Source organism: Phyllobates terribilis, unplaced genomic scaffold, assembly GCF_046119375.1.
Source record: "Phyllobates terribilis strain yellow unplaced genomic scaffold, ASM4611937v1 Scaffold_357__1_contigs__length_1953880, whole genome shotgun sequence".
NCBI classification, from domain to species: Eukaryota; Metazoa; Chordata; class Amphibia; order Anura; family Dendrobatidae; genus Phyllobates; species Phyllobates terribilis.
Window position 1 is genome coordinate 156,952 of NW_027363117.1, and position 72,089 is coordinate 229,040.

Sequence of the window (72,089 nt, forward strand, 5' to 3'; positions counted from 1 at the left end):
ATACTGACTACAGACATCAGATATTACACCAGCCACATAGTATCCTGTATATAATATCTAATGTCTGTGCACACAGTATATTACATACAGTGTACAGGAGAAAATGTGCCTGGTGTATGATATACTGACTGCAGAAATCAGATATTACACCAGCCACATAGTATCCTGTATATAATATCTAATGTCTGTGCACACAGTATATTACATCCAGTGTACAGGAGAAAATGTGCCTGGTGTATGATATACTGACTACAGACATCAGATATTACACCAGCCACATAGTATCCTGTATATAATATCTAATGTCTGTGCACACAGTATATTACATCCAGTGTACAGGAGAATACATGACTGGTGTATGATATACTGACTACAGACATCAGATATTACACCAGCCACATAGTATCCTGTATATGATATCTAATGTCTGTGCACACAGTATATTACATCCAGTGTACAGGAGAAAATGTGCCTGGTGTATGATATACTGACTGCAGAAATCAGATATTACACCAGCCACATAGTATCCTGTATATAATATATAAGGTCTGTGCACACAGTATATTACATCCAGTGTACAGGAGAATACATGACTGGTGTATGATATACTGACTGCAGACATCAGATATTACCCCAGCCACATAGTATCCTGTATATAATATCTAATGTCTGTGCACACAGTATATTACATCCAGTGTACAGGAGAAAATGTGCCTGGTGTATGATATACTGTGACTACAGACATCAGATATAACACCAGCCACATATTATCCTGTATGTAATATCTAATGTCTGTGCACACAGTATATTACATCCAGTATATAGGAGAATATATGTCTGGTGTATGATATACTGACTACAGACATCAGATATTACACCAGCTACATAGTATCCTGTATATAATATCTAATGTCTGTGCACACAGTATATTACATACAGTGTACAGGAGAAAATGTGCCTGGTGTATGATATACTGACTGCAGAAATCAGATATTACACCAGCCACATAGTATCCTGTATATAATATCTAATGTCTGTGCACACAGTATATTACATCCAGTATATAGGAGAATACATGACTGGTGTATGATATACTGACTACAGACATCAGATATTACACCAGTCACATAGTATCCTGTATATAATATATAAGGTCTGTGCACACAGTATATTACATCCAGTGTAAAGGAGAATACATGACTGGTGTATGATATACTGACTACAGACATCAGATATTACACCAGCCACATAGTATCTTGTATATAATATCTAATGTCTGTGCACATAGTATATTATATCCAGTGTACAGGAGAATACATGACTGGTGTATGATATACTGACTGCAGACATCAGATATTACACCAGCCACATAGTATCCTGTATATAATATCTAATGTCTGTGCATACAGTATATTACATCCAGAGTACAGGAGAAAATGTGCCTGGTGTATGATATACTGACTACAGACATCAGATATTACACCAGCCACATAGTATACTGTATATAATATCTAATGTCTGTGCACACAGTATATTACATCCAGTATATAGAATACATGACTGGTGTATGATATACTGACTACAGACATCAGGTATTACCCCAGTCACATAGTATCCTGTATATAATATCTAATGTCTGTGTACACAGTATATTACATCCTGTATATAGGAGAATACATGACTGGTGTATGATATACTGACTGCAGACATCAGATATTACACCAGTCACATAGTATCCTGTATATAACATCTAATGTCTGTGCACACAGTATATTACATCCAGTATACAGGAGAAAATGTGCCTGGTGTATGATATACTGTGACTACAGACATCGGATATTACACCAGCCACATATTAGCCAGTATATAATATCTAATGTCTGTGCACACAGTATATTACATCCAGTATATAGAATACATGACTGGTGTATGATATACTGACTGCAGACATCAGATATTACACCAGCCACATAGTATCCTGTATATAATATCTAATGTCTGTGCACACAGTATATTACATCCAGTATACAGGAGAATACATGACTGGTGTATGATATACTGTGACTACAGACATCAGATATTACACCAGCCACATAGTATCCTGTATATAATATCTAATGTCTGTGCACACAGTATATTACATCCAGTGTACAGGAGAAAATGTGCCTGGTGTATGATATACTGACTACAGACATCAGATATTACACCAGCCACATAGTATCCTGTATGTAATATCTAATGTCTGTGCACACAGTATATTACATCCAGTGTATAGGAGAATACATGACTGGTGTATGATATACTGACTACAGACATCAGATATTACACCAGCCACATAGTATCCTGTATATAATATCTAATGTCTGTGCACATAGTATATTATATCCAGTGTACAGGAGAATACATGACTGGTGTATGATATACTGACTACAGACATCAGATATTACACCAGCCACATAGTATCCTGTATATAATATCTAATGTCTGTGCACACAGTATATTACATCCAGTATATAGGAGAATACATGACTGGTGTATGATATACTGACTACAGACATCAGATATTACACCAGTCACATAGTATCCTGTATATAATATCTAATGTCTGTGCACACAGTATATTACATCCAGTGTACAGGAGAATACATGACTGGTGTATGATATACTGAGACTGCAGACATGAGATATTACACCAGCCACATAGTATCCTGTATATAATATCTAATGTCTGTGCACACAGTATATTACATCCAGTGTACAGGAGAATACATGACTGGTGTATGATATACTGAGACTGCAGACATGAGATATTACACCAGCCACATAGTATCCTGTATATAATATCTAATGTCTGTGTACACAGTATATTACATCCAGTGTATAGGAGAATATATGACTGGTGTATGGTATACTGACTATAGACATCAGATATTACACCAGTCACATAGTATCCTGTATATAATATCTAATGTCTGTGCACACAGTAAATTACATCCAGTATATAGGAGAATATATGACTGGTGTATGGTATACTGACTACAGTCATCAGATATTACACCAGCCACATAGTATCCTGTATATAATATCTAATGTCTGTGCATACAGTATATTACATCCAGTGTACAGGAGAAAATGTGCCTGGTGTATGATATACTGTGACTGCAGACATCAGATATTACACCAGCCACATAGTATCCTGTATATAATATCTAATGTCTGTGCACACAGTATATTACATCCAGTGTACAGGAGAATACCTACATGACTGGTGTATGATATACTGACTGCAGATATCAGATATTACCCCAGCCACATAGTATCCTGTATATAATATCTAATGTCTGTGCACACAGTATATTACATCCAGTGTACAGGAGAAAATGTGCCTGCTGTATGATATACTGTGACTACAGACATCAGATATAACACCAGCCACATAGTATCCTGTATGTAATATCTAATGTCTGTGCACACAGTATATTACATCCAGTATACAGGAGAAAGTGTGCCTGGTGTATGATATACTGACTGCAGACATCAGATATTACACCAGCCACATAGTATCCTGTATATAATATCTAATGTCTGTGCACACAGTATATTATATCCAGTATATTTGAGAATACATGACTGGTGTATGATATGCTGACTGCAGACATCAGATATTACACCAGCCACATAGTATCCTGTATATAATATCTAATGTCTGTGCACACAGTATATTACATCCAGTATATAGAATACATGACTGGTGTATGATATACTGACTACAGACATCAGATATTACCCCAGTCACATAGTATCCTGTATATAATATCTAATGTCTGTGTACACAGTATATTACATCCAGTGTATAGGAGAATACATGACTGGTGTATGATATACTGACTGCAGATATCAGATATTACACCAGCCACATAGTATCCTGTATATAATATCTAATGTCTGTGCACACAGTATATTACATCCTGTATATAGGAGAATACATGACTGGTGTATGATATACTGACTGCAGACATCAGATATTACACCAGCCACATATTATCCAGTATATAATATCTAATGTCTGTGCACACAGTATATTACATCCAGTGTACAGGAGAATACATGACTGGTGTATGATATACAGACTACAGACATCAGATATTACACCAGCCACATAGTATCCTGTATATAATATCTAATGTCTGTGCACACAGTATATTACATCCAGTATATAGAATACATGACTGGTGTATGATATACTGACTACAGACATCAGATATTACACCAGCCACATAGTATCCTGTGTTTAATATCTAATGTCTGTGCACACAGTATATTACATCCAGTATACAGGAGAATACATGACTGGTGTATGATATACTGTGACTACAGACATCAGATATTACACCAGCCACATAGTATCCTGTATATAATATCTAATGTCTGTGCACACAGTATATTACATCCAGTATATAGGAGAAAATGTGCCTGGTGTATGATATACTGACTACAGACATCAGATATTACACCAGCCACATAGTATCCTGTTTATAATATCTAATGTCTGTGCACACAGTATATTACATCCAGCATACAGGAGAAAATGTGCCTGGTGTATGATATACTGTGACTACAGACATCAGACATTACACCAGCCACATAGTATCCTGTATATAATATCTAATGTCTGTGCACACAGTATATTACATCCAGTGTACAGGAGAAAATGTGCCTGGTGTATGATATACTGACTGCAGACATCAGATATTACACCAGCCTCATAGTATCCTGTATATAATATCTAATGTCTGTGCACACAGTTTATTACATCCAGTGTATAGGAGAATATATGACTGGTGTATGATATACTGAGACTACAGTCATCAGATATTACACCAGCCACATAGTATCCTGTATATAATATCTAATGTCTGTGCACACAGTATATTACATCCAGTGTACAGGAGAAAATGTGCCTGGTGTATGATATACTGACTACAGACATCAGATATTACACCAGCCACATAGTATCCTGTATATAATATCTAATGTCTGTGCACACAGTATATTACATCCAGTGTACAGGAGAATACATGACTGGTGTATGATATACTGAGACTACAGTCATCAGATATTACACCAGCCACATAGTATCCTGTATGTAATATCTAATGTCTGTGCACACAGTTTATTACATCCAGTATACAGGAGAAAATGTGCCTGGTGTATGATATACTGACTGCAGACATCAGATATTACACCAGCCACATAGTATTCTGTATATAATATCTAATGTCTGTGCACACAGTTTATTACATCCAGTGTACAGGAGAAAATGTGCCTGGAGTATGATATACTGACTACAGACATCAGATATTACACCAGCCACATAGTATCCTGTATATAATATCTAAAGTCTGTGCACACAGTATATTATATCCAGTATATAGGAAAATACATGACTGGTGTATGATATACTGACTGCAGACATCAGATATTACACCAGTTACATAGTATCCAGTATATAATATCTAATGTCTGTGCACACAGTATATTACATCCAGTATATAGGAGAAAATGTGCCTGGTGTATGATATACTGACTGCAGACATCAGATATTACACCAGCCACATAGTATCCTGTATATAATATCTAATGTCTGTGCACACAGTATATTACATCCAGTGTACAGGAGAAAATGTGCCTGGTGTATGATATACTGACTGCAGACATCAGATATTACACCAGCCACACAGTATCCTGTATAGAAATATCTAATGTCTGTGCACACAGTATATTACATCCAGTATATAGGAGAATACATGACTGGTGTATGATATACTGTGACTACAGACATCAGATATTACACCAGTCACATAGTATCCTGTATATAATATCTAATGTCTGTGCACACAGTATATTACATCCAGTGTACAGGAGAACATGTACCTGGTGTATGACATACTGACTACAGGCATTAGATATTACACCAGCCACATAGTATCCTGTATATAATATCTAATGTCTGTGCACACAGTATATTACATCCAGTATATATAAAACATGACTGGTGTATGATATACTGTGACTACAGACATCAGATATTACACCAGCCACATAGTATCCTGTATATAATATCTAATGTCTGTGCACACAGTTTATTACATCCAGTATACAGGAGAATACATGACTGGTGTATGATATACTGTGACTACAGACATCAGATATTACACCAGACACATAGTATCCTGTATATAATATCTAATGTCTGTGTACACAGTATATTACATCCAGTATATAGGAGAAAATGTGCCTGGTGTATGATATACTGACTGCAGACATCAGATATTAGAGCAGTCACATAGTATTCTGTATATAATATCTAATGTCTGTGCACACAGTTTATTACATCCAGTGTACAGGAGAAAATGTGCCTGGTGTATGATATACTGACTACAGACATCAGATATTACACCAGCCACATAATATCCTGTATATAATATCTAATGTCTGTGCACACAGTATATTACATCCAGTATATAGGAGAATACATGACTGGTGTATGATATACTGACTACAGACATCAGATATTACACCAGCCACATAGTATCCTATATATAATATCTAAAGTCTGTGCACACAGTATATTATATCCAGTATATAGGAAAATACATGACTGGTGTATGATATACTGACTGCAGACATCAGATATTACACCAGTTACATAGTATCCAGTATATAATATCTAATGTCTGTGCACACAGTATATTACATCCAGTATATAGGAGAAAATGTGCCTGGTGTATGATATACTGACTGCAGACATCAGATATTACACCAGCCACATAGTATCCTGTATATAATATCTAATGTCTGTGCACACAGTATATTACATCCAGTGTACAGGAGAAAATGTGCCTGGTGTATGATATACTGACTGCAGACATCAGATATTACACCAGCCACACAGTATCCTGTATAGAAATATCTAATGTCTGTGCACACAGTATATTACATCCAGTATATAGGAGAATACATGACTGGTGTATGATATACTGTGACTACAGACATCAGATATTACACCAGCCACATAGTATCCTGTATATAATATCTAATGTCTGTGCACACAGTATATTACATCCAGTATACAGAAGAAAATGTGCCTGGTGTATGATATACTGACTACAGACATCAGATATTACACCAGCCACATAGTATCCTGTATAAAATATCTAATGTCTGTGCACACAGTTTATTACATCCAGTATACAGGACAAAATGTGCCTGGTGTATGATATACTGACTGCAGACATCAGATATTACACCAGCCACATAGTATCCTGTATATAATATCTAATGTCTGTGCACACAGTTTATTACATCCAGTGTACAGGAGAAAATGTGCCTGGTGTATGATATACTGACTACAGACATCAGATATTACACCAGCCACATAGTATCCTGTATATAATATCTAATGTCTGTGCACACAGTATATTATATCCAGTATATAGGAGAATACATGACTGGTGTATGATATACTGACTACAGACATCAGATATTACACCAGCCACATAGTATCCTGTATGTAATATCTAATGTCTGTGCACACAGTATATTACATCCAGTATATAGGAGAATACATGACTGGTGTATGATATACTGACTACAGACATCAGATATTACACCTGCCACATAGTATCCTGTATATAATATCTAAAGTCTGTGCACACAGTATATTACATCCAGTACATAGGAGAATACATGAGTGGTGTATGATATACTGACTACAGACATCAGATATTACACCAGCCACATAGTATCCTGTATATAATATCTAATATCTGTGAACACAGTATATTACATCCAGTATACAGAAGAAAATGTGCCTGGTGTATGATAAACTGTGACTAGAGACATCAGATATTACACCAGTCACATAGTATCCTGTATGTAATATCTAATGTCTGTGCACACAGTATATTACATCCAGTATACAGGAGAAGATGTGCCTGGTGTATGATATACTGACTACAGACATCAGATATTACACCAGCCACATAGTATCCTGTATATAATATCTAATGTCTGTGCACACAGTATATTACATCCAGTATATAGGAGAATACATGACTGGTGTATGATATACTGACTACAGACATCAGATATTACCCCAGTCACATAGTATCCTGTATATAATATCTAATGTCTGTGCACACAGTATATTACATCCAGTATATAGAATACATGACTGGTGTATGATATACTGACTACAGACATCAGATATTACACCAGCCACATAGTATCCTGTATATAATATCTAAAGTCTGTGCACACAGTATATTATATCCAGTATACAGGAGAATACATGACTGGTGTATGATATACTGACTACAGACATCAGACATTACACCAGCCACATAGTATCCTGTATATAATATCTAATGTCTGTGCACACAGTATATTATATCCAGTATATAGGAGAAAATGTGCCTGGTGTATGATATACTGTGACTACAGACATCAGATATTACACCAGCCACATAGTATCCTGTATATAATATCTAATGTCTGTGCACACAGTATATTACATCCAGTGTACAGGAGAAAATGTGCCTGGTGTATGATATACTGTGACTACAGACATCAGATATTACACCAGCCACATAGTATCCTGTATATAATATCTAATGTCTGTGCACACAGTATATTACATCCAGTGTACAGGAGAAAATGTGCCTGGTGTATGATATACTGTGACTACAGACATCAGATATTACACCAGCCACATAGTATCCTGTATATAATATCTAATGTCTGTGCACACAGTATATTACATCCAGTGTACAGGAGAAAATGTGCCTGGTGTATGATATACTGACTGCAAACATCAGATATTACACCAGCCTCATAGTATCCTGTATATAATATCTAATGTCTGTGCACACAGTTTATTACATCCAGTGTATAGGAGAATATATGACTGGTGTATGATATACTGAGACTACAGTCATCAGATATTACACCAGCCACATAGTATCCTGTATATAATATCTAATGTCTGTGCACACAGTATATTACATCCAGTGTACAGGAGAAAATGTGCCTGGTGTATGATATACTGACTACAGACATCAGATATTACACCAGCCACATAGTATCCTGTATATAATATCTAATGTCTGTGCACACAGTATATTACATCCAGTGTACAGGAGAATACATGACTGGTGTATGATATACTGAGACTACAGTCATCAGATATTACACCAGCCACATAGTATCCTGTATGTAATATCTAATGTCTGTGCACACAGTATATTACATCCAGTATACAGGAGAAAATGTGCCTGGTGTATGATATACTGACTGCAGACATCAGATATTACACCAGCCACATAGTATTCTGTATATAATATCTAATGTCTGTGCACACAGTTTATTACATCCAGTGTACAGGAGAAAATGTGCCTGGTGTATGATATACTGACTACAGACATCAGATATTACACCAGCCACATAGTATCCTGTATATAATATCTAATGTCTGTGCACACAGTTTATTACATCCAGTATACAGGAGAAAATGTGCCTGGTGTATGATATACTGACTGCAGACATCAGATATTACACCAGCCACATAGTATTCTGTATATAATATCTAATGTCTGTGCACACAGTTTATTACATCCAGTGTACAGGAGAAAATGTGCCTGGTGTATGATATACTGACTACAGACATCAGATATTACACCAGCCACATAGTATCCTGTATATAATATCTAAAGTCTGTGCACACAGTATATTATATCCAGTATATAGGAAAATACATGACTGGTGTATGATATACTGACTGCAGACATCAGATATTACACCAGTTACATAGTATCCAGTATATAATATCTAATGTCTGTGCACACAGTATATTACATCCAGTATATAGGAGAAAATGTGCCTGGTGTATGATATACTGACTGCAGACATCAGATATTACACCAGCCACATAGTATCCTGTATATAATATCTAATGTCTGTGCACACAGTATATTACATCCAGTGTACAGGAGAAAATGTGCCTGGTGTATGATATACTGACTGCAGGCATCAGATATTACACCAGCCACACAGTATCCTGTATAGAAATATCTAATGTCTGTACACACAGTATATTACATCCAGTATATAGGAGAATACATGACTGGTGTATGATATACTGTGACTACAGACATCAGATATTACACCAGCCACATAGTATCCTGTATATAATATCTAAAGTCTGTGCACACAGTATATTACATCCAGTGTACAGGAGAACATGTACCTGGTGTATGACATACTGACTACAGGCATTAGATATTACACCAGCCACATAGTATCCTGTATATAATATCTAATGTCTGTGCACACAGTATATTACATCCAGTATATATAAAACATGACTGGTGTATGATATACTGTGACTACAGACATCAGATATTACACCAGCCACATAGTATCCTGTATATAATATCTAATGTCTGTGCACACAGTTTATTACATCCAGTATACAGGAGAATACATGACTGGTGTATGATATACTGTGACTACAGACATCAGATATTACACCAGACACATAGTATCCTGTATATAATATCTAATGTCTGTGTACACAGTATATTACATCCAGTATATAGGAGAAAATGTGCCTGGTGTATGATATACTGACTGCAGACATCAGATATTAGAGCAGTCACATAGTATACTGTATATAATATCTAATGTCTGTGCACACAGTTTATTACATCCAGTGTACAGGAGAAAATGTGCCTGGTGTATGATATACTGACTACAGACATCAGATATTACACCAGCCACATAGTATCCTGTATATAATATCTAAAGTCTGTGCACACAGTATATTATATCCAGTATATAGGAAAATACATGACTGGTGTATGATATACTGACTGCAGACATCAGATATTACACCAGTTACATAGTATCCAGTATATAATATCTAATGTCTGTGCACACAGTATATTACATCCAGTATATAGGAGAAAATGTGCCTGGTGTATGATATACTGACTGCAGACATCAGATATTACACCAGCCACATAGTATCCTGTATATAATATCTAATGTCTGTGCACACAGTATATTACATCCAGTGTACAGGAGAAAATGTGCCTGGTGTATGATATACTGACTGCAGACATCAGATATTACACCAGCCACACAGTATCCTGTATATAATATCTAATGTCTGTGCACACAGTATATTACATCCAGTATATAGGAGAATACATGACTGGTGTATGATATACTGTGACTACAGACATCAGATATTACACCAGCCACATAGTATCCTGTATATAATATCTAATGTCTGTGCACACAGTATATTACATCCAGTATACAGAAGAAAATGTGCCTGGTGTATGATATACTGACTACAGACATCAGATATTACACCAGCCACATAGTATCCTGTATAAAATATCTAATGTCTGTGCACACAGTTTATTACATCCAGTGTACAGGAGAATACATGACTGGTGTATGATATACTGACTACAGACATCAGATATTACACCAGTCACATAGTATCCTGTATATAATATCTAATGTCTGTGCACACAGTATATTACATCCAGTATACAGGACAAAATGTGCCTGGTGTATGATATACTGACTGCAGACATCAGATATTACACCAGCCACATAGTATCCTGTATATAATATCTAATGTCTGTGCACACAGTTTATTACATCCAGTGTACAGGAGAAAATGTGCCTGGTGTATGATATACTGACTACAGACATCAGATATTACACCAGCCACATAGTATCCTGTATATAATATCTAATGTCTGTGCACACAGTATATTATATCCAGTATATAGGAGAATACATGACTGGTGTATGATATACTGACTACAGACATCAGATATTACACCAGCCACATAGTATCCTGTATGTAATATCTAATGTCTGTGCACACAGTATATTACATCCAGTATATAGGAGAATACATGACTGGTGTATGATATACTGACTACAGACATCAGATATTACACCTGCCACATAGTATCCTGTATATAATATCTAAAGTCTGTGCACACAGTATATTACATCCAGTACATAGGAGAATACATGAGTGGTGTATGATATACTGACTACAGACATCAGATATTACACCAGCCACATAGTATCCTGTATATAATATCTAATATCTGTGAACACAGTATATTACATCCAGTATACAGAAGAAAATGTGCCTGGTGTATGATAAACTGTGACTAGAGACATCAGATATTACACCAGTCACATAGTATCCTGTATGTAATATCTAATGTCTGTGCACACAGTATATTACATCCAGTATACAGGAGAAGATGTGCCTGGTGTATGATATACTGACTACAGACATCAGATATTACACCAGCCACATAGTATCCTGTATATAATATCTAATGTCTGTGCACACAGTATATTACATCCAGTATATAGGAGAATACATGACTGGTGTATGATATACTGACTACAGACATCAGATATTACCCCAGTCACATAGTATCCTGTATATAATATCTAATGTCTGTGCACACAGTATATTACATCCAGTATATAGAATACATGACTGGTGTATGATATACTGACTACAGACATCAGATATTACACCAGCCACATAGTATCCTGTATATAATATCTAAAGTCTGTGCACACAGTATATTATATCCAGTATACAGGAGAATACATGACTGGTGTATGATATACTGACTACAGACATCAGACATTACACCAGCCACATAGTATCCTGTATATAATATCTAAAGTCTGTGCACACAGTATATTATATCCAGTATATAGGAGAAAATGTGCCTGGTGTATGATATACTGTGACTACAGACATCAGATATTACACCAGCCACATAGTATCCTGTATATAATATCTAATGTCTGTGCACACAGTATATTACATCCAGTATATAGGAGAAAATGTGCCTGGTGTATGATATACTGTGACTACAGACATCAGATATTACACCAGCCACATAGTATCCTGTATGTAATATCTAATGTCTGTGCACACAGTATATTACATCCAGTATACAGGAGAAAATGTGCCTGGTGTATGATATACTGTGACTACAGACATCAGATATTACACCAGCCACATAGTATCCTGTACATAATATCTAATGTCTGTGCACACAGTTTATTACATCCAGTATACAGGAGAAAATGTGCCTGGTGCATGATACACTAACTACAAACATCAGATATTACACCAGCCACATAGTATTCTGTATATAATATCTAATGTCTGTGCACACAGTATATTACATCCAGTATACAGGAGAATACATGACTGGTGTATGATATACTGTGAATACAGACATCAGATATTACACCAGCCCCATAGTATCCTGTATATAATATCTAATGTCTGTGCACACAGTATATTACATCCAGTGTACAGGAGAAAATGTGCCTGGTGTATGATATACAGACTACAGACATCAGATATTACACCAGCCACATAGTATCCTGTATGTAATATCTAATGTCTGTGCACACAGTATATTACATCCAGTGTATAGGAGAATACATGACTGGTGTATGATATACTGTGACTACAGACATCAGATATTACACCAGCCACATAGTATCCTGTATATAATATCTAATGTCTGTGCTCACAGTATATTACATCCAGTATACAGGAGAAAATGTGCCTGGTGTATGATATACTGTGACTACAGACATCAGATATTACACCAGCCACATAGTATCCTGTATATAATATCTAATGTCTGTGCACACAGTTTATTACATCCAGTATACAGGAGAAAATGTGCCTGGTGTATGATATACTGACTGCAGACATCAGATATTACACCAGCCACATAGTATCCTGTATATAATATCTAATGTCTGTGCACACAGTATATTACATCCAGTATATAGGAGAATACATGACTGGTGTATGATATACTGACTACAGACATCAGATATTACACCAGCCACATAGTATCCTGTATATAATATCTAATGTCTGTGCACACAGTATATTTCATCCAGTGTACAGGAGAATACATGACTGGTGTATGATATACTGACTACAGACATCAGATATTACACCAGTCACATAGTATCCTGTATATAATATCTAATGTCTGTGCACACAGTATATTACATCCAGTGTATAGGAGAATACATGCCTGGTGTATGATATACTGACTGCAGACATCAGATATTACATCAGCCACATAGTATCCTGTATATATTATCTAATGTCTGTGCACACAGTATATTTCATCCAGTGTACAGGAGAATACATGACTGGTGTATGATATACTGACTACAGACATCAGATATTACACCAGTCACATAGTATCCTGTATATAATATCTAATGTCTGTGCACACAGTATATTACATCCAGTGTATAGGAGAATACATGACTGGTGTATGATATACTGACTACAGACATCAGATATTACACCAGCCACATAGTATCCTGTATATAATATCTAATGTCTGTGCACACAGTATATTTCATCCAGTGTACAGGAGAATACATGACTGGTGTATGATATACTGACTACAGACATCAGATATTACACCAGTCACATAGTATCCTGTATATAATATCTAATGTCTGTGCACACAGTATATTACATCCAGTGTATAGGAGAATACATGCCTGGTGTATGATATACTGACTGCAGACATCAGATATTACATCAGCCACATAGTATCCTGTATATATTATCTAATGTCTGTGCACACAGTATATTTCATCCAGTGTACAGGAGAATACATGACTGGTGTATGATATACTGACTACAGACATCAGATATTACACCAGTCACATAGTATCCTGTATATAATATCTAATGTCTGTGCACACAGTATATTACATCCAGTGTATAGGAGAATACATGACTGGTGTATGATATACTGACTGCAGACATCAGATATTACACCAGCCACATAGTATCCTGTATATAATATCTAATGTCTGTGCACACAGTATATTTCATCCAGTGTACAGGAGAATACATGACTGGTGTATGATATACTGACTACAGACATCAGATATTACACCAACCACATAGTATCCTGTATATAATATCTAATGTCTGTGCACACAGTATATTTCATCCAGTGTACAGGAGAATACATGACTGGTGTATGATATACTGACTGCAGACATCAGATATTACCCCAGCCACATAGTATCCTGTATATAATATCTAATGTCTGTGCACACAGTATATTACATCCAGTATATAGGAGAAAATGTGACTGGTGTATGATATACTGACTGCAGACATCAGATATTACACCAGCCACATAGTATCCTGTATATAATATCTAATGTCTGTGCACACAGTATATTACATCCAGTATATAGGAGAATACATGACTGGTGTATGATATACTGACTACAGACATCAGATATTACACCAGCTACATAGTATCCTGTATATAATATCTAATGTCTGTGCACAAAGTATATTACATCCAGTGTACAGGAGAAAATGTGTCTGGTGTATGATACACTGTGACTACAGACATCAGATATTACACCAGTCACATAGTATCCTGTATATAATATCTAATGTCTGTGCACACAGTATATTACATCCAGTATACAGGAGAATACATGACTGGTGTATGATATACTGACTGCAGACATCAGATATTACACCAGCCACATAGTATCCTGTATATAATATATAATGTCTGTGCACACAGTATATTACATCCAGTGTACAGGAGAATACATGACTGGTGTATGATATACTGACTACAGACATCAGATATTACACCAGCCACATAGTATCCTGTATATAATATCTAATGTCTGTGCACATAGTACATTATATCCAGTGTACAGGAGAATACATGACTGGTGTATGATATCCTGACGACAGACATCAGATATTACACCAGCCACATAGTATCCTGTATATAATATCTAATGTCTGTGCACACAGTATATTACATCCAGTGTACAGGAGAAAATGTGCCTGCTGTATGATATACTGTGACTACAGACATCAGACATTACACCAGCCACATAGTATCCTGTATATAATATCTAATGTCTGTGCACACAGTATATTACATCCAGTATACAGGAGAAAATGTGCCTGGTGTATGATATACTGTGACTACAGACATCAGATATTACACCAGCCACATAGTATCCTGTATATAATATCTAATGTCTGTGCACACAGTATATTACATCAAGTGTAAAGGAGAAAATGTGCCTGGTGTATGATATACTGTGACTGCAGACATCAGATATTACACCAGTCACATAGTATCCTGTATATAATATCTAATGTCTGTGCACACAGTATATTACATCCAGTGTACAAAAGAAAATGTGCCTGGTGTATGATATACTGTGACTACAGACATCAGATAATACACCAGCCACATAGTATCCTGTATATAATATCTAATGTCTGTGCACACAGTATATTACATCAAGTGTAAAGGAGAAAATGTGCCTGGTGTATGATATACTGTGACTACAGACATCAGATATTACACCAGCCACATAGTATCCTGTATGTAATATCTAATGTCTGTGCACACAGTATATTACATCCAGTATATAGGAGAATACATGACTGGTATATGATATACTGACTGCAGACATCAGATATTACACCAGTCACATAGTATCCTGTATATAATATCTAATGTCTGTGCACACAGTATATTACATCCAGTATATAGGAGAATACATGACTGGTGTATGATATACTGACTACAGACATCAGATATTACACCAGTCACATAGTATCCTGTATATAATATCTAATGTCTGTGCACACAGTATATTACATCCAGTATACAGGAGAAAATGTGCCTGGTGTATGATATACTGTGACTACAGACATCAGATATTACACCAGCCACATAGTATCCTGTATATAATATCTAATGTGTGTGCACACAGTATATTACATCCAGTGTACAGGAGAATACATGACTGGTGTATGATATACTGACTACAGACATCAGATATTACACCAGCCACATAGTATCCTGTATATAATATCTAATGTCTGTGCTCACAGTATATTACATCCTGTATATAGGAGAATACATGACTGGTGTATGATATACTGACTGCAGACATCAGATATTACACCAGCCACATAGTATCCTGTATATAATATCTAATGTCTGTGCACACAGTATATTATATCCAGTATATAAGAGAATACATGACTGGTGTATGATATACTGACTGCAGACATCAGATATTACACCAGCCACATAGTATCCTGTATATAATATCTAATGTCTGTGCACACAGTATATTACATCCAGTATATAGAATACATGACTGGTGTATGATATACTGACTGCAGACATCAGATATTACACCAGCCACATATTATCCAGTATATAATATCTAATGTCTGTGCACACAGTATATTACATCCAGTGTACAGGAGAATACATGACTGGTGTATGATATACTGTGACTACAGACATCAGATATTACACCAGCCACATAGTATCCTGTATATAATATCTAATGTCTGTGCACACAGTTTATTACATCCAGTATACAGGAGAAAATGTGCCTGGTGTATGATATACTGTGACTACAGACATCAGATATTACACCAGCCACATAGTATCCTGTATATAATATCTAATGTCTGTGCACACAGTTTATTACATCCAGTATACAGGAGAAAATGTGCCTGGTGTATGATATACTGTGACTACAGACATCAGATATTACACCAGCCACATAGTATCCTGTATATAATATCTAATGTCTGTGCACACAGTATATTACATCCAGTGTACAGGAGAATACATGACTGGTGTATGATATACTGAGACTGCAGATATCAGATATTACACCAGCCACATAGTATCCTGTATATAATATCTCATGTCTGTGTACACAGTATATTACATCCAGTGTATAGGAGAATATATGACTGGTGTATGATATACTGTGACTACAGTCATCAGATATTACACCAGCCACATAGTATCCTGTATATAATATCTAATGTCTGTGCATACAGTATATTACATCCAGAGTACAGGAGAAAATGTGCCTGGTGTATGATATACTGTGACTGCAGACATCAGATATTACACCAGCCACATAGTATCCTGTATATAATATCTAATGTCTGTGCACACAGTATATTACATCCAGTGTACAGGAGAAAATGTGCCTGGTGTATGATATACTGACTACAGACATCAGATATTACACCAGTCACATAGTATCCTGCATGTAATATCTAATGTTTGTGCGCACAGTATATTACATCCAGTGTACAGGAGAATACATGACTGGTGTATGATATACTGACTGCAGACATCAGATATTACCCCAGCCACATAATATCCTGTATATAATATCTAATGTCTGTGCACACAGTATATTACATCCAGTGTACAGGAGAAAATGTGCCTGGTGTATGATATACTGACTACAGACAACAGATATTACACCAGCCACATAGTATCCTGTATGTAATATCTAATGTCTGTGTGCACAGTATATTACATCCAGTATATAGGAGAATACATGACTGGTATATGATAAACTGTGACTACAGACATCAGATATTACACCAGCCACATAGTATCCTGTATATAATATCTAATGTCTGTGCACACAGTATATTACATCCAGTATATAGGAGAATACATGACTGGTGTATGATATACTGACTGCAGACATCAGATATTACACCAGCCACATAGTATCCTGTATATAATATCTAATGTCTGTGCACACAGTATATTACATCCAGTGTACAGGAGAAAATGTGCCTGGTGTATGATATACTGACTGCAGACATCAGATATTACACCAGCCACATAGTATCCTGTATATAATATCTAATGTCTGTACACACAGTATATTACATCCAGTGTACAGGAGAAAATGTGCCTGGTGTATGATATACTGACTACAGACATCAGATATTACACCAGCCACATAGTATCCTTTATATAATATATAATGTCTGTGCACACAGTATATTACATCCAGTGTACAGGAGAATACATGACTGGTGTATGATATACTGACTACAGACATCAGATATTACACCAGCCACATAGTATCCTGTATATAAAATCTAATGTCTGTGCACACAGTATATTACATCCAGTTTAAAGGAGAAAATGTGCCTGGTGTATGATATACTGTGACTACAGACATCAGATATTACACCAGCCACATAGTATCCAGTATATAATATCTAATGTCTGTGCACACAGTATATTACATCCAGTGTACAGGAGAATATATGACAGGTGTATGATATACTGTGACTACAGACATCAGACATTACACCAGCCACATAGTATCCTGTATATAATATCTAATGTCTGTGCACACAGTATATTACATCCAGTATACAGGAGAAAATGTGCCTGGTGTATGATATACTGTGACTACAGACATCAGATATTACACCAGCCACATAGTATCCTGTATATAATATCTAATGTCTGTGCACACAGTATATTATATCCAGTATATAGGAGAATACATGACTGGTGTATGATATACTGACTGCAGACATCAGATATTACACCAGCCACATAGTATCCTGTATATAATATCTAATGTCTGTGCACACAGTATATTACATCCAGTATATAGAATACATGACTGGTGTATGATATACTGACAACAGACATCAGATATTACACCAGTCACATATTATCCAGTATATAATATCTAATGTCTGTGCACACAGTATATTACATCCAGTGTACAGGAGAATACATGACTGGTGTATGATATACTGTGACTACAGACATCAGATATTGCACCAGCCACATAGTATCCTGTGTTTAATATCTAATGTCTGTGCACACAGTATATTACATCCAGTATACAGGAGAAAATGTGCCTGGTGTATGATATACTGACTACAGACATCATATATTACACCAGCCACATAATATGCTGTATATAATATCTAATGTCTGTGCACACGTTATATTACATCCAGTATATAGAATACATGACTGGTGTATGATATACTGTGACTACAGACATCAGATATTACACCAGCCACATAGTATCCTGTATATAATATCTAATGTGTGTGCACACAGTATATTACATCCAGTGTACAGGAGAAAATGTGACTGGTGTATGATATACTGACTGCAGACATCAGATATTACACCAGCCACATAGTATCCTGTATATAATATCTAATGTCTGTGCACACAGTATATTACATCCAGTATATAGGAGAATACATGACTGGTGTATGATATACTGACTGCAGACATCAGATATTGCACCAGCCACATAGTATCCTGTATATAATATCTAATGTCTGTGCACACAGTATATTACATCCAGTATATAGAATACATGACTGGTGTATGATATACTGACAACAGACATCAGATATTACACCAGTCACATATTATCCAGTATATAATATCTAATGTCTGTGCACACAGTATATTACATCCAGTGTACAGGAGAATACATGACTGGTGTATGATATACTGTGACTACAGACATCAGATATTACACCAGCCACATAGTATCCTGTATATAATATCTAATGTGTGTGCACACAGTATATTACATCCAGTGTACAGGAGAAAATGTGACTGGTGTATGATATACTGACTGCAGACATCAGATATTTCACCAGCCACATAGTATCCTGTATATAATATCTAATGTCTGTGCACACAGTATATTACATCCAGTATACAGGAGAATACATGACTGGTGTATGATATACTGACTGCAGACATCAGATATTACACCAGCCACATAGTATCCTGTATATAATATCTAATGTCTGTGCACACAGTATAATATATCCAGTATATAAGAGAATACATGACTGGTGTATGATATACTGACTGCAGACATCAGATATTACACCAGCCACATAGTATCCTGTATATAATATCTAATGTCTGTGCACACAGTATATTACATCCAGTATATAGAATACATGACTGGTGTATGATATACTGACTGCAGACATCAGATATTACACCAGCCACATATTATCCAGTATATAATATCTAATGTCTGTGCACACAGTATATTACATCCAGTGTACAGGAGAATACATGACTGGTGTATGATATACTGTGACTACAGACATCAGATATTACACCAGCCACATAGTATCCTGTATATAATATCTAATGTCTGTGCACACAGTTTATTACATCCAGTATACAGGAGAAAATGTGCCTGGTGTATGATATACTGTGACTACAGACATCAGATATTACACCAGCCACATAGTATCCTGTATATAATATCTAATGTCTGTGCACACAGTTTATTACATCCAGTATACAGGAGAAAATGTGCCTGGTGTATGATATACTGTGACTACAGACATCAGATATTACACCAGCCACATAGTATCCTGTATATAATATCTAATGTCTGTGCACACAGTATATTACATCCAGTGTACAGGAGAATACATGACTGGTGTATGATATACTGAGACTGCAGATATCAGATATTACACCAGCCACATAGTATCCTGTATATAATATCTCATGTCTGTGTACACAGTATATTACATCCAGTGTATAGGAGAATATATGACTGGTGTATGATATACTGTGACTACAGTCATCAGATATTACACCAGCCACATAGTATCCTGTATATAATATCTAATGTCTGTGCATACAGTATATTACATCCAGAGTACAGGAGAAAATGTGCCTGGTGTATGATATACTGTGACTGCAGACATCAGATATTACACCAGCCACATAGTATCCTGTATATAATATCTAATGTCTGTGCACACAGTATATTACATCCAGTGTACAGGAGAAAATGTGCCTGGTGTATGATATACTGACTACAGACATCAGATATTACACCAGTCACATAGTATCCTGCATGTAATATCTAATGTTTGTGCGCACAGTATATTACATCCAGTATATAGGAGAATACATGACTGGTATATGATAAACTGTGACTACAGACATCAGATATTACACCAGCCACATAGTATCCTGTATATAATATCTAATGTCTGTGCACACAGTATATTACATCCAGTATATAGGAGAATACATGACTGGTGTATGATATACTGACTACAGACATCAGATATTACACCAGCCACATAGTATCCTGTATATAATATCTAATGTCTGTGCACACAGTATATTACATCCAGTGTACAGGAGAAAATGTGCCTGGTGTATGATATACTGACTGCAGACATCAGATATTACACCAGCCACATAGTATCCTGTATATAATATATAATGTCTGTGCACACAGTATATTACATCCAGTGTACAGGAGAATACATGACTGATGTATGATATACTGACTACAGACATCAGATATTACACCAGCCACATAGTATCCTGTATATAATATCTAATGTCTGTGCACATAGTATATTATATCCAGTGTACAGGAGAATACATGACTGGTGTATGATATACTGACTGCAGACATCAGATATTAGACCAGCCACATAGTATCCTGTATATAATATCTAATGTCTGTGCACATAGTATATTATATCCAGTGTACAGGAGAATACATGACTGGTGTATGATATACTGACTGCAGACATCAGATATTACACCAGCCAGATAGTATCCTGTATATAATATATAATGTCTGTGCACACAGTATATTACATCCAGTGTACAGGAGAATACATGACTGGTGTATGATATACTGACTACAGACATCAGATATTACACCAGCCACATAGTATCCAGTATATAATATCTAATGTCTGTGCACACAGTATATTACATCCAGTGTACAGGAGAATATATGACAGGTGTATGATATACTGTGACTACAGACATCAGACATTACACCAGCCACATAGTATCCTGTATATAATATCTAATGTCTGTGCACACAGTATATTACATCCAGTATATAGGAGAATACATGACTGGTGTATGATATACTGTGACTACAGACATCAGATATTACACCAGCCACATAGTATCCTGTATATAATATCTAATGTCTGTGCACACAGTATATTACATCCAGTATACAGGAGAAAATGTGCCTGGTGTATGATATACTGTGACTACAGACATCAGATATTACACCAGCCACATAGTATCCTGTATATAATATCTAATGTCTGTGCACACAGTATATTATATCCAGTATATAGGAGAATACATGACTGGTGTATGATATACTGACTGCAGACATCAGATATTACACCAGCCACATAGTATCCTGTATATAATATCTAATGTCTGTGCACACAGTATATTACATCCAGTATATAGAATACATGACTGGTGTATGATATACTGACAACAGACATCAGATATTACACCAGTCACATATTATCCAGTATATAATATCTAATGTCTGTGCACACAGTATATTACATCCAGTGTACAGGAGAATACATGACTGGTGTATGATATACTGTGACTACAGACATCAGATATTGCACCAGCCACATAGTATCCTGTGTTTAATATCTAATGTCTGTGCACACAGTATATTACATCCAGTATATAGGAGAATACATGACTGGTGTATGATATACTGTGACTGCAGACAAGACATCAGATATTAAACCAGCCACATAGTATCCTGCATGTAATATCTAATGTCTGTGCACACAGTATATTACATCCAGTGTACATGAGAAAATGTGCCTGGTGTATGATATACTGTGACTACAGACATCAGATATTACACCAGCCACATAGTATCCTGTATATAATATCTAATGTCTGTGCACACAGTATATTACATCCAGTGTACAGGAGAATACATGACTGGTGTATGATATACTGACTGCAGACATCAGATATTACACCAGCCACATAGTATCCTGTATATAATATCTAATGTCTGTGCACACAGTATATTACATCCAGTATACAGGAGAAAATGTGCCTGGTGTATGATATACTGACTGCAGACATCAGATATTACACCAGCCACATAGTATCCTGTATATAATATCTAATGTCTGTGCACACAGTATATTACATCCAGTATATAGGAGAATACATGACTGGTGTATGATATACTGTGACTACAGACATCAGATATTACACCAGCCACATAGTATCCTGTATATAATATCTAATGTCTGTGCACACAGTATATTACATCCAGTGTACAGGAGAATACATGACTTGTGTATGATATACTGACTGCAGATATCAGATATTATACCAGTCACATAGTATCCTGTATATAATATCTAATGTCTGTGCACACAGTATATTACATCCAGTGTACATGAGAAAATGTGCCTGGTGTATGATATACTGTGACTACAGACATCAGATATTACACCAGCCACATAGTATCCTGTATATAATATCTAATGTCTGTGCACACAGTATATTACATCCAGTGTACAGGAGAATACATGACTGGTGTATGATATACTGACTGCAGACATCAGATATTACACCAGCCACATAGTATCCTGTATATAATATCTAATGTCTGTGCACACAGTATATTACATCCAGTATACAGGAGAAAATGTGCCTGGTGTATGATATACTGACTGCAGACATCAGATATTACACCAGCCACATAGTATCCTGTATATAATATCTAATGTCTGTGCACACAGTATATTACATCCAGTATATAGGAGAATACATGACTGGTGTATGATATACTGTGACTACAGACATCAGATATTACACCAGCCACATAGTATCCTGTATATAATATCTAATGTCTGTGCACACAGTATATTACATCCAGTGTACAGGAGAATACATGACTTGTGTATGATATACTGACTGCAGATATCAGATATTATACCAGTCACATAGTATCCTGTATATAATATCTAATGTCTGTGCACACAGTATATTACATCCAGCGTACAGGAGAAAATGTGCCTGGTGTATGATATACTGACTGCAGACATCAGATATTACACCAGCCACATAGTATCCTGTATATAATATCTAATGTCTGTGCACACAGTATATTACATCCAGTATATAGGAGAATACATGACTGGTGTATGATATACTGACTACAGACATCAGATATTACACCAGTCACATAGTATCCTGTATATAATATCTAATGTCAGTGCACACAGAATATTACATCCAGTGTACAGGAGAAAATGTGCCTGGTGTATGATATACTGACTGCAGACATCAGATATTACACCAGACACATAGTATCCTGTATATAATATCTAATGTCTGTGCACACAGTATATTACATCCAGTATACAGGACAAAATGTGCCTGGTGTATGATATACTGTGACTACAGACATCAGATATTACACCAGCCACATAGTATCCTGTATATAATATCTAATGTCTGTGCACACAGTATATTACATCCAGTGTACAGGAGAAAATGTGCCTGGTGTATGATATACTGACTGCAGACATCAGATATTACACCAGTCACATAGTATCCTGTATATAATATCTAATGTCTGTGCACACAGTATATTACATCCAGTGTACAGGAGAATACATGACTGGTGTATGATATACTGACTACAGACATCAGATATTACACCAGTCACATAGTAACCTGTATATAATATCTAATGTCTGTGCACACAGTATATTACATCCAGTATACAGGAGAAAATGTGCCTGGTGTATGATATACTGTGACTGCAGACATCAGATATTACACCAGCCACATAGTATCCTGTATATAATATCTAATGTCTGTGCACACAGTATATTACATCCAGAGTACAGGAGAAAATGTGCCTGGTGTATGATATACTGTGACTGCAGACATCAGATATTACACCAGCCACATAGTATCCTGTATATAATATCTAATGTCTGTGCACACAGTATATTACATCCAGTGTACAGGAGAATACATGACTGGTGTATGATATACTGACTACAGACATCAGATATTACACCAGCCACATAGTATCCTGTATATAATATCTAATGTCTGTGCACACAGTATATTACATCCAGTGTACAGGAGAATACATGACTGGTGTATGATATACTGACTGCAGACATCAGATATTACCCCAGCCACATAATATCCTGTATATAATATCTAATGTCTGTGCACACAGTATATTACATCCAGTGTACAGGAGAAAATGTGCCTGGTGTATGATATACTGTGACTACAGACATCAGATATAACACCAGCCACATAGTATCCTGTATATAATATCTAATGTCTGTGCACACAGTATATTACATCCAGTATACAGGAGAAAATGTGCCTGGTGTATGATATACTGACTGCAGACATCAGATATTACACCAGCCACATAGTATCCTGTATATAATATCTAATGTCTGTGCACACAGTATATTACATCCAGTGTACAGGAGAAAATGTGCCTGGTGTATGATATACTGACTACAGACATCAGATATTACACCAGCCACATAGTATCCTGTATATAATATATAATGTCTGTGCACACAGTATATTACATCCAGTGTACAGGAGAATACATGACTGGTGTATGATATACTGACTACAGACATCAGATATTACACCAGCCACATAGTATCCTGTATATAATATCTAATGTCTGTGCACATAGTACATTATATCCAGTGTACAGGAGAATACATGACTGGTGTATGATATACTGACTGCAGACATCAGATATTACACCAGCCACATAGTATCCTGTATATAATATCTAATTTCTGTGCACACAGTATATAACATCCAGTGTACAGGAGAATATATGACAGGTGTATGATATACTGTGACTACAGACATCAGACATTACACCAGCCACATAGTATCCTGTATATAATATCTAATGTCTGTGCACACAGTATATTACATCCAGTATACAGGAGAAAATGTGCCTGGTGTATGGTATACTGACTACAGACATCAGATATTATACCAGTCACATAGTATCCTGTATATAATATCTAATGTCTGTACACACAGTATATTACATCCAGTATATAGGAGAATACATGACTGGTGTATGATATACTGACTGCAGACATCAGATATTACACCAGCCACATAGTATCCTGTATATAATATCTAATGTCTGTGCACACAGTATATTACATCCAGTATATAGAATACATGACTGGTGTATGATATACTGACTACAGACATCAGATATTACCCCAGTCACATAGTATCCTGTATATAATATCTAATGTCTGTGTACACAGTATATTACATCCTGTATATAGGAGAATACATGACTGGTGTATGATATACTGACTGCAGACATCAGATATTACACCAGCCACATATTATCCAGTATATAATATCTAATGTCTGTGCACACAGTATATTACATCCAGTGTACAGGAGAATACATGACTGATGTATGATATACTGACTGCAGACATCAGATATTACACCAGCCACATAGTATCCTGTATATAATATCTAATATCTGTGCACACAGTATATTACATCCAGTATATAGAATACATGACTGGTGTATGATATACTGACTGCAGACATAAGTTATTACACCAGCCACATAGTATCCTGTATGTAATATCTAATGTCTGTGCACACAGTATATTACATCCAGTATATAGAATACATGACTGGTGTATGATATACTGTGACTACAGACATCAGATATTACACCAGCCACATAGTATCCTGTATATAATATCTAATGTCTGTGCACACAGTATATTACATCCAGTATATAGGAGAATACATGACTTGTGTATGATATACTGTGACTGCAGACATCAGATATTAAACCAGCCACATAGTATCCTGTATATAATATCTAATGTCTGTGCACACAGTATATTACATCCAGTATATAGGAGAATACATGACTGGTGTATGATATACTGACTACAGACATCAGATATTACACCAGCCCCATAGTATCCTGTATATAATATCTAATGTCTGTGCACATAGTATATTACATCCAGTATACAGGAGAATATATGACTGGTGTATGATATACTGTGACTGCAGACATCAGATATTACACCAGCCACATAGTATCCTGTATATAATATCTAATGTCTGTGCACACAGTATATTACATCCAGTATATAGGAGAATACATGACTGGTGTATGATATACTGACTGCAGACATCAGATATTACACCAGCCACATAGTATCCTGTATATAATATCTAATGTCTGTGCACACAGTATATTACATCCAGTATATAGGAGAATACATGACTGGTGTATGATATACTGACTACAGACATCAGATATTACACCAGCCCCATAGTATCCTGTATATAATATCTAATGTCTGTGTACACAGTATATTACATCCAGTGTACAGGAGAAAATGTGCCTGGTGTATGATATACTGACTGCAGACATCAGTTATTACACCAGCCACATAGTATCCTGTATATAATATCTAATGTCTGTGCACACAGTATATTACATCCAGTGTACAGGAGAAAATGAGCCTGGTGTATGATATACTGACTACAGACATCAGATATTACACCAGCCACATAGTATCCTGTATATAATATCTAATGTCTGTGCACACAGTATATTACATCCAGTGTACAGGAGAATACATGACTGGTGTATGATATACTGACTACAGACATCAGATATTACACCAGTCACATAGTATCCTGTTTATAATATCTAATTTCTGTGCACACAGTATATTACATCCATTGTACAGGAGAAAATGTGCCTGGTGTATGATATACTAACTACAGACATCAGATATTACACCAGCCACATAGTATCCTGTATATAATATCTAATGTCTGTGCACACAGTATATTACATCCAGTGTACAGGAGAATACATGACTGGTGTATGATATACTGACTGCAGACATCAGATATTACACCAGCCACATAGTATCCTGTATATAATATCTAATGTCTGTGCACACAGTATATTACATCCAGTATACAGGAGAAAATGTGCCTGGTGTATGATATACTGACTGCAGACATCAGATATTACACCAGCCACATAGTATCCTGTATATAATATCTAATGTCTGTGCACACAGTATATTACATCCAGTTTATAGAATATATGACTGGTGTATGATATACTGACTACAGACATCAGATATTACACCAGCCACATAGTATCCTGTATATAATATCTAATGTCTGTGCACACAGTATATTACATCCAGTGTACAGGAGAAAATGTGCCTGGTGTATGATATACTGACTACAGACATCAGATATTACACCAGCCACATAGTATCCTGTATATAATATCTAATGTCTGTGCACACAGTATATTACATCCAGTATATAGAATACATGACTGGTGTATGATATACTGACTACTGACATCAGATATTACACTAGCCACATAGTATCCAATATATAATATCTAATGTCTATGCACACAGTATATTACATCCAGTGTACAGGAGAAAATGTGTCTGGTGTAAGATATACTGACTGCAGATATCAGATATTACACCAGTCACATAGTATCCTGTATATAATATCTAATCTCTGTGCACACAGTATATTACATCCAGTGTACAGGAGAAAATGTGCCTGGTGTATGATATACTGTGACTACAGACATCAGATATTATACCAGTCACATAGTATCCTGTATATAATATCTAATGTCTGTGCACACAGTATATTACATCCAGTGTACAGGAGAATACATGACTGGTGTATGATATACTGACTACAGACATCAGATATTACACCAAACACATAGTATCCTGTATATAATATCTAATGTCTGTGCACACAGTATATTACATCCAGTATATAGAATACATGACTGGTGTATGATATACTGAGTACAGACATTAGATAATACACCAGCCACATAGTATCCTGTATATAATATCTAATGTCTGTGCACACAGTATATTACATCCAGTATATAGAATACATGACTGGTGTATGATATACTAACTGCAGACATCAGATATTACAGCAGCCACATAGTATCCTGTATATAATATCTAATGTCTGTGCACACAGTATATTACATCCAGTATATAGGAGAATATATGACTGGTGTATGATATACTGACTGCAGACATCAGATATTACACCAGCCACATAGTATCCTGTATATAATATCTAATGTCTGTGCACACAGTATATTACATCCAGTTTATAGAATATATGACTGGTGTATGATATACTGACTACAGACATCAGATATTACACCAGCCACATAGTATCCTGTATATAATATCTAATGTCTGTGCACACAGTATATTACATCCAGTGTACAGGAGAAAATGTGCCTGGTGTATGATATACTGACTACAGACATCAGATATTACACCAGCCACATAGTATCCTGTATATAATATCTAATGTCTGTGCACACAGTATATTACATCCAGTATATAGAATACATGACTGGTGTATGATATACTAACTGCAGACATCAGATATTACAGCAGCCACATAGTATCCTGTATATAATATCTAATGTCTGTGCACACAGTATATTACATCCAGTATATAGGAGAATATATGACTGGTGTATGATATACTGACTGCAGACATCAGATATTACACCAGCCACATAGTATCCTGTATATAATATCTAATGTCTGTGCACACAGTATATTACATCCAGTTTATAGAATATATGACTGGTGTATGATATACTGACTGCAGACATCAGATATTACACCAGCCACATAGTATCCTGTATATAATATCTAATATCTGTGCACACAGTATATTACATCCAGTATATAGAATACATGACTGGTGTATGATATACTGACTGCAGACATAAGTTATTACACCAGCCACATAGTATCCTGTATGTAATATCTAATGTCTGTGCACACAGTATATTACATCCAGTATATAGAATACATGACTGGTGTATGATATACTGTGACTATAGACATCAGATATTACACCAGCCACATAGTATCCTGTATATAATATCTAATGTCTGTGCACACAGTATATTACATCCAGTATATAGGAGAATACATGACTTGTGTATGATATACTGTGACTGCAGACATCAGATATTAAACCAGCCACATAGTATCCTGTATATAATATCTAATGTCTGTGCACACAGTATATTACATCCAGTATATAGGAGAATACATGACTGGTGTATGATATACTGACTACAGACATCAGATATTACACCAGCCCCATAGTATCCTGTATATAATATCTAATGTCTGTGTACACAGTATATTACATCCAGTGTACAGGAGAAAATGTGCCTGGTGTATGATATACTGTGACTACAGACATCTGATATTACACCAGCCACATAGTATCCTGTATATAATATCTAATGTCTGTGCACACAGTATATTACATCCAGTATATAGGAGAATACATGACTGGTGTATGATATACTGACTACAGACATCAGATATTAAACCAGCCACATAGTATCCTGTATATAATATCTAATGTCTGTGCACACAGTATATTACATCCAGTATATAGGAGAATACATGACTTGTGTATGATATACTGTGACTGCAGACATCAGTTATTACACCAGCCACATAGTATCCTGTATATAATATCTAATGTCTGTGCACACAGTATATTACATCCAGTGTACAGGAGAATACATGACTGGTGTATGATATACTGTGACTACAGACATCTGATATTACACCAGCCACATAGTATCCTGTATATAATATCTAATGTCTGTGCACACTGTATAATACATCCAGTATATAGGAGAATATATGACTGGTGTATGATATACTGACTACAGACATCAGATATTACACCAGCCACATAGTATCCTGTATATAATATCTAATGTCTGTGCACACAGTATATTACATCCAGTGTATAGGAAAAAATGTGCCTGGTGTATGATATACTGACTACAGACATCAGATATTACACCAGCCACATAGTATCCTGTATATAATATATAATGTCTGTGCACACAGTATATTACATCCAGTGTACAGGAGAATACATGACTGGTGTATCATATACTGACTGCTGACATCAGATATTACACCAGTCACATAGTATCCTGTATATAATATCTAATGTCTGTGCACACAGTATATTACATCCAGTATATAGGAGAATACATGACTGGTGTATGACATACAGACTACAGACATCAGATATTACACCAGCCACATAGTATCCTGTATATAATATCTAATGTCTGTGCACACAGTATATTACATCCAGTGTACAGTAAAAAATGTGCCTGGTATATGATATACTGTGACTACAGACATCAGATATTGCACCAGCCACATAGTATCCTGTGTTTAATATCTAATGTCTGTGCACACAGTATATTACATCCAGTATATAGGAGAATACATGACTGGTGTATGATATACTGTGACTGCAGACATCAGATATTACACCAGCCACATAGTATCCTGTATATAATATCTAATGTCTGTGCACACAGTATATTACATCCAGCATACAGGAGAAAATGTGCCTGTTATATGATATACTGACTACAGACATCAGATATTACACCAGCCACATAGTATCCTGAATATGTGGGGGTCGTGATGACATTCCACTCGTCCTCCAGTCACTCCAAATTCAAACTATGAGCATGGGTCAACCATTCAAAGAATGAGTCAGACAACAAGCTGGTTCAAGCTCAGAGCATGCTCAGAAGACTACTACAGTCAACGTCCTCAGCAATGTTCTGCCTTTATTTTTTACATGCACAAATCTAAATACACTACATAATGGGAGGGGAAAGAGGTTGTCCGGGGCGGGGTAAGCCATGAAAATCCAGTGTCTGGCCACTCCTGATTGGTCCACATCTCCTTATCTCAGTCTCTGGGCAGATATTGCAGCCGTCAGCTTATAATCTTGTTTTGTTTCTCTGAAATAAGTCTTGACAACACTGGAACTGTCTTAGTTTAAGTTTCGATTTGAGTAATTACGTAGCAAGGAAAGCTTATTGTTATATGACACAAAATGGTGGTTAGTACATTAGCAAAAAAGCGTATAAAAGTTACAAAAGTATAAAAGTTACAAATATATATATATTCTCTTTTACCCCGACATTCCCCCCTAAACACTAAGCTTTCCTTTGCTTCGGGGCCTTTGAGACTGTCCATGTGTGGGGAGAGGGGAGGTGGATTTCTTCACCCAATCATCTTAGAAGCTGCCCCCTTATGGGACGCCCCCAGACAATCGAGCCCTATCCTGGATAACACATGGAGTTCTCCCAACTGATCCTAAACTGAATCTTTCAATTGGACTTTGTCATGGGGGGTCTGGTCAGGCTTGTTCAAAGGAGTGTATTTCTCCATATCTTCTCTTGATTCAGAAAGGTCCCGGAGGTTGGGACAGCATTGGTTATAGCTTTCCTGTATAAGGGGACTATGCAGCACAGGACCACCAGGCCCAATACTAGTAGACCTCCCATTACTAAACAAACTTGTTGGAGGAATCCCTTGAGCCCTCCCAACCAACCTGAGAAGAAGGAGGTATCTACCCCTGTGTGGTAGCTGTCCACCCTGGGACAGACAGTAAGCATATGGAAAGGATATAGAAGAAGGTAGTCATCTTTTATAGACTCGTTCTGTCTCTCTTGCAGTGGGAGGCGTGAATCCAGGTGCTCTTGCCCTCAAGCTTCAGAGCCGTCGGGGTGGTGAGAAGCACAGTGTACGGTCCCTCGAACCGCGGCTGGAGGCAGTCTTTCCGGACAAACTTCTTCACATACACTAGATCGCCTGGGATGAAATCATGTACTGCATCACCTGTAGATTCTGGGAGAGAAGCAGATACTGGAGAGCGGGTGTTAGTCAATTCTCTAGACAAAGCAGTCACAAATTTTACCACTCTATCGTGTGTTTCAGACAACTCTTGGGGCCTAATCTCTCCTATTTTAGGTGGGGTCCCAAACAAAATTTCATAGGGAGTCAGCCCATGTTTGGCCTGAGGAGTGTGTGTGATATGATACAATGCTATGGGGAGTAGGTCGGGCCAGGGGAGGGGATGATCTTGGGTCATTTTCAAGAGCTGGGTCTTGAGTGTGGAATTCATTCTTTCCACTTTGCCTGAACTGGCAGGATGGTATGGAGTCTGGAGGCCCAAATCTGTTCCCAACATGTTCCAGAGTTCTTCGTAGATATTTGTTGTGAAAGCTGGTCCTTGATCCGATTCTATGACTTGGGGAACTCCAAATCTGCAGGCAATTTCGGTGATCAGTTTCTTGGCTGTGACTTTAGCAGTCATGTTGACAACCGGGTAGACCTCGGGCCAGGCTGAGAACATATCCACGGCTACCAAAACGTACTCCTATTTTCCTGCTTTAGGCATTTGGATATGGTCGACTTGTATTCTCTGCCAAGGGTAGTCTGGTTTAGCCAGGTGTTGGAGAGGGACCCGTGCCGTACACGTTGGGTTGCAGGTAGCGCAGACAGAGCAGGATTTTGAGTACGCAGTCACAATAGAAGAGATTCCGGGTGCAAAGTACAGTTTCTTGATACATGCCAAGGCTTGATTCTTTCCTCTGCGTGTAGGCCCGTGAGCCCATGCTGCCACAGCTGAGTACATGCGTCTAGGCAAGCAAGGCTTCCCATCCACTTGGTAAAGAGTCGAGTTGACCTTTGAATCTTTGCGACCTGCCAGCACGGCTCCTGCCGCTTTCCATTGCTTGACTTCTTCAGTGGGGGTCTCCCTTTGTTCCTCACACAATTTTTCTTCAGGCATCCTGACCCCCCTGGATTCCACTCGTGTCTCCGCTGGACTTGTATGGTCTTCCGCCGGCTGTTCTTTGGCTCTTGCTCTAGTGAGCGCCACAGCTACGGTTTGCAGGGTCTCCCCCATCTCTTCTTCCTTTTCCTGCCACTTTGATGACACATTCTCCACTGCTGCAGTCTTGGCTGCTTGGTCAGTTAGGTGGTTGCCCCTGGCTTCTCTGGATTCTAGTCTTCCATGAGCCTTGACCTTCATAACAGCAACCTGAATGGGTAGTTCCAGGGCCTTCATTAGGGCCTTAATCCATGAGACATGTTTCACTGGTGTACCTGCAGCTGTGATGAATCCTCTAGACTTCCACAAGAGTCCAGAATCATTGCAAATTCCATATCCATACCTGGAATCGGTATATATATATATTCGCCTTTGTTCCTGCTGCCAGGTGGCAGGCCTCTGTGAGAGCCACAAGTTCAGCTTCTTGTGCAGACATGTATGGTGGTAGAGCTTCAGCCTTCAGAACTGTTAGGTCTGTTGTGACAGCATATCCCGTGTGGAACTTCCCTTGAGGGTCTGCGAAACGGGATCCATCAGTCCATAGGTGCATGGCAGGGTGTGCGAACGGATGTGCCACCATATTCTCTGGGGCAGAAGTCTCTTCCTGCAAAATTTTTATACAATCATGAGGTTCCACCAATGGACCTTCACCCTCTTCACCTTCCCCCCTAGAAGGTGGAAGCAAAGTGGCAGGATTGATAGTCAGACATCTGGTAAATGTTATATTGGAGGGCAACAATAGGGAACACTGCAGCCGCAGGTGTCTTTGGTTGGTTAGATGTTTCGGAGATGTTTGTTGCAGAACAGCTGAGAGATCATGGCCAGCCTGTATAACTAGATCATATCCAAGGACGATATCAGCTGACTTGTCAAAAAGGATGTGAGCAGCGTGGACCGCCTTAAGGCACGTGGGGGCAGTTCGGGCGACAGGGTCCAGGCGGGCTGAGTAGTAGCCCAAAGGCCGATACTTATGATCATAGCGTTGTGCTAGAACTCCAGAGGCATGACCTTCCGATTCAGAGACAAAAAGGTGAAATGGCTGAGTATTGTCTGGTAAGCCCAAAGCCGGGGCAGAGACAACAGCCTGTTTAAGGCGGTCAAAACATAGTCTGTGTTGATGAGAAACACGTGGATTTTCAGCATGAAGCCAAACTGAGCCTTCATCCTTGAGACAGTCGTACAGAGGTTGCATGAGCTTTGAGGCATCAGGGATCCATTGTCTGCAGTAAATGATGAGGCCAAGGAAAGTCTGCATAGCGGAGTAGATGGTTGGGAAGGTGATATCCATGATGGCTTGCTTTCTTTCTTCAGTCAGATGTTTAGCACCTTGTGAAATACAATGTCCGAGGAAAATGACCTTGGGCAGACACCATTGGACTTTGCCTTTCGAGACTTTACAGTTAGCTGAGTGAAGAAACCAGAGAAGGGATTCTGACATCTCTGGCAAATTTTCTTCAGTGCCACATAGCAAAAGATCATCCACATACTGTAGAAGGGTGACCTGAGGGTTCTCTTGAACCCATGGCTCCAGAATAGACTTCATAGAATGAGTGAATTGGTTAGGAGAGTTCTGGGCTCCTTGTGGAGTCCTGGTCCATGTAAACTGTGCTCCTTGAAAGGTGAAGGCAAAAAGAAACCACGAATCTTCATGTAAGGGTATACTGAAGAAGGCGTTGGCCAGATCTAACACCGTAAACAAGGTGGCCGTTGGAGGCACCTGAGACAAAAGGGTGTTGGGTACCACTGGAGTTTCTAAAATGGTAGCTGCATTGACGGCTCTGAGATCCTGAACCAACCGGTATCTTGGAGACTCTCCCGGAACGGTTTTCTTTTTTACAGGAAAGAGGGGTGTATTGCATGGAGATACACATCTGACAAGGACTCCTGATTCCAGGAGGGAAGCGATTTGGGTACCCAAGCTTTGTTCTTGTGCAGCCTTGAGGGGGTATTGTGGCAACCGTGGATACCTGTGTCCAGGCTTGAGGTGTACTCGGACCGGGGGAACCTGCAGGAGGCCGACGTCCTCTGGCCCACTGGACCACAGAGAGTGAGGGAACTGTGAGGTTGTATGGTCATCATCATGAGAGGGAAGGCTTTAAGAACACAGCGGTCTTCAGTCCCTTGTTCGGAATGAGGGTCCAGCAAAAGAAGCTCCATACCATGGTTTCCGAAGGTAATTGTTGCCTTCATTCGCTCTAAGAGATCGGCTCCCAACAGATTGACAGGGCAAGTTTCAGAGACCAAGAATCTTGTGAGTACTCCGGTGAACGGTCCTGCAGACACAGGGACTGTGGGTGGAGAGGAAATATGTTGGCCTTCCACCCCAACACAGGTGAGGGTATCCGGTGATAGGGATACAGAAGGAGGGAGCTGTGCAGAGGAAATGACAGATGTGGCCGCCCCAGTGTCCACCAGGAACTCCAGTGGTTGATGGTCCACCTGTAAAATGACAGTCTCTGAGGATGTGGTCAAGGCTACCACACTCCCAACATAACATTCATCCTTCAGAATCACGAGGTTGTCTTCTGTTTCTAGATGATCCCTTGTCATCTCTTCTGTCTTGTTTTCTATATGTGGGAGGAGTATCATCACCTGTGCCTTTAACCATTACCCACTTGATTCCATGTTGGTTGCCAGGGGTGGGTAGCTTTCTTGAGCTTGATATACCATGGCAGAAGCGGCTTTCTTCCTTGGCTTAGTATCCTTTTCCATTTTTAGCATGGCTTTTTGGAAAGCTTTGACAATGTTCACTACGTCGTTGAAAGAAGAAGAACGAATCTCGGGCTGTACTCTCAGAACTTCATCTCTGAGAGCGTCTTGTAGGCCATCTACTAGGGCCTGAACCAACAGGGCGGCCTGCGTCTTAACGTGAGAACTGTATCCGAGATCCTCAAAATGCATGCTGAGTCTTGCAGCATATCTTTCCACAGATTCATCAGGGTCTTGTTGAACATCTTGTACAGACCCAGCTTGATCTGACAAGCGATCCTGAGCCCAGGCCTTTAACTGTTTCATGTATTCTAGGCCGGATTCATACGTACTAAGGGATCCTGCTTTTGTGGAATCCATGGCCTTTTGAAAGCTCTCCGTTTTCGGCTAAGTGAGCCTGGCATTCTGCAGCCAGAGTAGAACCAGCAGCAAGGGCAATTTTACGAACCAATCCTCCAGCATGGCTCATACAGGTGTTTGCAGAGTTGACTATGGCCCCCACCCGATGTGTAAGGATGTCACCATAGCCTATTGACAGAGTGACAGGGTGTCCTGATGGATCTACTAGGTTCCGGGAGCGGCAGGGGTCCCAGACTTCTGAGGGGCTGGGGGGGGGGTGCTCTTTCAGCAGTTGCTTGGAGCAAGGGCCGAAGTATGGGCAATGAATGTGGGGTGGAGGATGCCATAGGAGACGTATGGGGTAAAGGGGGGGGAGGGCTGGAGTATCTTGAGCCCATCCCTCATCTGGCTCCGTATCGTCTTGAGTAACAGTATGTTGGCGGAGGGAGAGCAGTCTGGCCTGAAATTCTGGGGAGTTGAGGAGGATATCCCCAGGGTTGTGGGTGACTCCCATAGGAAACAGGGGAAGCGTCTCAGCATCGTGGACTGGAGCAGAGGGTGTCACATTAGTTTCAGATGGGTACTCTGGGACTACGGGCTTTTCCACCTGTGCTGGTGGCTGGTAATATGCACCGGACGGATCTAGTAGTGGATATAGGCTGGATTTGGGCTTTCCGGGCCTCCCACAACAAGTAAGAGGTGTAGCAAGATGGCCGTGGGAGGGAGGAGTTAAAATGGAAGTGGGATTATTCTTGAAGGCAGGAAAAGGTGTAGTAAGATGGCCGTTGGAGGGAGGAGGTGGGAGTGGGGGTGGGATTGTTCTTGGGGGCAGGGAAAGGTGTAGTAACAGGCATCAACGGGGTTACGGCCAATTTAGGGTCACATAACAAATCACATTCTGTAGCTTTCATGTATCCGAACAAAGGCTCGGCATTATCTGTTCCCCCCTGCACCATCTACTCTAAGATGTGCCTGAGCCTGATGCAGAAGTCGTCACCCAACTTTCCCAACTTCTGTATAACACATTCTTTCCAAACTGAAAACTAAAACCTGCCTGTACTGGATAAGCTTATCATGTTATACAAATTCCTAACATTCTTCTTGCCTTCTTGCCTTCCCGTAACTCCACTAATTGGCTTAACCCCTACAGCAGCATTCCGCAACTTACGAGATCTTTCAAATTTGAATATACGCAACATTTTCTTATAGAATGCAATGATCTGTCGCGACTCAGATCACTGGTGCAGCCGACAGGTCGCCACTCCTCAGTGTAGAGTACCTCTCAATACACTGATAAGACAGAGAGTACGCCTCAATCTGTCCCTTCCCTAACCTTGAATGGCGACTTTACAGTACGACTCACCACGGCACCCTGACAGCAGAACCCCTCCTTATGAGGTTTCTCTGTATAAGACGAAGAGTACACCTCAATTCGTCACAGACCCTTACAGCAGAACCCCTCCTTATGAGGTTTCTCTGTATAAGACGAAGAGTACACCTCAATTCGTCTTCCTTCCTACTACGGCACCACCCGTCAGTGTAGAGTACTCCTCAATACACTGATGAGATAGAGAGTCACCTCTCAATCTATCTCCTTTCCTACCACGGCACCACCCGTCAGTGTAGAGTACACCTCAATACACTGTTTCCTAACCTTGACTTTACAGCAGTCTCTGTATTAGACGAAGAGCACTCCTCAATTCGTCACAGATTCTGACAGCACAACACCTTACACTACAATTCAGGAATGCTTTGAAACTTCGACTATCAGTTACGGGAGGCAGCTATCTAAGAAAAGTACAGTGACCGGGGGAGGAGGAGGTGGTGTGCACACGAGCACGCGCAGGCATGCGACGTCACTCGTTTTAACACTTGCTGGTTCAGGACGTGCTGCGGGACGCCCAAGGTCTCACCACTCGACCGGTCACCCACCCAGATCCAACCTGACAACCCCACAGAAACCGCTGCGGCTGACACACAGGCAAGTGAGACATATAAAATACATCTCAACTTACCGTGTTCGATGGAGGTTGATCAGGCCTCAAATTCAGCCACCGCGGTCACCACCAGGGAAGTCAGCAATATGGGTCCGGGAGGGCGGCGTACCGCTAGCCACGCCGCACGTTGAGCGCCATTTGTGGGGGTCGTGATGACATTCCACTCGTCCTCCAGTCACTCCAAATTCAAACTATGAGCATGGGTCAACCATTCAAAGAATGAGTCAGACAACAAGCTGGTTCAAGCTCAGAGCATGCTCAGAAGACTACTACAGTCAACGTCCTCAGCAATGTTCTGCCTTTATTTTTTACATGCACAAATCTAAATACACTACATAATGGGAGGGGAAAGAGGTTGTCCGGGGCGGGGTAAGCCATGAAAATCCAGTGTCTGGCCACTCCTGATTGGTCCACATCTCCTTATCTCAGTCTCTGAGCAGATATTGCAGCCGTCAGCTTATAATCTTGTTTCGTTTCTCTGAAATAAGTCTTGACAACACTGGAACTGTCTTAGTTTAAGTTTCGATTTGAGTAATTACGTAGCAAGGAAAGCTTATTGTTATATGACACAAAATGGTGGTTAGTACATTAGCAAAAAAGCGTATAAAAGTTACAAAAGTATAAAAGTTACAAATATATATATATTCTCTTTTACCCCGACAAATATAATATCTAATGTCTGTGCACACAGTATATTACATCCAGTATACAGGAGAAAATGTGCCTGGTGTATGATATACTGACTGCAGACATCAGATATTACACCAGCCACATAGTATCCTGTATATAATATCTAATGTCTGTGCACACAGTATATTACATCCAGTATACAGGAGAAAATGTGCCTGGTGTATGATATACTGACTACAGACATCAGATATTATACCAGTCACATAGTATCCTGTATTTAATATCTAATGTCTGTGCACACAGTATATTACATCCAGTATACAGGAGAAAATGTGCCTGGTGTATGATATACTGTGACTACAGACATCAGATATTACACCAGCCACATAGTATCCTGTATATAATATCTAATGTCTGTGCACACAGTATATTACATCCAGTATATAGGAGAATACATGACTGGTGTATGATATACTGACTACAGACATCAGATATTACACCAGTCACATAGTATCCTGTATATAATATCTAATGTCTGTGCACACAGAATATTACATCCAGTGTACAGGAGAATACATGACTGGTGTATGATATACTGTGACTGCAAAGATCAGATATTACACCAGCCACATAGTATCCTGTATATAATATCTAATGTCTGTGCACACAGTATATTACATCCAGTGTACAGGAGAAAATGTGCCTGGTGTATGATATACTGACTACAGACATCAGATATTACACCAGTCACATAGTATCCTGTATATAATATATAATGTCTGTGCACACAGTATATTACATCCAGTGTACAGGAGAATACATGACTGGTGTATGATATACTGACTACAGACATCAGATATTACACCAGCCACATAGTATCCTGTATATAATATCTAATGTCTGTGCACATAGTATATTATGTCCAGTGTACAGGAGAATACATGACTGGTGTATGATATACTGACTGCAGACATCAGATATTACACCAGCCACATAGTATCCTGTATATACGGTAATATCTAATGTCTGTGCACACAGTATATTACATCCAGTATATAGGAGAATATATGACTGGTGTATGATATACTGTGACTACAGGCATCAGATATTACACCAGCCACATAGTATCCTGTATATAATATCTAATGTCTGTGCACACAGTATATTACATCCAGTATACAGGAGAATACATGACTGGTGTATGATATACTGACTACAGACATCAGATATTACACCAGCCACATAGTATCCTGTATATAATATCTAATGTCTGTGCACACAGTATATTACATCCAGTGTAAAGGAGAAAATGTGCCTGGTGTATGATATACTGACTACAGACATCAGATATTACACCAGCCACATAGTATCCTGTATATAATATCTAATGTCTGTGCACACAGTATATTACATCCAGTGTACAGGAGAATATATGACAGGTGTATGATATACTGTGACTACAGACATCAGACATTACACCAGCCACATAGTATCCTGTATATAATATCTAATGTCTGTGCACACAGTATATTACATCCAGTATACAGGAGAAAATGTGCCTGGTGTATGGTATACTGACTACAGACATCAGATATTATACCAGTCACATAGTATTCTGTATATAATATCTAATGTCTGTACACACAGTATATTACATCCAGTATATAGGAGAATACATGACTGGTGTATGATATACTGACTGCAGACATCAAATATTACACCAGCCACATAGTATCCTGTATATAATATCTAATGTCTGTGCACACAGTATATTACATCCAGTATATAGAATACATGACTGGTGTATGATATACTGACTACAGACATCAGATATTACCCCAGTCACATAGTATCCTGTATATAATATCTAATGTCTGTGTACACAGTATATTACATCCTGTATATAGGAGAATACATGACTGGTGTATGATATACTGACTGCAGACATCAGATATTACACCAGCCACATATTATCCAGTATATAATATCTAATGTCTGTGCACACAGTATATTACATCCAGTGTACAGGAGAACACATGACTGGTGTATGATATACTGTGACTACAGACATCAGATATTACACCAGCCACATAGTATCCTGTGTTTAATATCTAATGTCTGTGCACACAGTTTATTACATCCAGTATATAGGAGAATACATGACTGGTGTATGATATACTGTGACTGCACACATCAGATATTACACCAGCCACATAGTATCCTGTATATAATATCTAATGTCTGTGCACACAGTATATTACATCCAGCATACAGGAGAAAATGTGCCTGGTGTATGATATACTGTGACTACAGACATCAGATATTACACCAGCCACATAGTATCCTGAATATAATATCTAATGTCTGTGCACACAGTATATTACATCCAGTATACAGGAGAAAATGTGCCTGGTGTATGATATACTGTGACTACAGACATCAGATATTACACCAGCCACATAGTATCCTGTATATAATATCTAATGTCTGTGCACACAGTATATTACATCCAGTGTGCAGGAGAAAATGTGACTGGTGTATGATATACTGACTGCAGACATCAGATATTACACCAGCCACATAGTATCCTGTATGTAATATCTAATGTCTGTGCACACAGTATATTACATCCAGTATATAGGAGAATACATGACGGGTATATGATATACTCTGACTACAGACATCAGATATTACACCAGCCACATAGTATCCTGTATATAATATCTAATGTCTGTGCACACAGTATATTACATCCAGTATATAGGAGAAAATGTGCCTGGTGTATGATATACTGACTGCAGACATCAGATATTACACCAGCCACATAGTATTCTGTGTATAATATCTAATGTCTGTGCACACAGTATATTACATCCAGTGTACAGGAGAAAATGTGCCTGGTGTATGATATACTGACTACAGACATCAGATATTACACCAGCCACATAGTATCCTGTATATAATATATAATGTCTGTGCACACAGTATATTACATCCAGTGTACAGGAGAATACATGACTGGTGTATGATATACTGACTGCTGACATCAGATATTACACCAGCCACATAGTATCCTGTATATAATATCTAATGTCTGTGCACATAGTACATTATATCCAGTGTACAGGAGAATACATAACTGGTGTATGATATACTGACTGCAGACATCAGATATTACACCAGCCACATAGTATCCTGTATATAATATCTAATGTCTGTGCACACAGTATATTACATCCAGTGTACAGGAGAAAATGCGTCTGGTGTATGATATACTGACTGCAGACATCAGATATTACACCAGCCACATAGTATCCTGTATATAATATCTAATGTCTGTGCACACAGTATATTACATCCAGTGTACAGGAGAATACATGACTGGTGTATGATATACTGAGACTGCAGACATCAGATATTACACCAGCCACATAGTATCCTGTATATAATATCTAATGTCTGTGTACACAGTATATTACATCCAGTGTATAGGAGAATATATGACTGGTGTATGATATACTGTGACTACAGTCATCGGATATTACACCAGCCACATAGCATCCTGTATGTAATATCTAATGTCTGTGCACACAGTATATTACATCCAGTGTACAGGAGAATACATGACTGGTGTATAATATACTGACTGCAGACATCAGATATTACACCAGCCACATAGTATCCTGTATATAATATCTAATGTCTGTGCACACAGTATATTACATCCAGTGTACAGGAGAATATATGACAGGTGTATGATATACTGTGACTACAGACATCAGACATTACACCAGCCACATAGTATCCTGTATATAATATCTAATGTCTGTGCACACAGTATATTACATCCAGTGTACAGGAGAATATATGACTGGTGTATAATATACTGACTGCAGACATCAGATATTACACCAGCCACATAATATCCTGTATATAATATCTAATGTCTGTGCACACAGTATATTACATCCAGTGTACAGGAGAATATATGACTGGTGTATAATATACTGACTGCAGACATCAGATATTACACCAGCCACATAATATCCTGTATATAATATCTAATGTCTGTGCACACAGTATATTACATCCAGTATACAGGAGAATACATGACTGGTGTATGATATACTGACTGCAGACATCAGATATTACACCAGCCACATAGTATCCTGTATATAATATCTAATGTCTGTGCACACAGTATATTACATCCAGTGTACAGGAGAATATATGACAGGTGTATGATATACTGTGACTACAGACATCAGACATTACACCAGCCACATAGTATCCTGTATATAATATCTAATGTCTGTGCACACAGTATATTACATCCAGTATACAGGAGAAAATGTGCCTGGTGTATGGTATACTGACTACAGACATCAGATATTATACCAGTCACATAGTATCCTGTATATAATATCTAATGTCTGTACACACAGTATATTACATCCAGTATATAGGAGAATACATGACTGGTGTATGATATACTGACTGCAGACATCAGATATTACACCAGCCACATAGTATACTGTATATAATATCTAATGTCTGTGCACACAGTATATTACATCCAGTATATAGAATACATGACTGGTGTATGATATACTGACTACAGACATCAGATATTACCCCAGTCACATAGTATCCTGTATATAATATCTAATGTCTGTGTACACAGTATATTACATCCTGTATATAGCAGAATACATGACTGGTGTATGATATACTGACTGCAGACATCAGATATTACACCAGCCACATATTATCCAGTATATAATATCTAATGTCTGTGCACACAGTATATTACATCCAGTGTACAGGAGAATACATGACTGGTGTATGATATACTGTGACTACAGACATCAGATATTGCACCAGCCACATAGTATCCTGTATATAATATCTAATGTCTGTACACACAGTATATTACATCCAGTATATAGGAGAATACATGACTGGTGTATGATATACTGTGACTACAGACATCAGATATTACACCAGCCACATAGTATCCTGTATATAATATCTAATGTCTGTGCACACAGTATATTACATCCAGTATATAGAATACATGACTGGTGTATGATATATTGACTGCAGACTTCAGATATTACACCAGCCACATAATATCCTGTATATAATATCTAATGTCTGTGCACACAGTATATTACATCCAGTATATAGAATACATGACTGGTGTATGATATACTGACTGCAGACATCAGATATTACACCAGCCACATAGTATCCTGTATATAATATCTAATGTCTGTGCACACAGTATATTACATCCAGTGTACAGGAGAAAATGTGCCTGGTGTATGATATACTGACTGCAGACATCAGATATTACACCAGCCACATAGTATCCTGTATATAATATCTAATGTCTGTGCACACAGTATAAGATATCCAGTATATAGGAGAATACATGACTGGTGTATGATATACTGACTGCAGACATCCGATATTACACCAGCCACATAGTATCCTGTATATAATATCTAATGTCTGTGCACACAGTATATTACATCCAGTATATAGGAGAATACATGACTGGTGTATGATATAATGACTACAGACATCAGATATTACACCAGCCACATAATATCCTGTATATAATATCTAATGTCTGTGCACACAGTATATTACATCCAGTATATAGGAGAATACATGACTGGTGTATGATATACTGACTACAGACATCAGATATTACACCAGTCAAATAGTATCCTGTATATAATATCTAATGTCTGTGCACACAGAATATTACATCCAGTGTACAGGAGAATACATGACTGGTGTATGATATACTGTGACTGAAAAGATCAGATATTACACCAGCCACATAGTATCCTGTATATAATATCTAATGTCTGTGCACACAGTATATTACATCCAGTGTACAGGAGAAAATGTACCTGGTGTATGATATACTGACTACAGACATCAGATATTACACCAGTCACATAGTATCCTGTATATAATATATAATGTCTGTGCACACAGAATATTACATCCAGTGTACAGGAGAATACATGACTGGTGTATGATATACTGACTACAGACATCAGATATTACACCAGCCACATAGTATCCTGTATATAATATCTAATGTCTGTGCACACAGTATATTACATCCAGTATATAGAATACATGACTGGTGTATGATATATTGACTGCAGACTTCAGATATTACACCAGCCACATAATATCCTGTATATAATATCTAATGTCTGTGCACACAGTATATTACATCCAGTATATAGAATACATGACTGGTGTATGATATACTGACTGCAGACATCAGATATTACACCAGCCACATAGTATCCTGTATATAATATCTAATGTCTGTGCACACAGTATATTACATCCAGTGTACAGGAGAAAATGTGCCTGGTGTATGATATACTGACTGCAGACATCAGATATTACACCAGCCACATAGTATCCTGTATATAATATCTAATGTCTGTGCACACAGTATAAGATATCCAGTATATAGGAGAATACATGACTGGTGTATGATATACTGACTGCAGACATCAGATATTACACCAGCCACCTAGTATCCTGTATATAATATCTAATGTCTGTGCACACAGTATATTACATCCAGTATATAGAATACATGACTGGTGTATGATATACTGACTACAGACATCAGATATTACCCCAGTCACATAGTATCCTGTATATAATATCTAATGTCTGTGTACACAGTATATTACATCCTGTATATAGAAGAATACATGACTGGTGTATGATATACTGACTGCAGACATCAGATATTACACCAGCCACATATTATCCAGTATATAATATCTAATGTCTGTGCACACAGTATATTACATCCAGTGTACAAGAGAATACATGACTGGTGTATGATATATTGACTGCAGACTTCAGATATTACACCAGCCACATAATATCCTGTATATAATATCTAATGTCTGTGCACACAGTATATTACATCCAGTATATAGAATACATGACTGGTGTATGATATACTGACTGCAGACATCAGATATTACACCAGCCACATAGTATCCTGTATATAATGTCTAATGTCTGTGCACACAGTATATTACATCCAGTGTACAAGAGAATACATGACTGGTGTATGATATATTGACTGCAGACTTCAGATATTACACCAGCCACATAATATCCTGTATATAATATCTAATGTCTGTGCACACAGTATATTACATCCAGTATATAGAATACATGACTGGTGTATGATATACTGACTGCAGACATCAGATATTACACCAGCCACATAGTATCCTGTATATAATATCTAATGTCTGTGCACACAGTATATTACATCCAGTGTACAGGAGAATATGTGACTGGTGTATGATATACTGACTGCAGACATCAGATATTACACCAGCCACATAGTATCCTGTATATAATATCTAATGTCTGTGCACACAGTATATTACATCCAGTATACAGGAGAATACATGACTGGTGTATGATATACTGTGACTGCAGACATCAGATATTACACCAGCCACATAGTATCCTGTATATAATATCTAATGTCTGTGCACACAGTATATTACATCCAGTATATAGGAGAATATATGACTGGTGTATGATATACTGACTACAGACATCAGATATTACACCAGCCACATAGTATCCTGTATATAATATCTAATGTCTGTGCACACAGTATATTACATCCAGTGTACAGGAGAATATGTGACTGGTGTATGATATACTGACTACAGACATCAGATATTACACCATCCACATAGTATCCTGTATATAATATCTAATGTCTGTGCACACAGTATATTACATCCAGTATACAGGAGAATACATGACTGGTGTATGATATACTGTGACTGCAGACATCAGATATTACACCAGCCACATAGTATCCTGTATATAATATCTAATGTCTGTGCACACAGTATATTACATCCAGTGTACAGGAGAATATGTGACTGGTGTATGATATACTGACTGCAGACATCAGATATTACACCAGCCACATAGTATCCTGTATATAATATCTAATGTCTGTGCACACAGTATATTACATCCAGTATACAGGAGAATACATGACTGGTGTATGATATACTGTGACTGCAGACATCAGATATTACACCAGCCACATAGTATCCTGTATATAATATCTAATGTCTGTGCACACAGTATATTACATCCAGTATATAGGATAATATATGACTGGTGTATGATATACTGACTGCAGACATCAGATATTATACCAGTCACATAGTATCCTGTATATAATATCTAATGTCTGTGCACACAGTATATTACATCCAGTATATAGGAGAATATATGACTGGTGTATGATATACTGACTGCAGACATCAGATATTACACCAGCCACATAGTATCCTGTATATAATATCTAATGTCTGTGCACAAAGTATATTACATCCAGTATACAGGAGAAAATGTGCCTGGTGTATGATATACTGACTGCAGACATCAGATATTATACCAGTCACATAGTATCCTGTATATAATATCTAATGTCTGTGCACACAGTATATTACATCCAGTATATAGGAGAATATATGACTGGTGTATGATATACTGACTACAGACATCAGATATTACACCAGCCGCATAGTATCCTGTATATAATATCTAATGTCTGTGCACACAGTATATTACATCCAGTGTACAGGAGAATATGTGCCTGGTGTATGATATACTGACTGCAGACATCAGATATTATACCAGTCACATAGTATCCTGTATATAATATCTAATGTCTGTGCACACAGTATATTACATCCAGTGTATAGGAGAAAATGTGCCTGGTGTATGATATACTGACTGCAGACATCAGATATTACACCAGCCACATAGTATCCTGTATATAATATCTAATGTCTGTGCACACAGTATAAGATATCCAGTATATAGGAGAATACATGACTGGTGTATGATATACTGACTGCAGACATCAGATATTACACCAGCCACATAGTATCCTGTATATAATATCTAATGTCTGTGCACACAGTATAAGATATCCAGTATATAGGAGAATACATGACTGGTGTATGATATACTGACTGCAGACATCAGATATTACACCAGCCACATAGTATCCTGTATATAATATCTAATGTCTGTGCACACAGTATATTACATCCAGTATATAGAATACATGACTGGTGTATGATATACTGACTACAGACATCAGATATTACCCCAGTCACATAGTATCCTGTATATAATATCTAATGTCTGTGTACACAGTATATTACATCCTGTATATAGAAGAATACATGACTGGTGTATGATATAATGACTGCAGACATCAGATATTACACCAGCCACATAGTATCCTGTATATAGAATCTAATGTCTGTGCACACAGTATATTACATCCAGCATACAGGAGAAATTGTGCCTGGTGTATGATATACTGACTGCAGACATCAGATATTACACCAGCCACATATTATCCAGTATATAATATCTAATGTCTGTGCACATAGTATATTACATCCAGTGTACAAGAGAATACATGACTGGTGTATGATATATTGACTGCAGACTTCAGATATTACACCAGCCACATAATATCCTGTATATAATATCTAATGTCTGTGCACACAGTATATTACATCCAGTATATAGAATACATGACTGGTGTATGATATAATGACTGCAGACATCAGATATTACACCAGCCACATAGTATCCTGTATATAATGTCTAATGTCTGTGCACACAGTATATTACATCCAGTGTACAGGAGAATATGTGACTGGTGTATGATATACTGACTGCAGACATCAGATATTACACCAGCCACATAGTATCCTGTATATAATATCTAATGTCTGTGCACACAGTATATTACATCCAGTATACAGGAGAATACATGACTGGTGTATGATATACTGTGACTGCAGACATCAGATATTACACCAGCCACATAGTATCCTGTATATAATATCTAATGTCTGTGCACACAGTATATTACATCCAGTATATAGGAGAATACATGACTGGTGTATGATATACTGACTACAGACATCAGATATTACACCAGTCACATAGTATCCTGTATATAATATCTAATGTCTGTGCACACAGTATATTACATCCAGTGTACAGGAGAATACATGACTGGTGTATGATATACTGACTGCAGACATCAGATATTACACCAGCCACATTTTATCCTGTATGTAATATCTAATGTCTGTGTGCACAGTATATTACATCCAGTATATAGGAGAATACATGACTGGTGTATGATATACTGACTACATACATCAGATATTACACCAGCCACATAGTATCCTGTATATAATATCTAATGTCTGTGCACACAGTATATTACATCCAGTGTACAGGAGAAAATGTGCCTGGTGTATGATATACTGACTGCAGACATCAGATATTATACCAGTCACATAGTATCCTGTATATAATATCTAATGTCTGTGCACACAGTATATTACATCCAGTGTACAGGAGAAAATGTGCCTGGTGTATGATATACTGACTGCAGACATCAGATATTACACCAGCCACATAGTATCCTGTATATAATATCTAATGTCTGTGCACACAGTATATTACTTCCAATATATAGGAGAATACATGACTGGTGTATGATATACTGACTGCAGACATCAGATATAACACCAGCCACATAGTATCCTGTATATAATATCTAATGTCTGTGCACACAGTATATTACACCCAGTATATAGGAGAATACATGACTGGTGTATGATATACTGACTACAGACATCAGATATTACACCAGTCACATAGTGTCCTGTATATAATATCTAATGTCTGTGCACAAAGTATATTACATCCAGCATACAGGAGAAAATGTGCCTGGTGTATGATATACTGACTGCAGACATCAGATATTATACCAGTCACATAGTATCCTGTATATAATATCTAATGTCTGTGCACACAGTATATTACATCCAGTGTACAGGAGAAAATGTACCTTGGGTATGATATACTGACTATAGACATCAGATATTATACCAGTCACATAGTATCCTTTATATAATATCTAATGTCTGTGCACACAGTATATTACATCCAGTATACAGGAGAAAATGTGCCTGGTGTATGATATACTGTGACTACAGACATCAGATACTACACCAGCCACATAGTATCCTGTATATAATATCTAATGTCTGTGCACACAGTATATTATATCCAGTATATAGGAGAATACATGACTGGTGTATGATATACTGACTACAGACATCAGATATTACACCAGCCACATAGTATCCTGTATATAATATCTACTGTCTGTGCACACAGTATATTACATCCAGTATATAGAATACATGACTGGTGTATGATATACTGACTGCAGACATCAGATATTACACCAGCCACATAGTATCCTGTATATAATATCTAATGTCTGTGCACACAGTTTATTACATCCAGTATATAGGAGAAAATGTGCCTGGTGTATGATATACTGTGACTGCAGACATCAGATATTACACCAGCCACATAGTATCCTGAATATAATATCTAATGTCTGTGCACACAGTATATTACATCCAGTATACAGGAGAATATATGACTGGTGTATGATATACTGTGACTGCAGACATCAGATATTACACCAGCCACATAGTATCCTGTATATAATATCTAATGTCTGTGCACACAGTATATTACATCCAGTATATAGGAGAATAGATGACTGGTGTATGATATACTGACTACAGACATCAGATATTACCCCAGTCACATAGTATCCTGTATATAATATCTAATGTCTGTGTACACAGTATATTACATCCTGTATATAGGAGAATAGATGACTGGTGTATGATATACTGACTGCAGACATCAGATATTACACCAGCCACATAGTATTCTGTATATAATATCTAATGTCTGTGCACACAGTATATTACATCCAGTGTACAGGAGAATACATGACTGGTGTATGATATACTGTGACTACAGACATCAGATATTACACCAGCCACATAGTATCCTGTATATAATATCTAATGTCTGTGCACACAGTTTATTACATCCAGTGTACAGGAGAAAATGTGCCTGGTGTATGATATACTGACTACAGACATCAGATATTACACCAGCCACATAGTATCCTGTATATAATATCTAATGTCTGTGCACACAGTATATTACATCCAGTATACAGGAGAAAATGTGCATGGTGTATGATATACTGACTACAGACATCAGATATTACACCAGCCACATAGTATCTCGTATATAATATCTAATGTCTGTGCACACAGTATATTACATCCAGTATATAGGAGAATACATGACTGGTGTATGATATACTGACTACAGACATCAGATATTACACCAGCCACATAGTATACTGTATATAATATCTAATGTCTGTGCACACAGTATATTACATCCAGTATATAGGAGAATACATGACTGGTGTATGATATACTGACTACAGACATCAGATATTACACCAGCCACATAGTATCCTGTATATAATATTTAATGTCTGTGCACACAGTATATTACATCCAGTGTACAGGAGAAAATGTGCCTGGTGTATGATATACTGACTGCAGACATCAGATATTACACCAGCCACATAGTATCCTGTATATAATGTCTAATGTCTGTGCACACAGTATATTACATCCAGTATATAGGAGAAAATGTGCCTGGTGTATGATATACTGACTGCAGACAACAGATATTACACCAGTCACATAGTATCCTGTATATAATATCTAATGTCTGTGCACACAGTATATTACATCCAGTATATAGGAGAATACATGACTGGTGTATGATATACTGACTGCAGACATCAGATATTACACCAGCCACATAGTGTCCTGTATGTAACATCTAATGTCTGTGCACACAGTATATTACATCCAGTATATAGAATACATGACTGATGTATGATATACTGACTACAGACATCAGATATTACACCAGTCACATAGTATCCTGTATATAATATCTAATGTCTGTGTACACAGTATATTACATCCTGTATATAGGAGAATACATGACTGGTGTATGATATACTGACTGCAGACATCAGATATTACACCAGCCACATAGTATCCTGTATATAATATCTAATGTCTGTGCACACAATATATTACATCCAGCATACAGGAGAAAATGTGCCTGGTGTATGATATACTGACTGCAGACATCAGATATTACACCAGCCACATATTATCCAGTATATAATATCTAATGTCTGTGCACACAGTATATTACATCCAGTGTACAGGAGAATACATGACTGGTGTATGATATACTGACTACAGACATCAGATATTACACCAGCCACATAGTATCCTGTATATAATATCTAATGTCTGTGCGCACAGTATATTACATCCAGTGTACAGGAGAATACATGACTGGTGTATGATATACTGTGACTACAGACATCAGATATTATACCAGTCACATAGTATCCTGTATATAATATCTAATGTCTGTGCACACAGTATATTACATCCAGTATACAGGAGAAAATGTACCTGGTGTATGATATACTGACTACAGACATCAGATATTACCCCAGCCACATAGTATCCTGTATATAATATCTAATGTCTGTGCACACAGTATATTACATCCAGTATATAGGAGAATACATGACTGGTGTATGATATACTGACTACAGACATCAGATATTACACCAGCCACATAGTATCCTGTATATAATATCTAATGTCTGTGCACACAGTATATTACATCCAGTGTATAGGAGAATATATGACTGGTGTATCATATACTGACTACAGACATCAGATATTACACCAGCCACATAGTATACTGTATATAATATCTAATGTCTGTGCACACAGTATATTACATCCAGTGTATAGGAGAATATATGACTGGTGTATCATATACTGACTACAGACATCAGATATTACACCAGCCACATAGTATACTGTATATAATATCTAATGTTTGTGCACACAGTATATTACATCCAGTATATAGGAGAATACATGACTGGTGTATGATATACTGACTACAGACATCAGATATTACACCAGCCACATAGTATCCTGTATATAATATCTAATGTCTGTGCACACAGTATATTACATCCAGTGTACAGGAGAAAATGTGCCTGGTGTATGATATACTGACTGCAGACATCAGATATTACACCAGCCACATAGTATCCTGTATATAAAGTCTAATGTCTGTGCACACAGTATATTACATCCAGTATATAGGAGAAAATGTGCCTGGTGTATGATATACTGACTACAGACAACAGATATTACACCAGTCACATAGTATCCTGTATATAATATCTAATGTCTGTGCACACAGTATATTACATCCAGTATATAGGAGAATACATGACTGGTGTATGATATACTGACTGCAGACATCAGATATTACACCAGCCACATAGTATCCTGTATATAATATCTAATGTCTGTGCACACAGTATATTACATCCAGTATATAGGAGAAAATGTGCCTGGTGTATGATATACTGACTACAGACATCAGATATTACACCAGCCACATAGTATCCTGTATATAATATCTAATGTCTGTGCACACAGTATAAGATATCCAGTATATAGGAGAATACATGACTGGTGTATGATAAACTGACTGCAGACATCAGATATTACACCAGCCACATAGTATCCTGTATGTAACATCTAATGTCTGTGCACACAGTATATTACATCCAGTATATAGGAGAATACATGACTGGTGTATGATATACTGACTACAGACATCAGATATTACACCAGTCACATAGTATCCTGTATATAATATCTAATGTCTGTGTACACAGTATATTACATCCTGTATATAGAAGAATACATGACTGGTGTATGATATAATGACTACAGACATCAGATATTACACCAGTCACATAGTATCCTGTATATAATATCCAATGTCTGTGCACACAGAATATTACATCCAGTGTACAGGAGAAAATGTGCCTGGTGTATGATATACTGACTGCAGACATCAGATATTACACCAGCCACATAGTATCCTGTATATAATATCTAATGTCTGTGCACACAGTATATTACATCCAGTATACAGGAGAAAATGTGCATGGTGTATGATATACTGACTGCAGACATCAGATATTATACCAGTCACATAGTATCCTGTATATAATATCTAATGTCTGTGCACACAGTATATTACATCCAATATATAGGAGAATACATGACTGGTGTATGATATACTGACTACAGACATCAGATATTACACCAGCCACATAGTATCCTGTATATAATATCTAATGTCTGTGCGCACAGTATATTACATCCAGTGTACAGGAGAATACATGACTCGTGTATGATATACTGTGACTACAGACATCAGATATTATACCAGTCACATAGTATCCTGTATATAATATCTAATGTCTGTGCACACAGTATATTACATCCAGTATACAGGAGAAAATGTACCTGGTGTATGATATACTGACTACAGACATCAGATATTACACCAGCCACATAGTATCCCGTATATAATATCTAATGTCTGTACACACAGTATATTACATCCAGTATACAGGAGAATACATGACTGGTGTATGATATACTGACTACAGACATCAGATATTACACCAGCCACATAGTATCCTGTATATAATATCTAATGTCTGTGCACACAGTATATTACATCCAGTATATAGGAGAATACATGACTGGTGTATGATATACTGACTACAGACATCAGATATTACACCAGCCACATAGTATCCTGTATATAATATTTAATGTCTGTGCCCACAGTATATTACATCCAGTGTACAGGAGAAAATGTGCCTGGTGTATGATATACTGACTGCAGACATCAGATATTACACCAGCCACATAGTATCCTGTATATAATATCTAATGTCTGTGCACACAGTATATTACATCCAGTATATAGGAGAAAATGTGCCTGGTGTATGATATACTGACTACAGACATCAGATATTACACGAGCCACATAGTATCCTGTATATAATATCTAATGTCTGTGCACACAGTATATTACATCCAGTATATAGGAGAAAATGTGCCTGGTGTATGATATACTGACTGCAGACATCAGATATTACACCAGCCACATATTATCCAGTATATAATATCTAATGTCTGTGCACACAGTATATTACATCCAGTGTGCAAGAGAATACATGACTGGTGTATGATATATTGACTGCAGACTTCAGATATTACACCAGCCACATAATATCCTGTATATAATATCTAATGTCTGTGCACACAGTATATTACATCCAGTATATAGAATACATGACTGGTGTATGATATACTGACTGCAGACATCAGATATTACACCAGCCACATAGTATCCTGTATATAATCTCTAATGTCTGTGCACACAGTATATTACATCCAGTGTACAAGAGAATACATGACTGGTGTAAGATATACTGACTACAGACATCAGATATTACACCAGTCACATAGTATCCTGTATATAATATCTAATGTCTGTGCACACAGTATATTACATCCAGTATATAGGAGAATACATGACTGGTGTATGATATATTGACTGCAGACTTCAGATATTACACCAGCTACATAATATCCTGTATATAATATCTAATGTCTGTGCACACAGTATATTACATCCAGTATATAGAATACATGACTGGTGTATGATATACTGACTGCAGACATCAGATATTACACCAGCCACATAGTATCCTGTATATAATATCTAATGTCTGTGCACACAGTATATTACATCCAGTGTACAAGAGAATACATGACTGGTGTATGATATATTGACTGCAGACTTCAGATATTACACCAGCCACATAATATCCTGTATATAATATCTAATGTCTGTGCACACAGTATATTACATCCAGTATATAGAATACATGACTGGTGTATGATATACTGACTGCAGACATCAGATATTACACCAGCCACATAGTATCCTGTATATAATCTCTAATGTCTGTGCACACAGTATATTACATCCAGTGTACAAGAGAATACATGACTGGTGTAAGATATACTGACTACAGACATCAGATATTACACCAGTCACATAGTATCCTGTATATAATATCTAATGTCTGTGCACACAGTATATTACATCCAGTATATAGGAGAATACATGACTGGTGTATGATATATTGACTGCAGACTTCAGATATTACACCAGCTACATAATATCCTGTATATAATATCTAATGTCTGTGCACACAGTATATTACATCCAGTATATAGAATACATGACTGGTGTATGATATACTGACTGCAGACATCAGATATTACACCAGCCACATAGTATCCTGTATATAATATCTAATGTCTGGGCACACAGTATATTACATCCAGTATACAGGAGAATACATGACTGGTGTATGATATACTGTGACTGCAGACATCAGATATTACACCAGCCACATAGTATCCTGTATATAATATCTAATGTCTGTGCACACAGTATATTACATCCAGTATACAGGAGAATACATGACTGGTGTATGATATACTGTGACTGCAGACATCAGATATTACACCAGCCACATAGTATCCTGTATATAATATCTAATATCTGTGCACACAGTATATTACATCCAGCATACAGGAGAAAATGTGCCTGGTGTATGATATACTGACTGCAGACATGAGATATTACACCAGACACATAATATCCTGTATATAATATCTAATGTCTGTGCACACAGTATATTACATCCAGTATACAAGAGAAAATGTGCCTGGTGTATGATATACTGACTACAGACATCAGATATTACACCAGCCACATAGTATCCTGTATATAATATCTAATGTCTGTGTACACAGTATATTACATCCAGTGTACAGGAGAAAATGTGCCTGGTGTATGATATACTGACTACAGACATCAGATATTACACCAGCCACATAGTATCCTGAATATAATATCTAATGTCTGTGCACACAGTATATTACATCCAGTATATAGAATACATGACTGGTGTATGATATACTGACTGCAGACATCAGATATTACACCAGCCACATAGTATCCTGTATATAATGTCTAATGTCGGTGCACACAGTATATTACATCCAGTGTACAAGAGAATACATGACTGGTGTATGATATACTGACTGCAGACATCAGATATTACACCAGCCACATAGTATCCTGTATATAATATCTAATGTCTGTGCACACAGTATATTACATCCAGTATATAGAATACATGACTGGTGTATGATATACTGACTGCAGACATCAGATATTACACCAGCCACATAGTATCCTGTATATAATCTCTAATGTCTGTGCACACAGTATATTACATCCAGTGTACAAGAGAATACATGACTGGTGTAAGATATACTGACTACAGACATCAGATATTACACCAGTCACATAGTATCCTGTATATAATATCTAATGTCTGTGCACACAGTATATTACATCCAGTATATAGGAGAATACATGACTGGTGTATGATATATTGACTGCAGACTTCAGATATTACACCAGCTACATAATATCCTGTATATAATATCTAATGTCTGTGCACACAGTATATTACATCCAGTATATAGAATACATGACTGGTGTATGATATACTGACTGCAGACATCAGATATTACACCAGCCACATAGTATCCTGTATATAATATCTAATGTCTGTGCACACAGTATATTACATCCAGTGTACAGGAGAAAATGTGCCTGGTGTATGATATACTGACTGCAGACATCAGATATTACACCAGCCACAAAGTATCCTGTATATAATATCTAATGTCTGTGCACACAGTATATTACATCCAGTGTACAGGAGAATATGTGACTGGTGTATGATATACTGACTGCAGACATCAGATATTACACCAGCCACATAGTATCCTGTATATAATATCTAATGTCTGTGCACACAGTATATTACATCCAGTGTACAGGAGAATATGTGACTGGTGTATGATATACTGACTGCAGACATCAGATATTACACCAGCCACATAGTATCCTGTATATAATATCTAATGTCTGTGCACACAGTATATTACATCCAGTGTACAGGAGAAAATGTGCCTGGTGTATGATATACTGACTACAGACATCAGATATTACACCAGCCACATAGTATCCTGTATATAATATCTAATGTCTGTGCACACAGTATATTACATCCAGTGTACAGGAGAAAATGTGACTGGTGTATGATATACTGACTACAGACATCAGATATTACACCAGCCACATAGTATCCTGTATATAATATCTAATGTCTTTGCACACAGTATATTACATCCAGTATATAGAATACATGACTGGTGTATGATATACTGACTGCAGACATCAGATATTACACCAGCCACATAGTATCCTGTATATAATGTCTAATGTCTGTGCACACAGTATATTACATCCAGTATATAGGAGAATACATGACTGGTGTATGATATACTGACTGTAGACATCAGATATTACACCAGCCACATAGTATCCTGTATATAATGTCTAATGTCTGTTCACACAGTATATTACATCCAGTGTACAAGAGAATACATGACTGGTGTATGATATATTGACTGCAGACTTCAGATATTACACCAGCCACATAATATCCTGTATATAATATCTAATGTCTGTGCACACAGTATATTTCATCCAGTATACAGGAGAATATATGACTGGTGTATGATATACTGTGACTGCAGACATCAGATATTACACCAGCCACATAGTATCCTGTATATAATATCTAATGTCTGTGCACACAGTATATTACATCCAGTATACAGGAGAATACATGACTGGTGTATGACATACTGTGACTGCAGACATCAGATATTACACCAGCCACATAGTATCCTGTATATAATATCTAATATCTGTGCACACAGTATATTACATCCAGTGTACAGGAGAAAATGTGACTGGTGTATGATATACTGTGACTACAGAAATCAGATATTACACCAGCCACATAGTATCCTGTATATAATATCTAATGTCTGTGCACACAGTATATTACATCCAGCATACAGGAGAAAATGTGCCTGGTGTATAATATACTGTGACTACAGACATCAGATATTACACCAGCCACATAATATCCTGTATATAATATCTAATGTCTGTGCACACAGTATATTACATCCAGTATACAGGAGAATACATGACTGGTGTATGATATACTGACTACAGACATCAGATATTACACCAGCCTCATAGTATCCTGTATATAATATCTAATGTCTGTGCACACAGTATATTACATCCAGTATACAAGAGAAAATGTGCCTGGTGTATGATATACTGACTACAGACATCAGATATTACACCAGCCACATAGTATCCTGTATATAATATCTAATGTCTGTGTACACAGTATATTACATCCAGTGTACAGGAGAAAATGTGCCTGGTGTATGATATACTGACTACAGACATCAGATATTACACCAGCCACATAGTATCCTGAATATAATATCTAATGTCTGTGCACACAGTATATTACATCCAGTATATAGAATACATGACTGGTGTATGATATACTGACTGCAGACATCAGATATTACACCAGCCACATAGTATCCTGTATATAATGTCTAATGTCGGTGCACACAGTATATTACATCCAGTGTACAAGAGAATACATGACTGGTGTATGATATACTGACTGCAGACATCAGATATTACACCAGCCACATAGTATCCTGTATATAATATATAAGGTCTGTGCACACAGTATATTACATCCAGTATATAGAATACATGACTGGTGTATGATATACTGACTACAGACATCAGATATTACACCAGTCACATAGTATCCTGTATATAATATCTAATGTCTGTACACACAGTATATTACATCCAGTATATAGAATACATGACTGGTGTATGCTATACTGACTGCAGACATCAGATATTACACCAGCCACATAGTATCCTTTATATAATATCTAATGTCTGTGCACACAGTATATTACATCCAGTATATAGAATACATGACTGGTGTATGATATACTGACTGCAGACATCAGATATTACACCAGCCACATAGTATCCTGTATATAATGTCTAATGTCTGTGCACACAGTATATTACATTCAGTATATAGGAGAATACATGACTGGTGTATGATATACTGACTGCAGACATCAGATATTACACCAGCCACATAGTATCCTGTATATAATATCTAATGTCTGTGCACACAGTATATTACATTCAGTATATAGGAGAATACATGACTGGTGTATGATATACTGACTGCAGACATCAGATATTACACCAGCCACATAGTATCCTGTATATAATATCTAATGTCTGTGCACACAGTATATTACATCCAGTATACAGGAGAATACATGACTGGTGTATGATATACTGTGCCTGCAGACATCAGATATTACACCAGCCACATAGTATCCTGTATATAATATCTAATGTCTGTGCACACAGTATATTACATCCAGCATACAGGAGAAAATGTGCCTGGTGTATGATATAGTGACTACAGACTTCAGATATTACACCAGCCACATAGTATCCTGTATATAATATCTAATGTCTGTGCACACAGTATATTACATCCAGTATATAGGAGAATATGTGACTGGTATATGATATACTGACTGCAGACATCAGATATTACACCAGCCACATAGTATCCTGTATATAATATCTAATGTCTGTGCACACAGTATATTACATCCAGTGTACAGGAGAAAATGTGCCTTGTGTATGGTATACTGACTGTAGACATCAGATATTATACCAGCCACATAGTATCCTGTATATAATATCTAATGTCTGTGCACACAGTATATTACATCCAGTATACAGGAGAAAATGTGCCTGGTGTATGATATACTGACTGCAGACATCAGATATTATACCAGTCACATAGTATCCTGTATATAATATCTAATGTCTGTGCACACAGTATATTACATCCAGTGTATAGGAGAATACATGACTGGTGTATGATATACTGTGACTACAGACATCAGATATTACACCAGACACATAGTATCCTGTATATAATATCTAATGTCTGTGCACACAGTATATTACATCCAGTGTACAGGAGAATACATGACTGGTGTATGATATACTGACTGCAGACATCAGATATTACACCAGCCACATAGTATCCTGTATATAATATCTAATGTCTGTGCACACAGTATATTACATCCAGTATATAGGAGAATACATGACTGGTGTATGATATACTGACTACAGACATCAGATATTACACCAGTCACATAGTGTCCTGTATATAATATCTAATGTCTGTGCACAAAGTATATTACATCCAGTATACAGGAGAAAATGTGCCTGGTGTATGATATACTGACTACAGACATCAGATATTATACCAGTCACATAGTATAGTGTATATAATATCTAATGTCTGTGCACACAGTATATTACATCCAGTGTACAGGAGAAAATGTGCCTTGTGTATGGTATACTGACTGTAGACATCAGATATTATACCAGTCACATAGTATCCTGTATATAATATCTAATGTCTGTGCACACAGTATATTACATCCAGTATACAGGAGAAAATGTGCCTGGTGTATGATATACTGTGACTACAGACATCAGATATTACACCAGCCACATAGTATCCTGTATATAATATCTAATGTCTGTGCACACAGTATATTATATCCAGTATATAGGAGAATACATGACTGGTGTATGATATACTGACTACAGACATCAGATATTACACCAGCCACATAGTATCCTGTATATAATATCTAATGTCTGTGCACACAGTATATTACATCCAGTATATAGAATACATGACTGGTGTATGATATACTGACTACAGACATCAGATATTACCCCAGTCACATAGTATCCTGTATATAATATCTAATGTCTGTGTACACAGTATATTACATCCTGTATATAGGAGAATACATGACTGGTGTATGATATACTGACTGCAGACATCAGATATTACACCAGCCACATAGTATCCTGTATATAATATCTAATGTCTGTGCACACAGTATATTACATCCAGCATACAGGAGAAAATGTGCCTGGTGCATGATATACTGACTGCAGACATCAGATATTACACCAGCCACATATTATCCAGTATATAATATCTAATGTCTGTGCACACAGTATATTACATCCAGTGTACAGGAGAATACATGACTGGTGTATGATATACTGTGACTACAGACATCAGTTATTACACCAGCCACATAGTATCCTGTGTTTAATATCTAATGTCTGTGCACACAGTATATTACATCCAGCATACAGGAGAAAATGTGCCTGGTGTATGATATACTGACTGCAGACATCAGATATTACACCAGCCACATAGTATCCTGTATATAATATCTAATGTCTGTGCACACAGTATATTATATCCAGTATACAGGAGAAAATGTGCCTGGTGTATGATATACTGACTGCAGACATCAGATATTACACCAGCCACATAGTATCCCGTATATAATATCTAATGTCTGTGCACACAGTATATTACATCCAGTATATAGAATACATGACTGGTGTATGATATACTGACTACAGTCATCAGATATTACACCAGCCACATAGTGTCCTGTATATAATATCTAATGTCTGTACACACAGTATATTACATCCAGTATACAGGAGAAAATGTGCATGGTGTATGATATACTGACTGCAGACATCAGATATTATACCAGTCACATAGTATCCTGTATATAATATCTAATGTCTGTGCACACAGTATATTACATCCAGTATATAGGAGAATACATGACTGGTGTATGATATACTGTGACTACAGACATCAGATATTACACCAGCCACATAGTATCCTGTAAATAATATCCAATGTCTGTGCACACAGTATATTACATCCAGTATACAGGAGAAAATGTGCCTGGTGTATGATATACTGACTGCAGACATCAGATATTACACCAGTCACATAGTATCCTGTATATAATATCTAATGTCTGTGCACACAGTATATTACATCCAGTGTACAGGAGAAAATGTGCCTGGTGTATGATATACTGTGACTACAGACATCAGATATTACACCAGTCACATAGTATCCTGTATATAATATCTAATGTCTGTGCACACAGTATATTGTATCCAGTATATAGAATACATGACTGGTGTATGATATACTGACTGCAGACATCAGATATTACACCAGCCACATAGTATCCTGTATATAATGTCTAATGTCTGTGCACACAGTATATTACATCCAGTATATAGGAGAAAATGTGCCTGGTGTATGATATACTGACTACAGACATCAGATATTACACCAGCCACATAGTATCCTGTATATAATATCTAATGTCTGTGCACACAGTATATTACATCCAGTATATAGGAGAAAATGTGCCTGGTGTATGATATACTGACTGCAGACATTAGATATTACACCAGTCACATAGTATCCTGTATGTAATATCTAATGTCTGTGCACACAGTATATTACATCCAGTATATAGAATACATGACTGGTGTATGATATACTGACTGCAGACATCAGATATTACACCAGTCACATAGTATCCTGTATATAATATCTAATGTCTGTGCACACAGTATATTACATCCAGTATACAGGAGAATACATGACTGGTGTATGATATACTGTGACTGCAGACATCAGATATTACACCAGCCACATAGTATCCTGTATATAATATCTAATATCTGTGCACACAGTATATTACATCCAGTGTACAGGAGAAAATGTGCCTGGTGTATGATATACTGACTACAGACATCAGATATTACACCAGCCACATAGTATCCTGTATATAATATCTAATGTCTGTGCACACAGTATATTACATCCAGTATATAGAATACATGACTGGTGTATGATATACTGACTGCAGGCATCAGATATTACACCAGCCACATAGTATCCTGTATATAATGTCTAATGTCGGTGCACACAGTATATTACATCCAGTGTACAAGAGAATACATGACTGGTGTATGATATATTGACTGCAGACTTCAGATATTACACCAGCCACATAATATCCTGTATATAATATCTAATGTCTGTGCACACAGTATATTACATCCAGTATATAGAATACATGACTGGTGTATGCTATACTGACTGCAGACATCAGATATTACACCAGCCACATAGTATCCTTTATATAATATCTAATGTCTGTGCACACAGTATATTACATCCAGTATATAGAATACATGACTGGTGTATGATATACTGACTGCAGACATCAGATATTACACCAGCCACATAGTATCCTGTATATAATGTCTAATGTCTGTGCACACAGTATATTACATCCAGTGTACAAGAGAATACATGACTGGTGTATGATATACTGACTGCAGACATCAGATATTACACCAGCCACATAGTGTCCTGTATATAATATCTAATGTCTGTGCACACAGTATATTACATTCAGTATATAGGAGAATACATGACTGGTGTATGATATACTGACTGCAGACATCAGATATTACACCAGTCACATAGTATCCTATATATAATATCTAATGTCTGTGCACACAGTATATTACATCCAGTGTACAGGAGAAAATGTGCCTGGTGTATTATATACTGACTGCAGACATCAGATATTACACCAGCCACATAATATCCTGTATATAATATCTAATGTCTGTGCACACAGTATATTACATCCAGTATATAGAATACATGACTGGTGTATGATATACTGACTGCAGACATCAGATATTACACCAGCCACATAGTATCCTGTATATAATATCTAATGTCTGTGCACACAGTATATTACATCCAGTATACAGGAGAATACATGACTGGTGTATGATATACTGTGCCTGCAGACATCAGATATTACACCAGCCTCATAGTATCCTGTATATAATATCTAATGTCTGTGCACACAGTATATTTCATCCAGTATACAGGAGAAAATGTGCCTGGTGTATGATATACTGACTACAGACATCAGATATTACACCAGCCACATAGTATCCTGTATATAATATCTAATGTCTGTGCACACAGTATATTACATCCAGTATATAGGAGAAAATGTGCCTGGTGTATGATATACTGACTACAGACATCAGATATTACACCAGCCACATAGTATCCTGTATATAATATTTAATGTCTGTGCACACAGTATATTACATCCAGTGTACAGGAGAAAATGTGCCTGGTGTATGATATACTGACTGCAGACATCAGATATTACACCAGCCACATAGTATCCTGTATATAATGTCTAATGTCTGTGCACACAGTATATTACATCCAGTATATAGGAGAAAATGTGCCTGGTGTATGATATACTGACTACAGACATCAGATATTACACCAGCCACATAGTATCCTGTATATAATATCTAATGTCTGTGCACACAGTATATTACATCCAGTATATAGGAGAAAATGTGCCTGGTGTATGATATACTGACTGCAGACATCAGATATTACACCAGCCACATAGTATCCTGTATATAATATCTAATGTCTGTGCACACAGTATATTACATCCAGTATATAGGAGAAAATGTGCCTGGTGTATGATATACTGACTACAGACATCAGATATTACACCAGTCACATAGTATCCTGTATGTAATATCTAATGTCTGTGCACACAGTATATTACATCCAGTATATAGAATACATGACTGGTGTATGATATACTGACTGCAGACATCAGATATTACACCAGTCACATAGTATCCTGTATATAATATCTAATGTCTGTGCACACAGTATATTACATCCAGTATATAGAATACATGACTGGTGTATGATATACTGACTGCAGAGATCTGATATTACACCAGCCACATAGTATCCTGTATATAATGTCTAATGTCTGTGCACACAGTATATTACATCCAGTGTACAAGAGAATACATGACTGGTGTATGATATACTGACTGCAGACATCAGATATTACACCAGCCACATAGTATCCTGTATATAATATCTAATGTCTGTGCACACAGTATATTACATCCAGTGTACAGGAGAAAATGTGCCTGGTGTATGATATACTAACTACAGACATCAGATATTACACCAGTAACATAGTATCCTGTATATAATATCTAATGTCTGTGCACACAGTATATTACATCCAGTGTACAGGAGAAAATGTGCCTGGTGTATGATATACTGACTACAGACATCAGATATTACACCAGCCACATAGTATCCTGTATTTAATATCTAATGTCTGCGCACCCAGTATATTACATCCAGTGTACAGGAGAAAATGTGCCTGGTGTATGATATACTGACTACAGACATCAGATATTACACCAGCCACAAAGTATCCTGTATGTAATATCTAATGTCTGTGCACACAGTATATTACATCCAGTGTACAGGAGAATACATGACTGGTGTATGATATACTGACTACAGACATCAGATATTACACCAGCCACATAGTATCCTGTATATAATATCTAATGTCTGTGCACACAGTATATTACATCCAGTATATAGGAGAAAATGTGCCTGGTGTATGATATACTGACTGCAGACATCAGATGTTACACCAGCCACATAATATCCTGTATATAATATCTAATATCTGTGAACACAGTATATTACATCCAGTATATAGAATATATTACTGGTGCATGATATCCTGATTGCAGACATCAGATATTACACCAGCCACATAGTATCCTGAATATAATATCTAATGTCTGTGCACACAGTATATTACATCCAGTATATAGGAGAATACATGACTGGTGTATGATATACTGACTGCAGACATCAGATACTACACCAGCCACATAGTATCCTGTATGTAATATCTAATGTCTGTGCACACAGTATATTACATCCAGTATATAGGCGAATACATGACTGTTGTATGATATACTGACTACAGACATCAGATATTACACCAGCCACATAGTATCCTGAATATAATATCTAATGTCTGTGCACACAGTATATTACATCCAGTATACAGGAGAAAATGTGCCTGGTGTATGATATACTGACTGCAGACATCAGATATTATACCAGTCACATAGTATCCTGTATATAATATCTAATGTCTGTGCACACAGTATATTACATCCAGTATACAGGAGAAAATGTGCCTGGTGTATGATATACTGACTGCAGACATCAGATATTACACCAGCCACATAGTATCCTGTATATAATATCTAATGTCTGTGCACACAGTATATTACATCCAGTATATAGGAGAATACATGACTGGTGTATGATATACTGACTACAGACATCAGATATTACACCAGTCACATAGTATCCTGTATATAATATCTAATGTCTGTGCACACAGAATATTACATCCAGTGTACAGGAGAAAATGTTCCTGGTGTATGATATACTGTGACTACAGAAATCAGATATTACACCAGTCACATAGTATCCTGTATATAATATCTAATGTCTATGCACACAGTATATTAAATCCAGTATATAGGAGAATACATGACTGGTGTATGATATACTGACTGCAGACATCAGATATTACACCAGCCACATAGTATCCTGTATATAATATCTAATGTCTGTGCACACTGTATATTACATCCAGCATACAGGAGAAAATGTGCATGGTGTATGATATACTGACTGCAGACATCAGATATTACACCAGCCACATAGTATCCTGTATATAATATCTAATGTCTGTGCACACAGTATATTACATCCAGTATACAGGAGAAAATGTGCATGGTATATGATATACTGGCTACAGACATCAGATATTACACCAGCCATATAGTATCCTGTATATAATGTCTAATATCTGTGCACACAGTATATTACATCCAGTATATAGGAGAAAATGTGCCTGGTGTATGATATACTGACTACAGACATCAGATATTACACCAGCTACATAGTATCCTGTATATAATATCTAATGTCTGTGCACACAGTATATTACATCCAGTATATAGGAGAATATATGACTGGTGTATGGTATACTGACTGCAGACATCAGATATTACACCAGCCACATAGTATCCTGTATATAATGTCTAATATCTGTGCACACAGTATATTACATCCAGTATATAGGAGAAAATGTGCCTGGTGTATGATATACTGACTACAGACATCAGATATTACACCAGCCACATAGTATCCTGTATATAATATCTAATGTCTGTGCACACAGTATATTACATCCAGTGTACAGAAGAAAATGTACCTGGTGTATGATATACTGACTGCAGACATCAGATATTACACCAGTCACATAGTATCCTGTATATAATATCTAATGTCTGTGCACACAGTATATTACATCCAGTGTACAGGAGAAAATGTGCCTGGTGTATGATATACTGACTACAGACATCAGATATTACACCAGCCACATAGTATCCTGTATATAATATCTAATGTCTGTGCACACAGTATATTACATCCAGTATATAGGTGAATACATGACTGGTGTATGATATACTGACTGCAGACATCAGATATTACACCAGCCACATAGTATCCTGTATATAATGTCTAATGTCTGTGCACACAGTATATTACATCCAGTATATAGGTGAATACATGACTGGTGTATGATATACTGACTACAGACATCAGATATTACACCAGTCACATAGTATCCTGTATATAATATCTAATGTCTGTGCACCCAGTATATTACATCCAGTATATAGGTGAATACATGACTGGTGTATGATATACTGACTGCAGACATCAGATATTACACCAGCCACATAGTATCCTGTATATAATATCTAATGTCTGTGCACACAGTATATTACATCCAGTATACAGGAGAATACATGACTGGTGTATGATATACTGTGACTGCAGACATCAGATATTACACCAGCGACATAGTATCCTGTATATAATATCTAATGTCTGTGCACACAGTATATTACATCCAGTGTACAGGAGAAAATGTGCCTGGTGTATGACATACTGACTACAGACATCAGATATTACACCAGTCACATAGTATCCTGTATATAATATCTAATGTCTGTGCACACAGTATATTACATCCAGTATATAAAATACATGACTGGTGTATGATATACTGACTGCAGACATCAGATATTACACCAGCCACATAGTATCCTGTATATAATGTCTAATGTCTGTGCACACAGTATATTACATCCAGTGTACAAGAGAATACATGACTGGTGTATGATATATTGACTGCAGACTTCAGATATTACACCAGCCACATAATATCCTGTATATAATATCTAATGTCTGTGCACACAGTATATTACATCCAGTATATAGAATACATGACTGGTGTATGATATACTGACTGCAGACATCAGATATTACACCAGCCACATAGTATCCTTTATATAATATCTAATGTCTGTGCACACAGTATATTACATCCAGTATACAGGAGAATACATGACTGGTGTATGATATACTGTGACTGCAGACATCAGATATTACACCAGCCACATAGTATCCTGTATATAATATCTAATGTCTGTTCACACAGTATATTACATCCAGTATATAGAATACATGACTGGTGTATGATATACTGACTGCAGACATTAGATATTACACCAGCCACATAGTATCCTGTATATAATATCTAATGTCTGTGCACACAGTATATTACATCCAGTATACAGGAGAAAATGTGACTGGTGTATGATATACTGTGACTACAGAAATCAGATATTACACCAGCCACATAGTATCCTGTATATAATATCTAATGTCAGTGCACACAGTATATTACATCCAGTATATAGGAGAATACATGACTGGTGTATGATATACTGACTGCAGACATCAGATATTACTCCAGCCACATAGTATCCTGTATATAATATCTAATGTCTGTGCACACTGTATATTACATCCAGCATACAGGAGAAAATGTGCCTGGTGTATGATATACTGACTGCAGACATGAGATATTACACCAGCCACATAATATCCTGTATATAACATCTAATGTCTGTGCACACAGTATATTACATCCAGTATACAAGAGAAAATGTGCATGGTGTATGATATACTGACTACAGACATCAGATATTACACCAGCCACATAGTATCCTGAATATAATATCTAATGTCTGTGCACACAGTATATTACATCCAGTATATAGAATACATGACTGGTGTATGATATACTGACTGCAGACATGAGATATTACACCAGCCACATAGTATCCTGTATATAATGTCTAATGTCTGTGCACACAGTATATTACATCCAGTGTACAAGAGAATACATGACTGGTATATGATATATTGACTGCAGACTTCAGATATTACACCAGCCACATAATATCCTGTATATAATATCTAATGTCTGTGCACACAGTATATTACATCCAGTATATAGAATACATGACTGGTGTATGATATACTGACTGCAGACATCAGATATTACACCAGCCACATAGTATCCTGTATATAATATCTAATGTCTGTGCACACAGTATATTACATCCAGTATATAGAATACATGACTGGTGTATGATATACTGACTGCAGACATCAGATATTACACCAGCCACATAGTATCCTGTATATAATATCTAATGTCGGTGCACACAGTATATTACATCCAGTATGTAGAATACATGACTGGTGTATGATATACTGTGACTGCAGACATCAGATATTACACCAGCCACATAGTATCCTGTATATAATATCTAATGTCTGTGCACACAGTATATT